At 40.8% G+C, this 72,089-nt stretch overlaps 1 protein-coding gene across 1 annotated transcript; it reads left to right on the top strand.

Annotated features, from left to right (window-relative positions):
• Positions 1-9,788: 9,788 nt before the first annotated feature.
• Positions 9,789-40,718, top strand: LOC126259845 (vitellogenin receptor-like). The gene is made up of 7 exons (XM_049956901.1): positions 9,789-10,403; positions 10,780-10,871; positions 12,708-12,945; positions 14,192-14,369; positions 18,023-18,141; positions 18,536-18,741; positions 40,504-40,718. The coding sequence occupies exons 3-6, from the start codon at positions 12,727-12,729 to the stop codon at positions 18,557-18,559; spliced, it is 540 nt and encodes a 179-aa protein (XP_049812858.1). The 5' UTR covers positions 9,789-10,403; positions 10,780-10,871; positions 12,708-12,726; the 3' UTR covers positions 18,560-18,741; positions 40,504-40,718.
• Positions 40,719-72,089: the final 31,371 nt, after the last annotated feature.

The following is a 72,089-nucleotide window of genomic DNA, read 5'->3' on the forward strand; positions in this document are numbered from 1 at the left end:
GAATGTGGCTCTCCAGCAGGGATACGACTTCCTCAAATCCTGTCCTGAAATGAGATCCATCCTTCATGAAATCCTCCCCACTCCACCAAGAGTGTCTTTCCGCCGTCCACCTAACCTTCGTAACCTCTTAGTTCATCCCTATGAAATCCCCAAACCACCTTCCCTACCCTCTGGCTCCTACCCTTGTAACTGCCCCCGGTGTAAAACCTGTCCCATGCACCCTCACACCACCACCTACTCCAGTCCTGTAACCCGGAAGGTGTACACGATCAAAGGCAGAGCCACGTGTGAAAGCACCCACGTGATCTACCAACTGACCTGCCTACACTGTGACGCATTCTATGTGGGAATGACCAGCAACAAACTGTCCATTCGCATGAATGGACACAGGCAGACAGTGTTTGTTGGTAATGAGGATCACCCTGTGGCTAAACATGCCTTGGTGCACGGCCAGCACATCTTGGCACAGTGTTACACCGTCCGGGTTATCTGGATACTTCCCACTAACACCAACCTATCCGAACTCCGGAGATGGGAACTTGCTCTTCAATATATCCTCTCTTCCCATTATCCACCAGGCCTCAATCTCTGCTAATTTCAAGTTGCCGTCACTCATACCTCACCTGTCATTCAACATCTTTGCCTCTGCACTTCTGCCTCGCCTGACATCTCTGCCCAAACTCTTTGTCTTTAAATATGTCTGCTTGTGTCTGTATATGTGTGGATGGATATGTGTGTGTGTGTGCAAGTGTATACCCGTCCTTTTTCCCCCTAAGGTAAGTCTTTCCGCTCCCGGGATTGGAATGACTCCTTACCCTCTCCCTTAAAACCCACATCCTTTCGTCTTTCCCTCTCCTTCCCTCTTTTCTGATGAGGCAACAGTTTGTTGCGAAAGCTTGAATTCTGTGTGTATGTTTGTGTTTGTTTGTGTGTCTGTCGACCTGCCAGCACTTTCATTTGGTAAGTCACATCATCTTTGTTTTTAGATATATTTTTCCTACGTGGAATGTTTCCCTCTATTATAACCATATCATTAATGTGTTAAATATTTGACGTCACACATGTACGAGAGAAAAAGCTGAGGAAAGGCTTGAAATTATGTTTCAAGATTGTTGGAAGTCACTTAGTGCTCTTATTATCAATCACTAGATGACTACACTCTGGGTCACTTGTGCTGTATTTTAAGCAAAAGCTGGTTCTTCATGGTTCTCAGTGTTTATGACATATCTCCTGAACTATGTGTTGTATACTGATATAATACATTCAGTGGTAAATGTGGACATAGTCTGCAAACTGTGTTGTGAACAGAGTTAGTATATAATGTCGTGCCTCATGTGGCAGTTTTACTGCATCAGCAGTGGACATGAAGTAAGTGATAAACATTTTTCCTTTTATCAGTTTGTGGAGAGGCATAAATGAGAGCAAGTTTCATTAAGATTTGAAATGATGTGCAAAGATTGTTGCAAGTCATTAAATGCTCTCACTCTTAGATACTGGATGAATGTAGTCTAAGTATTTGCACACTGTCTGTTTGCTGCCTCAAGACATAAACACAGTTTCCTCCAATTGTAATACTTGTCTTACTGCATTAAATCTTTAACATAATGAGTAGATTGTGAAAGCACATAAAATTTTTAAATTCACTCAATAATTATATGGCATAATGAAAATAAAACACTTCTGTTGACGACGTTTGGTTTGTGGGGCGCTCAACTGCATGGTCATCAGTGCCCGTACAATGTCTGAGTGTTTTCACAGTCCAATTTTTTTCACAGTCCAATCTAGCCACTGTCATGAATGGTGGTGGTGATGATGATGATGATGATGAAATGATGAGGAAAACACAAACACCCAGTCTCTGGGCAGAGAAAACCTCAAGATGGCTGGGAATCAAACCTGGGATCCCGTGATCCAGAGGCAGCAACACTAACCTCTCTCTCTCTCTCTCTCTCTCTCTCTCTCTCTGCATGAAGGGCAACAGAACCACTAAACATATTGGGTTGGTCCATAATTTCGTAGCATTTTTCTGTAAGTTCAATACACACAACAGGTACACGTAACAGAGGCTGTAGTTACAATATTCTCCTTCACTATTTGCAACAGTCTACCAATACTGGGGTAACTTTTTGATTCTGTGACTGTGGAAATCATGTTTTTTCAAGGCAAAGAACTCATCCAGCCACCTTCAGAGCTCATTTTCATCTGGAAAGAAAGTTTATTGGGGGTTGTTCAATAGAGAGTGGAAAAGATCCTAGCAGAATGCAGGTGAGAATTATTGTAGACATGACTTCACACAGTCTTCCTGGTCATTATTCTTGGTCTGTGCCTGCAAGATGTCTCAGTTGCTGCCAATAAATATCAGCAGTGATGCTTACACATCGGGGAAGCAATTTATAGTACAGCACACTGTCACTGTTCCACCAGATGCATAACATTAACTTTTGTGGATGCACGCAGGTCTGTGTACAGGGAGTTGCTGCTTTTTTGGGATCAACCATTTCTTTATGTCGCTTATGTTAGCGTAAAGATACCATTTCTCATCACCAGTAATGGTATACGACAGGAATAGTTGGTGTTGTTCACGAGCCACCTGATGATGAGCAAGCAGACGTGAACATACGGCCACCCACTGAATTCTGTAATTTTGGCTTATAGCTTGCATTACCAGTACAACCAATTCTTGAACCTTTCCCATTGCATACAAATGTTGCAAGATGATTGAATGACCACAGTTCATCACATTCACAGTTCTCAAGTACACTGATGTGGATAACTGTGGATTAAAGTATTTAAACAATTTTCTTCAAACTCTGAAGGTCTTCCTGAAGGTGGAGAGTCACTAAAGTCAAAACAATCAACAATAAGAAAACCATTTTCTTGCGATTTTCTGTCCAACAGCATTATTCCCATATATGGCACAAATGTTTCATGGCTATCACACCTCTATTGAAATCAAACAGAAGAATATGTCAGAAATGTTCCGATTTCTTTACTGCATACTCCATTTTGTAGCATCTCCAGCTTCACAATCACCCAGTGACAAAATAACGTATGTTCAGTCAAATAGCAACAGTGAAATACGAACAGAAAAGTGACAATCAATAAATAAACCCAAAGCAACCTGAATACCAACATGCAAAATAAAATCACTATGAAGTTGTGCACCAACCTAGACTTTATTGCTACTCTCTTCTAACTTTCGCAAAAAATCTAAAATTTACATTAGGTCCATCAAACAACCATCTTTCTCTATTTCCATGGTGAACAGGATGTTGCTATGAATGGAGTTGAGGTGATGTAGAAATATCGTGCGAAGTATTGGACGACGACCGGCTGCAAGCCCGAAATTTGTTTGAACAGTCAATTCGCCGGGAAAATTTTAAAATTCACATATATTTGACTTGTTTGTCTTCATGACTTCTGGATTTGAGAAGCATGGGCAATACAGCATTTGTATGTCACTACACCACCTCCTCGTCTTTAACCTCTGTTGTCTTATGGTGCAGTATACAGGGTGTTACAAAAAGGTACGGCCAAATTTTCAGGAAACATTCCTCACACACAAAGAAAGAAAATATGTTATGTGGACATGTCTGGAAACACTTACTTTCCATGTTAGAGCTCATTTTATTACTTCTCTTCAAATCACATTAATCATGGAATGGAAACACACAGCAACAGAACGTACCAGTGTGACTTCAAACACTTTGTTACAGGAAATGTTCAAAATGTCCTCCGTTACCGAGGATACATGCATCCACCCTCCATCGCATGGAATCCCTGATGCACTGATGCAGACCTGGAGAGTGCCGTATTGTATCACAGCCGTCCACAATACGAGCACGAAGAGTCTCTACGTTTGGTACCGGGGTTGCGTAGACAAGAGCTTTCAAATGCTCCCATAAACGAAAGTCAAGAGGGTTGAGGTCAGGAGAGCGTGGAGGCCATGGAATTGGTCCGCCTCTACCAATCCATAAGTCACCGAATCTGTTGCTGAGAAGCGTACGAACACTTCGACTGAAATGTGCAGGAGCTCCATCTTGCATGAACCACATGTTGTGTCGTACTTGTAAAGGCACATGTTCTAGCAGCACAGGTAGAGTATCCCGTATGAAATCATGATAACGTGCTCCATTGAGCACAGGTGGACGAAACTAAAATGAGCTCTAACATGGAAATTAAGCGTTTCTGGACACATGTCCACATAACATCTTTTCTTTATTTGTGTGTGAGGAATGTTTCCTGAAAGTTTGGCCGTACCTTTTGGTAACACCCTGTATATTTACAGAAATGGAGAGCACACTTGGCTTGAACCAGGTGTCCAAGTTCATTAGAAGTAGTACATGGATATCGATATTTTGAAATATATGGCGTAGTTCATGGAAATGAGTTGAAAGTGATTGAACATTTATCTGAGCGATATGGAATATTGTGAGTTTAAAATATCCAAGCAGTAAACTGTAATTGACTACACACAGAGACTTGACATATATCATTGTACCTGAATTTGCAGCACAGGCACAATAGATAATTTGGGAAATGACTTCTATGTCACTCCTAGACATGAAAGAAAAAGGTACAAACTAAATAGATTACACAAAAAATATGTTCCCCCCAAAGACCTAAACCTTGAGGGAAAACCTGAATCTTGGCCAGCAGAAGAGCTAAATGAGCATGAATCTCGGACACTGCACATTGTACTTACAGCTACTCTCAAAAATGAAATTCGTTACAGGGAGAAAGAAAAGAGTCAATCAGTCTGAGAGAAAAGATAACTGAGGTGTGTCAGTACCATAATCTAAAACATACAGACCAGATGTTCTACAGGAAAACTTTGATTTAGGGAAGTACAGGCAAAATAGAAGCTGCAGCTGATCCCATTGTCCCAACCAAGGAACTAAACTAGAACTTGATTTTAGCGATAAACGTCATTGAACCGTAAGCAAAAAATAACTTACTGATAATTTCACAGTGGTAAATAGCAGTTTGTCGTGAAAAATTGTCTTGATCTGACAACCTCGTCGAAAAATCTGTCAGATAAGCATTTACTATAGGACGGCATTGCATGATCAAGCTTATTGTTGATCCACTACTGCTCATCATAACTGCTGCTCCCTAGACCCTGAAGCTCTGCCTGAACAACACAGCATAAACATTTGTTCTCATCAGAGCAAAAGCCTCTGTGTCGAGCACTACTACTCGGCCGTCTTATGCAAGTCCTTTTCAGTACGAGGAACCCAACTCTCCCTCCAGATATCAGAGAACCGAATAACAAAACCCAGCTTCAAAACATAGTGACATATTTATTAAACTAACAAAAATGTTTGCCTCAACGCACCCAATATCCCTTTACAGTTAATTACCATACCAGACATTCCTCATTTCCCAAATACTTTTTACTGTCATCTACTGTTGTTAATATTTTTAGCAATAGTATAGCTACCACCATTGCTGTTTGTTCTTAAGCAGTACTATTATTCTAAATTGCATTGGATAAATTCAGATCTTCTGTCAAATCATTTTCAATTTGATTTAATTTCATTACTACATATTGTGCAAATAAAACAACATAAATAAAAATCTGGACAGAAATGATTGGCATGAAGATGAGGAAGAGAGAATAGTAGATAGAACAGAAATGAAAACATTAGAAGACACACAGTGTTTAGTGATAAATAGAAAAACAGAGAACTGTTTAAACATAAGTCTCTCACACTGATATCCAGATCTTTCAATTATATTAACAGATCTTGGAGAAATAAGAAAATCTCAGATGAATTGAAATTAGGTACAATATTGTCCAATTATGAGAGAGTAGATGAAAGTAATTGCGAAAACTAAAAGAGCATTTCTCTGCTAAACTTATGGTATTAATTATATTCTGTAACAGCAACACTGAGACAAGCAGTAATTAATGAAAATATTCTGTTAAAAGAGCAAATGTGTTTTAGGATGCACAGACAATACGTTCACTATTAAAGAAATCATTGAGTAACACAGAGTTCAGTAGGAAGACACATTTACTATTCATAGACAATGTAAAGGTTTTCGATAAATAATGAAAAACTGTGGCTGATAATGAACAAAACAGGAACACCTTTTGTATGTTATAAAGGTAACTAAAAGCATGTACGGAGGAAGAAAAATCGCCAGTGCCGGAAATGGAAAATCAATGATTGGGCCAAACTTGAGAGTAAGAGAAGGATGCAGTTTGTGTTCGATTCTTTTTTATATTTATGTTGACGACATGCTGAAGCAAGTGACAAGTAAATTAATATTTTCTGCTTCAGCCAAAGGAATTATTTGTTTGCTGCTGATCAAATTGTGATTGGTAATAGTGAGAACATGCTGCAAAGAGCTGTTCATATTGTATCCATAACATCTAAGTTATACAGTCTGTTAGTATCTTCACAGAAAATTAAAGTTATGGCTTTTAGGGGCCAGCAGATAATTATCAGCAAAATAATGATGACTTGAAAACAGAAAGAGTAAACTCGTTCAACTTCTTAGAAAATACTGTATCATTCATAACAGAAATGGACACATAGAAGTAGATAGAGAGATCAATTAAATTGATGGAACAATCAGTAGAGCGCTCAGAACTGAAGCAAGAAAGGAAACTGTAGCCGATTTCTATAGAACAATGGGTGTGCTGACTACAACATGTGGAAGTGAGTCATGGACTGCAACAAAAGGAAATGAATGAAGAATACAAGCATTTGAGATGTGCTTACTAAGAATAGTTGCTGGCTGCATTCTGTCTGACAGGAGAATGAATGCAAACATTAGAAAAGAACTAAGAATGAAACGCTCAAATGTGCATATAAAAGAATACGGAAACAACTGGAAGGACTATGTGACAAGAATGGAAGACGATAGCCTATCAAAATTAATGATGATTGTTACGCAGTGGACAGAAGATATTTAGGAAGAATGAGGAATATAAGCAATTTCAACCAAGACGGTGAAACAGGCAAATGCCTAATATGTGCACAAAGAGAGAAGACGCACATCAAAAATATTATGATGTTTTAAGTAACTGATTAGTTTTGTAATTATGTATAAAACTCTTGCCTGATTTAGGGAGGATCCTAAAGGCATTGACCTGTTCAGATTAAATGAATAAATAAAAAAAATTAAACATACAAGGTGTCCCAGGAAGACTGCTCAATATTCAGGGATATAACACAAAGGGTCATTCAAAGCGAAAAACTCCATATGGACAAATGCCCTACTCTGAATGGTTTCCTAGATAGAACATACTTAATGTACACTCTTATTTATTTTATTAATCAGTACACAGCTATTGTTCACAGAGCACCACTGTAGTGTTGACGAAGTTGAGACAAATTATTTGATATCGGACACATGGTCTATGAAGTCGTAAAACTACCTCAAATTGGCTTAAAAAAGCTACCTATGCCTCAGTGTGTATGCATCACCTGAGATTTTCAGAATTCTCTCACTTCCTTCTTGCAAACTAAAGAAAAATGAGTAGGACTCTTTTATAGGAATTTTAAAGTAGTTTAGTTTTGTGCTGTGACATGTTTTTGCTAGAAGTTGTGGATTTAGTTACTCAAGAAAAATGTACAAAAGCAACATTAAATGTATTGTCTTGGGAACCAGTTGGAATAGGGCATATGTCCATATGTAGTTTCTTTGCATCAAATGATCATACCTGTCATTTGCCTAAGTATTGTTCATTTCTCCTGAGACAACCTGTGTAAATGCGCTATCATATATGTTAAAATAATTATGTAATACACATACCGTTATTTTTGTAAAGAACAGTATCTGCTAGAGCCAAACTTGGGCGCTGAGACTCTGTCAAGCAAGCAAGCAGCAAGCTGAATCACTGTGCCGAGAGCACAGAGAACATGTCGCCGTGTGGTCTGCCGTGCGAGAGTGGTGGGGAGTGGAGAGCTACCTTGCAATCCGATCTGTAGTAATGGTGGGGAGCATGGAGCTAGTGAGCTACATTGTGATCGGATCTGTGAGTGTGATGGGGAGTAGTGAGTGGTGGGGAGTACTAAGGTAGCAAGGCAGCTTGCGGTCTGACTGGTGAGAGTTGTGTGGAGGGCCGAGCCTCAGGAGGGGAGTGCTGCCTCGGTTGTGTTGCGATACGCTCTCATGTTGTCACGGCTGCGGACTGCAGCTTATGCGATCGCCGACAACACATTCTGAGTGTGACGATATGTCAAAGGATAAGAAGTAATAGCTCACTGAAAAGTATATAAACATTTATTGGGCTTCTGAAATTTGAGATTTTCTTTACAAACCAAGAAAATATTAATCTGAAAATGTTTTCTACATTAATGCAGCGTTCTTAATAACTGATATTTCTTTTTCTTTTCTGTTATATTCATGGCAGAGTAAGGCATCACATATTAGTAAGATATGCAAATCAATATGTGCACATGGTCTATAGCACAATTTTTGTAGCTCGGGAAATGTTTTCTTCAGGATGTGGCGTGGGGTGCCGTTGCAAGCGGCCTACCACAGAATTTTCGTGTGCTCATTGCTGCCGCCAGACACACATTTCAGATCAGACAATGAGCTATCATTCCCTTTTTTCGAATCGTCAATCATCCAGTCCTTAAAAGGATCCAGCTCTTAGATTGAATTCAGGAGTGGACTGCCCATCTCCAGTGATGACTATACTTGCGGGCTACCACCTCCAAAAAGAGCTGATTGAATCATAAATTTGCCATCTCATATTTCCCACATGTACAGAACAAACACACACACACCTTCCTCCCCCTCTCTCCCTTCCCCCCCCCCTCCCCCCTCTTCATGTGGTGGTGATTGCCATCATTTTCACAAACAGTTGATTACTGTGTCAGTATGTATCAAACAATATTGTAAATATGAACTGCTCTCTTTCTAATGTTTGTATTATATTCAGTTAACAGCTCATATGCATTGGGTTGTTTAATGTACATGTGAAGTTCCAGTTCGCATTGTTTGAGGCTGCCTGGTCTGCTAATAGAATTCCTTAAAGGACTTCAATTTCATGTTCTGTCATGTTGGGACTGTTAGAAACCTCAAACCTATTAGTGACAGACTTCTCAAGGCTGTAGAGAAACATCCAAGCAATATGTAACTGTAAGATATATAAAATTTGGCATGAAGTCTGGTTATTGAAACCAGAAAGTTTCAGGTACAGCACTAGTGCGTGAAATAAACATAAGCAAATCAAAGCCTAAAAATTAAGACTGGAATGTAAATCTCTCGTTCCTGGTCATGGGCATGAGCCAAAATGGAGAGTGTTGACTCTGTCCCATTGACAGTATATTTTATTGTCATAAACTTCATAAAGATGACTATGCAGTCCAGCTATTGAGTTCCAGATGGCCATGATTGTCTTGCTAGCAGACTTGTCTTTTGCAGTGTCTTCAGGCTGAAGGCTGAAATGAAGCTGGAATACTTCTAAATTCTGATACACTGTCCAGTATTTCTTCTTTCAACACCAGTGTTTAATATACTTCATACATAAATTCTCAGATTGGTAGTCTTATCACTACTATTTAGATCCAGATATCTTCAGCAATGGCATTACATTTTGACCTTAAATTACCTGCATATAACAAAACAATTTATCTGGCAATATGCTGTCCAAAGCTTGACTATGAATAAAAACAATCATCTTCAATCATTTAGGACTATAACCCACCATTTTCTGTCAAGTGGTATTAAACCTCACAATTTTATTGAAACTGACGTATTTGTCTATACTCCAGAAACATTTAATGCAGTAAAAACATTGACTCCTTCTAAAACAGTGTTTTCCCTTAGATGTTTTTTGAAACATGTAGTTAGTGTGACATTTTTGTATAAAATACTCCCTCCTTAACATGTGGGACTGTAGAGTCTGAATTTCCTGTTAAGTTGTAAGCTGTCAGACTGAATATTATAAACAGATATTGATATTTTCTTCCATTGTTTAATACTTTCTGACAGTATTTCTGCACCTACCCTTCCCTTCAATAAATTATCCAGCAATTGATAAAGTATTTGTAGATATAACGATATAGTCCAAAATGTGACAAAATTTAAATGTTCTTAAACTTTCACAAGTACCACTGATCCACCACTACTTAATTTTAACTAATAACATTTGATGTTGCAAATTGTTGTAGTCATTATGTAAACTGTCTGATTCCTCGCAATAAACATTATTTCATTACTGAGAGAAACTTAATGAAAGGTTTAAAACAGTGTGAAAGAGCACTAAAACTCCTTACTTTTCAGGGGAAACGGCAACAATTTACTGCCAGTCACTGAAGACCCACAACAGGACGTACGTGGAAGGGGTAGGTAACCCAACAGAGGTGGCAATAGACTGGATCACAAAGAACATCTACTATGTGAATGATGTGCCTGTTGGGCAAAGTGACATACAGGTGAGTGCAAGGGGGATGGAACTGATGCTCAATTTGGTTAAAACTGCTTGTCAGTTGATTCAACACCTCGGAGTAGTTCTAAAATTCAAGCACCCACCATTAGGCTGCCATCAAGTGTCGTGTCAAAGCATCGCTTCACTTGCAGTTAATAAGTAGTGCAGTGGGCATGCATAATTCTGTAGCATTTCTGTCGGCTCATTTAACTCCTTTCAGTTCAGTGGTCTCCACTGCAACTGCAGCCCAGTTTCACAAAAGCGTTGAGAGGTGCAGGCAACAGCCGATGTGAAGACACTGCAGCACTGAGTCAGATGACAAGTAGTTTCAGTAACAATGTAGACCAGAACTGGTTTCTGACCAGTGTTTTTCCCTTCCACAGGTGTGCCACCTGACTGAGAAGCTCTGTGCTGTTGTGGTGACGGCCGAACGTGGCAGTAAGATTGGCAACATTGCAGTAGATCCACTTGCTGGGTGAGTGTACAAGAAGAAATAGTAAATGTGCTGTAAGGTCTCACAATTTGTGTAAAATCAAGAGTAAGATCAAGAAATAAGAAATTTGTTGACTTTCATACTGGTAACAAAACATTACTTCAGTCTCAGTTCTCCATTAGGAAAAGTAGTTAACTTTCCTGTACATTAACTTCAGGTGAATAGTTAGTGTTGTTAGCCATCTTATATGAAGTGTGCTTCATTCTCTACAATTTGTCCTATCTTTAGTGGGATCATTTTTTTTACCCTAGCTGGCTGTTCTTGAGATCCACCTAAGTGCAAAAATGATTTTGGCCCATTCGTTGGAGACAGACTTATGTCTTATTCCAGCAGCCAGAGGTTGTGTGTGTGTGTGTGTGTGTGTGTGTGTGTGTGTGTGTGTGTGTGTGTGTGTGTGTGTGTGTGTGTGTGTGTGTCAACATCTGTGCCATATCGTAACATCCTACCCTTTTCATAATATTTTTATTATTCCATCCTGGATTTTCTATTGTTTCATTCTAATTCTCAAGTATATGATGTAGTGGAGGGTTTTCAGAAGATTGTACTATTTTTGGTATCAGTATCTTGTTGGGATGCAGTTCTCCTTAACATGTAGATTTGTGTATGATTACTGCAATAGTTAAATTTGTCAAAAAAGAGTATTATAAAAGAGCATTATACAATACAACTTTCAATGCAATTAATGAAAGATAGTAGGAAACACAAACAGCACATTTAAAATGGCAAAAATGTTAGTCTAGGTCACATTTCTATCACCACAGTGGGAGAAGTGGGTTTGTATTCATTCTTTTTGCTTTTTCCCAATCTACATAATGTCCCATTACAAATAGATAAGTAATGAGTTTGAAAGCAGTTGTGAGCTATCAGTGCTGGATTTGTGAACATGTGAGGTGTGACAATAAAATAATGTGACTTGCTGTAAGACATCTGGTTTCACTAACTAAATATTTAGTTGTCACTCTCAGTACTTTCTCTCTCTCTCTCTCTCTCTCTCTCTCTGACAGCATCACCCCCACTTCTTATAGTCGCACCTTCCTTCCTGGATGGGTACCCAAAAATGTTTATCATTCACACATTGTTTTTGAGAAATAACTTTTTGGTGGAGATGAGGTGAACTTTATTATGTTTGGTGTTTCATCTACAGATAAACCTACCAGTGGGCAAACCTCAAATCTAACAAATAACTTCATGAAATAGCAGCCTGATGAGAATGTCCTTCACATTTGAGGATTGCAATGTGAAAAACTTAATTTTAATGACATGGATCGTTGTTGACCGAAATAGCAGCCTTGCTTCAATTTTGATGTGACCATGGCTTAATAAGAGCTAATTGGATTTAGCAGCTTCAGGAGTCATTTGTAATCAGAATCCAGATGGTCAGCAATATTCAGAGTCGTAAAGCATTTGCAATAACAAATGTCAAAATGTTATACCTTTGACTTACGTGTTTTGTTTAGACACAATAATAGGCAGATACTACTTTTGTGTCACCCTTCTAATTACAGTTTACTTCGTCTTGTCAGAATGCTTGGTATTACAGCACATGTTATAACAATGGTGAACACACACAATCCTCACTGCGACATATGGCCGGTTAAGTTGATGCAAATGCGACAAGTAAGACACAATGCCTGGACATGACTGGCTCAAAACTTGAACTCCCTGACTCTTACTCCTAGTGCTAGTGGTGCTTGACAACAGATTTTGCCTAATGTCAACCTGTGCAGGGTAAAACATTTTTATCGTTGGATAAGGTATGTCGACCCCTTACAGGTGCCACAACAGAAGTACTCAATTTTCCTATGTTCACTGTTCCAGATATCTGTTTTGGACAGAAATGAGCACTTTGATAAAAAATGGAGTGTCCGGCAGCATTAGGAGGGCAGACCTTGCTGGAGGCAGCAGGACAGTTCTGGTGCAGTCAGGCCTCGGTTTGCCGAGTGGCCTGGCTCTGGACACGGTGCGGTGCACCATCTACTGGACGGACACCTCCTTCCAGGTTGTAGAGTCAGCGACATATGACGGCGAAGAGAGGACAGCAGAGTTCACATCGGAGGTCAGATTCCGACCTGTTACCCTAGACACTGGACATTTCATACAAGTAGTGTATAGTCTGGCATGTTGGGGGCTGGCAGTGACAGACCAGTACAGCTTTATAGTATTTTACTGAGAGTTCCACATCATCCAGGTTAATGTCGACTAGTCTGAATCCACTAGTTTTTTCACCAAATCTTTTGCATGTTACGTTTGAAAGCCCACACATAACTTAAGTGTTACTGGCTGGAAACCGAAAATTTATTCACAATATACACCTAAACTACACTGTATTTTGTATTGCATTGCTTTAAACTCACTTTTGGGAAATAATTGTCAAAAAAGAACATACATGATGTAATGTTCAGGTCTGCATAATTTATTGTAAAGCTATAAGAATTTAAAGCTACCTTCCCAAACTCTTTTACTCATGAGATGCCTGTATTGTCTTCGTTTAGGGAGAATTCCATTACTTTTTAAGGTGGCTGATCTTGTGCTGTTGCCCAGCTACAAAATTACACTTGGGCCTTCATCTAAAACACAACACAACACATAAGCACTATGCATTAAAAGATGACTTGCCACACACTATTGTTACTGTAATCACACATACGAAGAATTCTTAAGACTTGGTTGCTATTGTTAACCTTAATTGATACTAATTGCTCAAATCAAATATCCACATAGTCAGAACTTGGTCTAATTGCCTGGTTGGCAAAGAACATGGCCTAGTAGAGACAGTGTACTTATACGTACTCATTCAATGGCCATTACCAGCAGGTGAGAGACCAGAGGTAAATGTTTCATTTAAATGACAAACAGCAATATTGTTGGTTCAACAAACCATCACAGATCCTATTCCCAGAAACCTCTGTAGCCACATGGTTAGCTGCTGCTTCGGGTGCAAAAGGACTTGGGTTCAATTCCTGGTACCTTTCTGAGGTACAGATGTTGGCACCAGAGTTCACTCAGCCCTGAGGCCAGATGAGCTGTTCAAATGCAGTAACAGTACCATCACCAGGATTTGTCTGACAATGGCTGAAGGAATTGATAACTTGCTGATCACACATCCCACAATCGTAGATGTCTCCTTTTACTGCATTACAGACTGTAGTCACAGATAAGCTTAAGGCCTAATCCCTGACTGGTATTAAAGTTAAAGTACTTATTCCCATTTTGGTTGATATTTACATGAAATCTTAAATTTCCTCAGTTCATTACTGAAGCATATGCGTACTTAGCTTTTTCAACCCTTCCTTATTCCACAGGTAAAGAGACCCAAAAGGCTGGTGCTGTTTGAGGATGAGCTCTACTGGCTGCCAGAGCATTCGGGCTTTGTGACGAAATGCAAGCTGTTCGCAAAGGTAAAGAGGTGTCGGAGCATCCACATAAACGTCTATGACGGAGACTACCTGACCGTCATGCAGCAGTCACGGCAGAGAGCTGGTGAGTAAAAGGGTGTGGGCATTTTGATCGTATTTGGGAGCAGAACCATGGGGATATGGAAGAAGTTGGTATATGTTAATGAGATACAATCAAATTGAAAATGTAATTTGTTTACTGTATTTACAATACTATTGTGGTGTCACCGCTAGACACCACACTTGCTAGGTGGTAACTTAAATCGGCCGCGGTCCTGTAGTACATGTCGGACCCGCGTGTCGCCACTGTGTAATCGCAAACCTAGCGCCACCACATGGCAGGTCACAAGACACGGACTAGACCTCGCCCCAGTTGTACAGACGACATTGCTTGCGACCAGACGTACCAAGTCTTCCTCTCATTTGCCGAGAGACAGATTGAATAGCCTTCAGCTTAGTCCATAGCTACTACCTAGCAAGGCGCCATTTGTATCAGTGCTTATAGCGTACTAATATTCAAGAGAGATGTATTCCAACAAGAGAATAAAAGTTAAGTAACATCTACGTACTTTTCTTCTTATTCATTGATAAGTCTCATGTTCCAGAACTTCAAGCCTGTCTGCGTTAGTTTAGCGTGCACCTAGCTACCTCATTGTGTCTATGCTGTAGGAACTAGACACAACAACTATCATACTGTTTAATAATATTAACAATAGGGAAAAGCTATATTGCTACTCACTACATCGAGAAATAATAGTCGTGGACAGATACAGTGAAAAATAGGAGATCAATGGCTTCTGTGATGAATAGGAATATATCCTTAAAGTATTTTCATTCCATCTTGGACGTACTGTTGTTTGATTCCACTCAGTAATATGTGTTTATGCCAGATAAATTTAGCAAAGTGAATTAAAAAGCAAGCTTTGTATCATTAGACAAGTTAAAATAGGTTTGGTTTGCATTCTGTTAGTAGCTCAATATGTTACCTCCACATATTTACTTGAAAGGCTTTCACATTATATTAAGGGCAGACAGGAGACAGGATTGCTTGTGTACTTTCGCTTCAGTGCAGTTGAGGTTAAAGTATTGACTTAACAAAAGCATGCAACAAGAGTGCTTGCTAAGGTAACATGTTTGTGTAGAATTTTCACTAATTCTTGCTCGTAAAAATACACTCCCTGATATCACTTAGGTTCCATGGAAGTTAGCTACGATAGAATGTGTGTGAGGTGAGGGGAGCCAAAGTCTACGTACATTTGCATATTTACTAAAGTCACTGCAGCTCCTGTGTCCACTTGCATTTTTAGAGGTTTATTAAACATGCAAATCAACAGTTTGTTTGGTAAAACAGTCACTGTAGAGATACAGTTTGCCCACAAGTTCTGCTGTGTCTGCCATGTTTGAAGTAGTTTTGCATAGATGTAATGTGGACTTCTTTTAGACACCTGTTGTAAACAACCCAATGCGTAGGGTACACAACACGCTCACTTTTGGTGAAGCAGTATGGGAAAGACAGAGGGGGTACACGGCCGCTATTGTAACGCGGCTTGTTGCTGCCATGGCCGTAACCGACACTGCCCCATGTGACGGAGTCGAAGGTTGTACTGCTGCCATGACTCCCCATCACCCTGAACACTTGCAACATGCCTTACAGGGGTCAACTGAGTTACTTCAAACACTCCACCCCCTCCCACCTCCTATAGAGCAATCTGATCGCCTGTGGCCTGTGATACTTCAAAGGAATGTGCTTTATTAAGCACATGTGTAAGTGTTGGATTCTCACATGGAGTTGCTGTTGCAATCTTTTCCCTAGTCGGGATTAGATGAATAACATGCACCACCTGCTGAGTGTAAGATTCATGATGGATACTAGTGACAAACTTACAAAGGTTGCTCAACCTGTGTAATTCTGCAGCCCAGGCTTTCTAAAATTGGTTTGGGTGTTTCTGGCAATGGTAAAATTTCTACATGCATTGAAATGACATGCGTTCTGTTACAGTAACACATAAAAAGAACTCAGACAACTATCAGTTTTGTACCAACACTTTGTTTGAAGGGCTAGACAGCAACTGATTAATGTAAGAGCAGCAGCAGTGGCTTCTTTAAAACAGCTGTTCTGTTTCCTAATACACTCGAGCAAGTATACAGTAATTTAAAAGCAATTTTCATTGTTTGACCAGGTTAGTATTACATATTGTTGTATATGGAACAGAACAGAAATACATTAGTGGTGATACAACAAATATAGCCGTTCCACCTTGTTATGTTTCACACAGAAGGAACAGTCACATTTCTTTATTTTTGTAAATTTATTGTGTTCCCGTTTCATGTGTTCTCCATCATTGGATCTGTAGAACAAAACGTACAGGGTGAAAATTATTGAACTGTATGAAAAAAAAGTAAATTAGTTAAAAACTATGGCGTGTGCTCACTTTATTCAATGTGTAAACATCACTACAGATATTGGTATTCATGTTATGACATATTAGATATACTTGACATCATTGACAATATTGTGATGCAGACAAATAGTGAAATTCTGCATGACCCGCTGAAGTGCTGCTACATCAATGCTGTCGATCACCTGAATGGCTGTTTTCAGCTCGGCAATGGTTTTGGGGTTGTTGCTGTACACCATGTGTTTAATATAGCCCCACAAAAAGGAGTCGCATGGATTCGGATCAGGAATATATGGCGACCAGTCAAGGCTCACGCCAGCTGTGTCTGGGTATCCTAGAGCCAGAAAGCAGTCCCCACATTGCTCCTCCAGGCCATCACTTTGCTGCTTTGATAAGGGCGTGCATGAACCACATCTTGTCAAAATCAGGGTCGCGTTGGATAATGGGAATGAAATAATCTTCCAAAACCTTCATATATTGTTCAGTAGCCACTGTGCTATCAATGAATATCTCACAGGTTATTCCGTAACTGGACATTGCACACCACAGAGTCACCCATTGAGGATGAAGAGGCTTCTCGACTATGAAATGTGGATTCTCAGTACCCCAAATGCGCTAGTTTTGCATATTGACAAAACCCATCCAAATGAAAGTGGGTTTAGTTGCTAAATCAAAACCATATTCAGATTGAAGTCCTTTTCATCAATTCTGTGGACAATAGTGTTGGTGAAACTCCACCAATGTTCATGGCCCAGGGACTTAATAGCTCATGGGCTTAAATTTTATATGGAAAGAGATGCGGGTGTTCAACTATTCGTCGCAATCTCCCTTGCTTGATTCCCACTTCCTGGGGCTGGTTTGAAACACAGTGCATGTCTTCTCAATGGTTTCAGGCATTTCACCATTCTTGGATGACAGGCATTGCTGACACTGTCATTGCAAGCACTACCCATTCTCTCAAACTTGCAAATCAAATTCTTGATTGTTAGCACTCTTGGGCCAGTTGTTTTCAGCTTGAACTCAGTCCCCAACTTCCTTTGAGCTGCAGTGTGGCTGTTATTGCTTACATAGTAGGTCTTCAAAAGCTCTATATGCTCAGGCACACTTTACCACGACATTTTCATGTGCAAATGGCCAACAAGGCTCATGCGCATGGGCATATTAATTCCCATCCTGCCTGCAGGTAGCTGTGCAGTTTGAACGTCCTAATGCAAACCTTTCAGAAGTTATGATTTTTTTTTCTTATGGTTTAATAATTGTCACCTTGTAAATCTAAATTATGTAATGTGCCAATACAAATATAGAATATAGTAATGCTAACTGCCATTGTGATTTGCAGGCACGAACCCCTGCGAGCATCACCACTGCTCCCATATGTGCGCAATCAATCCTCAAGGTGCCAAGTGCCTGTGTGCAGACGGGCAGATTGTAGGTGAAAACATCCGCTGCAAGAATGAGGTAAAGTTTCTGCTGGGGACACTCTCCAAACACAGTAGTCTGGAGTAGTGTCAAGCAGTCAGTAATGGGTGTGTGACAGCATGTTGGTAATAACTACAGCGCTGCAATAATATATATCAGAGAACAAGACCTACTGGTCCACTATGTAGGCTAGCTCATATTGACGGTACTAGATACAGGTAAACACAACCACTGTTGGTTCCAGTGCATTGTCAGCCCTGGGACGTGTACTAGTCCCTTCAGCTCTCGGAAATTATTTCTAGAGTACTTTCAGTTCTTGATATTGCCTGGCACTACTGTGAATATTTAGCTTCTAAATATTTCATGTCCTGCTGGCACTAAAGAAATTTGTTAGCTGAAATGTGACATCGCTGAAAATTTGGAACATTTGCAGGGTGCAAAGGCCTCGGAACCGTGATTTGTCCTCCCAGGAATTGTGGGTGGTTTGAAAACCACTACGGTTGCTGACTGGCTGAGTGAAAAGTCTGATACCTCTGTGCTGATAGCACTTGTGATTGTAATGTTGGTGGTGTGTCTGGCGGCTGTTCTGTACTACATATACAAGAGGCAGCTGGTCATATTCAGGGACTTGGATTCAAGGTATGCAAAAATTGGGGAGCTTGCTAAATGTGGTTGAAAATTGTCTTAATGGTTCTTTTCAATAAACAAGTGGAAGATTTGTGTGCATTATTGCTTTCTATTCTGAGAGAAAAGATTTTAAACCTTTATCTGAATAGTGGAATTTTTTCCCAAGCATTCTGACCTGTGGAACCAGGTAATAACACACACACACACACACACACACAGATATATATATTTTTAATATGGATGACACGAAAGCAGTTTTTTCTTTGGACATGCGCAAATGTTGGTCACACTAGATGCAGTGTGACTTTGTCCTGCTTTTGCAGTGTTCATATCTGCAAGATCTTAAGACCTTGGTGAAGATAACCATTGTAACAGATGTCTACAACTGGTTTTGCCGGTGGAGTGTAAATTTTCATTTTTTTCTTTTCAAGTTGTTAATTTTTATAATTGTCACTTTCTGCATGATTATTCTTTCTCTCAGTTGTACCATTTAGGGACTTTCTTTCCTCTGCGATCTTTTCTTTACTGCTACCAAGAGTGCTAAAGTCACAAAGTGAAGTATTAATTTGAGTCAATTTTCTTGTTTTGAACAAAATTTTATGACACTCAATCTGTTGATCCAATGTCAACCATTGGATCAACAGATCGAGTGTTATAAAACTTTACTCAAAACAAGAAAATGTTTGGACAGTCAATTGCCACATACTCATTATGCTCCTTGCCACCATGTTTTTGCGTTTGCAAGTGGTTCTATTCCTACACAAGTTGATGCTAAATAACTTTCTGATTTTCTTCCCATCCCATCCCATCCCATCCCATCACAACAGACATATTAGTGGCAATAAACCCTTTGAGCTTTCCCTTTTAATTTCACATATTTTATGTGATTCATTGTGATGGTGTCTATGGTTACAATTCCTATTTTCTGTATAGTCTCTAGCAATGGAATTGTAATAAAATATAGGTCAAAGTATGCAAAACATTCTGGAGCAAGGTTTCAGTAAGTCTCAACACAAATGCAGAACCTAGACCCCTACTTCAGTCTCATAGTGGAGTGTTGTCACTTGGTAAATCTCAGTCTATCATCATCCCTGAGGAAGACCCCACAACAATTTTTCAGTCCAACAGGCCTCGGTCTGTTCTTGACATACCATTTCAGTGAACAACAACCCAAGAAGGCACCATTTGCTCATATGCAGAGTAAAAGTTGTGATTCCTTGGCAACTTTTGGCACTGACTTCAGTGTCAATGACCAGTTAAACTTTCCACAGCTTGTTTATTTGCGCTCCCTCTGGAGTCTACTACGTGTCAACAAAATTAATGTTTTATCTGAGTCAGGGAAACCTGTCTCTACACAGGCACCCACTTAAAACTGATAGGGCCAGACCATTTTCCCAATACATAGGTAATCTAGGGTAAGGGATACAGCCCATGTTCATGTCAATAAACCTTAGTTCCACAACAGTGGTATTTATGGACGTCACTATCTTTCTTGCACTGTACATACATAGTATACAATGCACCTATGTCATAAAATTTGTCACTAAAGTAATCAGCCAAATACTGCTGTGATATACCAACCATTTGTGGATTCTGAAATTTAGAAGTAATTGTCCAGAATTAGTTTATTAAGGTTTAACCTTTCTTAAGGTTTGATCTAAATGAATTCAAGCAGTCTATTATTTTAGGCATGTTCTGACAGTGAATCATTAGTGACACTAATCTGAATTGAGAATGATGTGGTTTGAATGCAAACTTCTGATTGTGGAACAGAAGCATTCTGCTTCAAGTTGGAACAGATAATTTGTTGTACCTCCTGTTATCTTCACCCCTACAAGCATCAGAATCATAAAAAAAAAATTGGTTCAAATGGCTCTGAGCACTATGGGACTTAACTTCCGAGGTCATCAGTCCCCTAGAACTTAGAACTACTTAAACCTAACTAACCTAAGGACATCTATGCCTGAGGCAGGATTCGAACCTGCGACCGTAGTGGTCGCGCGTTTCCAGACTGTAGCGCCTATAACCGCTCGACCACCCCGGCCGGCTCAGAATCATCACTGTCATCCACAACACTGCACGATGATATACTTGGCTGAAAATCGTCGTCACTGGAGAGGTCGGTCACATCAGAATCCTCCAAAAAATAAGTTAAATTATTTCTTCTTCTGTTAACCTTAAAAGACGAAAGGATATTTTATTTGTATATAAAAATAAAAGCAGTACTATTAGCTCGTAAATCATAGGGCGAATATTTACTGTACCTCCTGCATGTGAAAGTCGGGTTAGCATCAAAGCTTGGCAACATTAACTCCTAAGATGTACAATCATGCTACTCCAAATATAAACATTTACAAAATGTAACTGGCACTTTGTGCACTGTTTAATCATGATACATATGTTAAGTGAAACATTCTCAGTCTAAAGTAATGTAGCATTACCTTAAATTAATGGAATGGAGGAAAACACATTGTACTTACCTCGCAGCACAGACACATGGCTCTGTCTTCTCATCAAATTCTGAAGTTATCTGCTGCCCTATGTCAGTGCATTATGAAACCAGCAAGCTACCAAACACATGCCGGGTGCTCAATTATTGCAATACAGAGGGACACACACAAGTTATGTATTTGAGGTGCGCCAAATTTTAAATAAGACCTGCATGATCGTGCGGGCCAGGGTGCAAAAGGTTATGGACACATTAAACTTTTCAATATTTAGTTATTGAACCCAAACAAACATGATGCAAGTGAAGATAATTTATACCTCAGAGGAATTCTTTAAAATTGTAAGAACTTGTTAATGATACTCTTATGCAGAACAACTTAAGCTTGAGGCATGATGCTTTCTTACTTGAAGTATGTTCACAGAATATTTTGCAAATAGTATCCACGTACGACTGAATGTACCTGCAAAACTATATCATTGGGTTGTCACTTTTTGTTTAGAAATTTTGGTGTTTGCTATTTCATTAGTATTGTGTTTTATTCATCTTGTGATGTACATTTGCAATCCATTTGGTTTGCGTACAGGAGACATGTCAAAAATTTATAAAACAATTAAAATTATTTTTGCATTAATAAATAATAGCACTATAATAAATAACATCACTATAAGGATAACACATTGTACCCAACTCAAATTTCCAGTTTGTCCTGCATGAACTCATCCACTGAGTAATAACACTTCAGTGTCAGTACCTCATATAGTTGTCTTTTAAATAAACCTAAATTCATCTGCATCAACTCGTTCCCTTTTAATTTATTACAAATTTTCATTCCCATGTTTTGAGGTCCCTGGGCATACAGTCTGAGGCGGTGAGAGAAGAGCATAAAATTTTCTTTGTTTCTAGTATCGTGTGAATGGACAAAATGGTTTCCCACAAATAATTCATGTCTGGTATACAAAAATATAATAATCTTTGTTTGTGTGTCTATCAACATACCAGCACTTTCGTTTGGTAAGTTACATCAGCTTTGTTTTTATATAATAGAAAGAAACATTCCACATGGGAAAAATATATTAAAAACTATATATATTTACCAAACGAAAGTGCTGGCAGGTCGATAGACACACAAACATACACACAAAATTCAAGCTTACGCAACAAATGCTTGCTTCATCAGGAAAGAGGGAAGGAGAGGGAAAGACGAAAGGATGTGGGTTTTAAGGGAGAGAGTAAGGAGCCATTCCAATCCCGGGAGCGGAAAGACCTACCTTAGGGGGAAAAAAGGACAGGTATACACTCACACACATATCCATCCACACATACACAGACACAAGCAGACATTTGTAAAGGCAAAGAGTTTGGGCAGAGATGTCAGTCAAGGCGGGAGTACAGAGCCAAAGATGTTGTTGAAAGACAGGTGAGGTATGAGCGGCGGCAAATTGAAATTAGCGGAGATTGAGGCCTGGCGGATAACGAGAAGAGAGGATATACTGAAGGGCAAGTTCCCATCTCCGGAGTTCAGTATATCCTTCAGTATATCCTCTCTTCTCATTATCCGCCAGGCCTCAATCTCCGCTAATTTCAATTTGCAGCCGCTCATACCTCACCTGTCTTTCCACAACATCTTTGGCTCTGTACTCCCGCCTCGACTGACATCTCTGCCCAAACTCTTTGCCTTTACCAGTGTCTGCTTGTGTCTGTGTATGTGAGGATGGATATGTGTGTGTGTGTGTGTGTGTATACCTGTCCTTTTTTCCCCCTAAGGTAAGTCTTTCCGCTCCCAGGATTGGAATGACTCCTTACCCTCTTCCTTAAAACCCACATCCTTTAGTCCTTCCCTCTTTCCCGATGAAGCAACCGTTTGTTGCAAAAGCTTGAATTATGTGTGTTTGTGTTTGTTTGTTTGTTTGTGTGTCTATTGACCTGCCAGCACTTTCGTTTGGTAAGTCACATCATCTTTGTTTTTAGATATATTTTTCCCACATGGAATGTTTCCCTCTCTCTCTCTCTCTCTCTATATATATATATATATAGAGGGAAACATTCCACGTGGGATATATATATAGACACACACACACCCTATCCGAGCCTCAGGTACAGGGCGGGTCGCAGGTGGCGGATAGCGAACGATCCATCAGATATGGTGGACAGCTGCGAATAAGGGGAAACCCAAATAAGCAGTCCCGGACCGAGGCGGCAGCATCACGAGGGTGTGGGAGTGTGACTTTTGGCAAGGGTCACACTCATTCAAAAACCACAGAACCCGAAGACGTTGCTGTGTCATGGCGAGTAAGTGCTGCCATTACAATAAGCACCGTCAACACCCAAATCCAGGACGCGTCTGAAGTGGGAACCATCGGCATCCTGGTCAGCGTCTGTTCACACAATGTGCGGCTGGTCATAATGCTCCAGGAACTAACAATCCCTGGTTCTAAACACCCAGTGGAAACACTGGACCAACTTGATTACAAGCAAGTATGACTCGTGCAAGTAATAACAACATTACCCCAGGTGGTAACCAATCCACCCATCAACAGATGGCAACCAGGAATTCGGATTCTGGGGAACCTGGACTTACACGATTACATCAGAGAAAGTCGGAGCTCTCTGGCAAACTTCCACTTAAAACACCTACATACATTGGAACCTTTAACATAAATACATTAATCCAACCAGGAAAACTTCTAAACCTTACAACAGAACTTGAAAAGCAAAAGATAGTAATACTAGCTTTACAGGAGACACGTTTTACAGATGAAGAAACATCAGATTATGGCAACTATCGCATCTTTAAGAGCAAGACGGATAAACGAATCGGAAGAGGAGCCCCCCATCTCGGGATGGCGTTTATCATACACAAGAGCGTGCTCAGCTCCATCAAGGAAGTTACTCCCGTAAATAATAGGATAATGACGATGCGCTTACAATGTGCCAACAAAACATACACAATGGTTAATGTTCATGCTCCCACAAACGGAGACAACAAGAAAAACCCCATAGAAACAGAAAAGTTCTGGGAAAATTTGGAGAATATAATGGCCAGGATTCCAAAAGATGATACAAAAGTTCTACTCGGTGATTTTAATGCCCAAATGGGTAGAGAGAAAATCCACCAAAAAACCGTAGGCAAATATCCTGCACATAAATTTACCAATAAAAATGGTACAAGGCTCGTCGAACTATGTAAGCAGAATAACCTGAAGATAATGTCAACATCTCTAAGAAAATGTCCAAGAAAACAAAAGACATGGAGATCTCCTATACAACAAATTGGCGAGTTTCAAATAGATCATGTGGCGATTTCATACCCAGTACAAAAAGAAATTTACGACGTCCAAGTACGCAGAGGAGCAAACATTGATTCAGACCATTACCTAACTAGAATTAAAATCAAGTTTACAGCATGAAGAAGTCATCAGAAGAAAACAGAAATATGACACCAAGAAGATTAAAGAATCTAAAGTAAAAGAAGAATGGGAGAAGGAAAAGGCAAACACATGGGAAGAATTTCATTCTAAAATCACGCGAATAGCTAAGGAAACTATTCCCTTGAAAAAGATATTCAAACACCCTTGGTGGGATTCGGACTGTGAAAATGCATTGGAAAGGAGAAAAAAAGGCATTTCAAGAATATAACAGTAAAAAATCACAAGAAAGTCTACATTTATTTAACGAGGTTAGAAAACAGGTTTCAAAATCTATTAGGCAAGCAAAAACGAAGTACACAAAGGCACAACTGGATGCCATAGAAGAAAATTTCCAAAACTATAATACAAGAGACTTCTACAGAACTTTCGCAGATAAAATACAAGGATATATCCCTCAAAATTTATGTTTCCGAAAACCAGATGGTAAATTAGCCCTAACAAACCAGGAAAACTGTCAAGTATTGGCTCAATATTTTTCTAACCTACTAAATTGCCCAGAACCTAGTTTAAGGTTTCCCAAAGAAATCTGTGCCAACGCTCAACCGGATTCATTACCACCAACACAGGAAGAAATCAAATGTCACATTAAAAACTTAAAAAATAATAGAACATCTGGCGAAGATGGCATTGTTGCAGAGCTATTAAAAAACCTAGGACCAAAGACGTTGCAAGAGCTCACAAAAATAATAACAAAAATATGGGAAACAGAAAAATTACCAGAGGAGTGGAAATGTGCCCTTATTCACCCGTTACATAAAAAAGGAGACAGAACAAATGTCAATAATCAATAACTACAGGGGAATCTCACTTTTACAAGTCACCTACAAAATTCTCTCAACATGCGTGCTGAAAAGAACACAAGAGCAGCTGGAATGCCAAATTGGTGATTATCAAGCAGGCTTCCGCCCCGGCCGCTCATGCATAGAACAAATATTTAATTTAAAGACAATATTAAAACACAAAGCAATTAGAAATGCCCCCATAATTTGTACATTTGTAGATTTTAAGAAAGCCTATGACTCAATTGACCGGCAATCTTTGTTTAACATTTTAGAGGAACTTGGACTTGACTCCAAAACACTAAGGCTTATCAAAGAATCACTGACAGACACTGTATCTAATGTTAAATTCAGGGGAGAAACCTCTGAACCTTTTCTCATAAAAACTGGAGTACGTCAAGGTGACGGGCTATCTCCACTTTTGTTTAATATAGTCCTGGATAAAGTCATTAAGGAATGGGAAAAAGAATTAAAAAATCAATCCTACTGGAAACCAATCCATCTTGGTAGAACCAAAGACAACGTGGAGATATCTTGTTTAGCATTCGCGGACGACTTGGCCATACTTGCAGATGATGAAGAAATCGCCACCAAACAAATAGAGATCCTTAAGGAATGCGCGGATAAAGTAGGTTTACAAATTTCGTTTCAAAAGACAGAATTTTTCTGTACAAAATTCCATATACACAGTTTGAACACAAAATATGGAAAAATAAATAGAGTAAAACATTTTAAATACCTAGGTGAAATTTTGGAGCCAACCGGAGGAGAGAAAGTTGCACAGAAGATCAGACAACAGAAAATGAAGAGAGCATATGGTATGACACATGAAATATACAATAAAAAATGCATCTCCTCGAACACAAAAATCAGACACTACTGCGCAGTAATTAAGCCAGCAGCACTATATGCTAGTGAAACGCTCACACTCCACACAAAATGTGATTTAGAAAAAATACTAAAAGAAGAACGAAAAATTATGAGAAAGATTTTAGGTCCAAAATTAACAGAAGAAGGATACCGAATACAATCAAGAAGAACCACAGAAACTATATCAAACCTGGCAGCAGACATAAGAAGGCGAAGATTAAAATTTTATGGACATGTCACTAGACTTCCCCCCACACGACTCACCAACAGAATTCTCACTTACATAGAAAAAGTCAAATCAACAACACCATGGATTAGCCAAGTAAAATTAGATTTACAAAAAGCAAATATTGAACTTAAAGATGTCAAAGATAGAAAAACTTTTAGAAATAAGGTGGAAAAGTGGAATGTATTGTCGGAGAAGGAAGCACTAAAGAGACCAGGAACAAAATGGACAGAAGAAAGAAAAAGAAAACATGGAGAACGAATGAAAGAAGTATGGAAGAAACGACATCAGAAAGCTTTGCGTGATCCTTCTGGGTCCATTCGCGATAAGTAAGTAAATAGAGAGAGAGAGAGGGAAACATTCCATGAGGGAAAAATATATCTAAAAACAAAGATGATATATATATATATAGTTCATCCCTATGAAATCCCCAAACCACCTTTCCTACCCTCTGGCCCCTATCCTTGAACCACCCCCGGTGTAAAACCTGTCCCATGCACCCTCCCACCACCACCTACTCCAGTCCTGTAACCCGGAAGGTGTACACAATCAAAGGCAGAGCCACGTGTGAAAGCACCCACGTGATTTACCAACTGACCTGCCTACACTGTGATGCATTCTATGTGGGAATGACCAGCAACAAACTGTCCATTCGCATGAATGGACACAGGCAGACAGTGTTTGTTGGTAATGAGGATCACCCTGTGGCTAAACATGTCTTGGTGCACGGCCAGCACATCTTGGCACAGTGTTACACCGTCCGGGTTATCTGGATACTTCCCACCAACACCAACCTATCCGAACTCCGGAGATGGGAACTTGCTCTTCAATATATCCTCTCTTCCCGTTACCCACCAGGCCTCAATCTCCGCTAATTTCAAGTTGCCGCCACTCATACCTCACCTGTCATTCAACAACATCTTTGCCTCTGTGCTTCCACCTCGACTGACATCTCTGCCCAAACTCTTTTGTCTTTAAATATGTCTGCTTGTGTCTGTATATGTGTGGATGGATATGTGTGTGTGTGCGAGTGTATACCCGTCCTTTTTTCCCCCTAAGGTAAGTCTTTCCGCTCCCGGGATAGGAATGACTCCTTACCCTCTCCCTTAAAACCCACATCCTTTCGTCTTTCCGTCTCCTTCCCTCTTTCCTGATGAGGCAACAGTTTGTTGCGAAAGCTAGAATTTTGTGTGTATGTTTGTGTTGTTTGTGTGTCTGTCGACCCACCAGCACTTTCATTTGGTAAGTCACATCATCTTTGTTTTTAGATATATATATATAAAGTTTTCTAAATGGTCGACATGATTCTTTGTGATTTGCAGTGCACATATTTCGTATGATTTTTTTCTGTATTTTTAGTATCCGCACTATGTTTGTCGAGTTACCCCAAAAAACAATATCATACCTAATAATCGATTCGAAGTAGCTTGCATATGCTACTTTTCGTGTGTCCATGTCAGTTGCAGTTGACAATATTTGCACTGCAAATGCAAAGCTGCCCAGTTTGTTTGCCAGGTATTCAATGTGTGCCCGCCAGCTCAAATTTATACTATATTTAAACCCAAGAATTTGACTGAGACAACTTCTTCTATACCTTGGTTGTTGTGTACAATCTTAATCTGCTCACATTTTGACTGTTTGGTTTTGAACTGCATCATGTGAGTCTTAGATGTGTTTATATTCAGCCCATTTAGCTGAAACCAAGTTTATAAGGTACTGATCACAGATTTGGGAATTTTTTCTGAGACCTGATCTTCAACTAGGACAGAAGTATCATCTGCGAACAGAACTGATGGGGCGCTGATATTTAATGGTAAGTCATTAACATAAAAGAGAAATAGGACTGGACCTAATATGGAGAATTGTGGAACACCCTGAGATATTTTTTTCCAGTCAGAAAAATAATATGTGCTATTTGAAGAAATGCTAACTCTTTGCTTTCTGTTGGATAAGTAGGATTTAAGCCATTGTAGGGCACTGCTGCTAATGCCATACTTTTCAAGTTTGTGGACAAGGAATGCGTGGTTTACGGAATCAAACACCTTTGTGAGGTCGCAGAAAATTCCTGCCACCTTATTTCTCTTGTCTAATGATGTGCTTACTTTCTCAATGAAACTGTTTACTGCATCAATGGTGTTTTTACCCTGCTGAAAACCAAATTGATTGTTTAGAATAACAGAATATTTTCCAATGAAGTTTTGGATTTGTGCAACAGCAAGATTTTCAAATATTTTAGATAGGACTGGGAGAATTGAGATAGGACAATAATTTCCCATGATCTCTCTTGATCCCTTCTTGAAGAGTGGTTTGACTTCAGCATATTTCAGTAGCTCTGGCAAACAGCCCTCTTCGAAACATTGATTTATTATCTGAGCTTGTGGGTTTACAATTCTGTTGTGTACCACTTAAATAACTTTGGTGGGTATTCCATCCCAACCTGCAGATTTTTTGTTTCTTAATGTTAGAATAGCATTTTCTACATCCTCCACAGAAACTTTTGCGAATTTTGTAAAGTTTTCAGAGTTTTCGCCTAGGCCAAAGGGATTTACTTTGTTGTGATAATCTGTTACATCAACATCAGACATTTATAAAGAATTCATTAAAGTACCCTGGTATTTGAGCTGGATTTACAATAGTATTAGCTTCAATGTCAACTTTTGAAATTTCTTGGTTACAGGCTTTAACACGTAACTCACATTTAATGACAGACCACATAGCCTTTTTATTATTTTTTGATTTAAAATTAGCCTGTTGTTTGCCGGTTGTTTTGTTGCCTGGACAACTCTTTTAAATATGGTTTTATAGAGTCTAACATATTTAATGAAATCAACATCTTTATTATATTTTAGTTCTCTGTGCAGCTGCGTTTTCCTTATACTGGAAATTTTTATGCCCTGGGTAATCCACTTTACTGTATTTGTTATTTTACTGCTGCAGAGTCTAGGTGGAGATGTTTCATTAAAGTCTCCAAGAAAACAGTTAAGGAATTTCTCAAAGTTTTCGTCACTTGAGTTACAATAATCAAAAGGCCATGTTTTATCTCTTAGCTTCTCACTAAATGTTGGCAAGTTTTCTTTGCTAAAGTTCCTGCTCATATGGGTTCTCATACGTGAAATGTTCCTGTGTGTGTGTGGGGCAGCTCAATGAACAATGCACAATGCACAATGATCTGAAATACCTAGATCTAGACAAAATTTATACACATCTTCATATACATAATTAGTTAGAACATTGTCAATGTATGTTGCTGATTTCCCATTGTCTCTGGTAGATTCAAACAAATTCAATTTGAAACCATATTCTTTACTGAATCAGTGAAACTTGATGCATGGCTACTATCACATGTGATATCAATATTAAAATCAGCAGCTATTACAACTTTTTTCTTTTTTCCTCTGCAAAGGTCTTCTAGCATAATCTGAAGCTTAGATAAGAATAGTTGTCTTGTTGACGTCCATGGAATTCTGTATATTGAGATTATTATAACATTTGCTAGTGAGTCCACTATTTCTACACAACAGCTCTCGGACACACATTCTTCATTTAAATAATTAACAGTTTCTGGTCTCATAATTTATATCACTATGTAGAAGTATACATGAACCTCCACATGACTTGTTTCTTCTGCAAAAGCTACTTGCTAATCGGAAGTTCCCTATTTTGTTTAGAATTTTAATTGTGTCTTCAGTAAACCAGTGCTCGTTTAAACAAACAACTTTAATATTTGCACATTCTGACCGAATGATTTCCAATTCATCTTTTTTGGAGCTTTTATTGTTAGAAGCACCAATGTTTAAGCCATTTATATTCCAGTGGATAACATACCTACTTCAACTATCACTTACAGGCTTTAGCACATTTCCTGCCAGATAATGGTTTGGTTCTGTCTTCCTTAATGCTACACAAGTTTCTTCACCCCCATCAATATTTATAAGTTTCCCTTATTTTTTATGATCTGGCAAGTATCTACGAACATCTTACTGAATATTTTTGAGCCCATCCTATTCAGATGTAGACAATCTTTCGCAAGACACTTTGCACTTAGAAATTTGTTGGGAGCAGTGAAAACGACTCCTAGTTTATTGCACTGTTCTTTAAAATTGCTGTTTCAGCTGTCACTCACAGATCTTCTGTATGCAATGCCACTTATTATTATTCTGGAATTCGGGTAGAGTCTTCTGGCCAGTCGGATGAAGTTTCTTGTGTGGTTTACAATTTCTTCCTCACTGTTGTTTCGAAGTGAATTTGTTCCCACATGGATAAAAACACCTTTTGGATTGCTGCTATGTTTATCTGCTGCGTTCTCTCTTGAGTTTAAGACGTTGTTTAGGTGTGTATGCAATTGATGCGTCCTGATGCCAGGTCGAACGTGTATTTTGGGGTTTGGTACAACTATGTTCTTCAACAATGAGTCACCTACAATAAAGAATTCACTTTCTGTCTTATTATAATGCTTCTTTCTGTCTTATTATAATGCTTCTTTCTGTCTTATTATAATGCTTCTTTCTGTCTTATTATAATGCTTCTTTCGGTCTTATTATAATGCTTCTTTCGGTCCTATTATAATGCTTCTTTCGGTCTTTTTTGTACATTAAACTGGTCCACTTATATTTGTTTGGTTCTTAAGTTTCTTTTACTTTTGCAATGGCGGCTGAATTTTTTCGTTGTTTGTCAGTTGTATCACTCCGCGTATTTGCTGAAGTAGGTCCATCTAATACTGAAGTTTTTTCACATGCACAACACTTTTCACGTTTCAATGCAATATTTCCTATCTTTAGTAACGTCAGTTCTGCTTTCAGAGCATCAATGTCACTTTGAAGTAGATGAATAATTTCGTCCTTAAAACTTAGTGCGGATGTTAGTGGCGCATTTTCATCACTAGTGTAGTCGAGGAATGTCCACTGAATATCGTCATTTATAAATTTCAGACACACGTTTGCGAACTTCTCGTGTAACCAAAAGTTGCACTTAATGCATCGAATTCCTTTGACTACATGTTTTTTACACTTTCTCCACGAAGAACCATTTAATTTCAACTGATTTTGGAGCATCCTATCACCACACAATCCTACCGGCGCCATATTTGAAGGAGCATGAGTACTTGGGTAAATGTGAAACTAACAAAAGCAATGGAATTAGGACTGTTATAAACCATAAAGTGTAAAATATTTTAACACATTAACTCATTTGTAATCAGACATTTGAAATTGACTTGTACATGGGAGTCTGATTCTCAAGAATATAACTTGAACAGTAAGGATCTAAGAGCTGACTGTGGGACACCATACTGTCATTGATGATCATTATTTTAATAAATAATACTAGCCTATCTATGTTCAGGGTGTATACAACCCGGGGCAACCAGGAGATCCAGGAAAAACCTGAGAATTTTTTCATCCAGGAGAAAAGTGGGAAGAACCTGGGAATTTTTTAGGATTCTGGGAATTTGTCATGTTTTTTCTTTTGTTTCCCTTCAGTTAAGTTTTTATAATTTTGACTGGTAATAACCGATACTCTGCCAAAGGATATTACTATATCCTGGTACTCCAGAATAATACTTCAACAATAAAACATAAACAAAAGGAAAAATGAAAATAACTTAAATTGCAAAGGAATGGAGCCATATATGACGACACACACAGTGCTCATGCAAGCGTCTGCCAACAGCAAAATGTATCAAAGGCTCTAGGAAGTATATGCAGTGCTTAATAACAACAAATTGCCCCTGATGAGTGTGCAGTCACAACTGTTTACATTAAATTCATTTTAGCAGTTACGAGTGGGCTCGTGCATATGCGCAGTTGAGTCGCGTTCCAGTAGTAGATTCTTCCGCTTCTGGTTACAGGAATATGGTTGTTTCCTGTGCAATCAGTTGCAGCAAGTAGCTAGATGCTACCGGGAAAAGGTGGCGCCAAATTCATATTCTTGAGGAAAAAATGACTTGTCACAAAGCGCCTAGCATCCAGCGCACGTTGGTCTATCAATTATTCATATGATTTTGAAATGCATCCTTGTTGGTTTTTGAACATTTTTGAGCATAGTGTACGTGATGTCTGTGTCAGGAGAATCCTCGTCGCATCTAGAAATAAACTTTCTGCAGACAAAAGGGAATGAGACTACACGAGCTGAGTGGAGTAAAGGCGAACAGATGAACGCCAATCTCTGTCTGCTTATGTGGTTGACTGGGTTTGCGAACGATCAGCGTTGTTTTAGTTATTAGTGAAATCCAGAGATTCAGACTGACTTGTACATAAAATGACTAACAGGAATAACAGGTGGGAAAGATTACGTATTATCTTTTCAGTGTATCCAAGAAAGTGAAATTTTGACAGATAATTTTTGGCCAGATCGCTACACTAGTAAGGACTAGTTGTACAGTCCCAGGCTACCAGACGCTTAAGTTCTATTCTGGAATTAACGTGGAAAATGTGTTGTGGGAGCATGTAACAATGCCTAACCGGAGAATAATTGCGGGATAACTAAACCTGTGATTCTGGCAGGGTTAGTGAAGTTAATCAGCAAACAAATTTTGACAATGGCATGAATAGCTACAGAATTATTGATGACAAGAGTGTTTCTTAGAACGAGGAATGAGAAGAAACAGTGACATCACACAAATTATGGAAGAATAAGACGATTCCAAATTTATATAAAAATTTCGTAATACTATTTTTTGATCTCGTGCTTGAGAAACTGATGCATAAGAATGAAATGTGAAACTATTTCTTAACATAAATCTTTTTGCTTGTAGTAGGCCTAATAGGCATTTGATATTGGTACTTCATAAATTGTATTCTGTCATGTTATAAAAATGACCATTTGTGCCCAAACAGTCTCATTTTTTTTGGTGTGTGTTACAAAATTGCTGCAATATTAGAAAGGCCTATTTTGTTCTTTCTAGCAGAAAGTGACAAAATAGATGTAATCAGATTGAGAAACCACACCAGTGTTGGGTCTTATTTGTATTAACAGCTTTTTCAGTATTACATAACGATATTTTGATTTTTCATGTAACAAAACTTTTGACGAACTATGATGAGGTAATACACTCCTGGAAATTGAAATAAGAACACCGTGAATTCATTGTCCCAGGAAGGGGAAACTTTATTGACACATTCCTGGGGTCAGATACATCACATGATCACACTGACAGAACCACAGGCACATAGACACAGGCAACAGAGCATGCACAATGTCGGCACTAGTTCAGTGTATATCCACCTTTCGCAGCAATGCAGGCTGCTATTCTCCCATGGAGACGATCGTAGAGATGCTGGATGTAGTCCTGTGGAATGGCTTGCCATGCCATTTCCACCTGGCGCCTCAGTTGGACCAGCGTTCGTGCTGGACGTGCAGACCGCGTGAGACGACGCTTCATCCAGTCCCAAACATGCTCAATGCGGGACAGATCCGGAGATCTTGCTGGCCAGGGTAGTTGACTTACACCTTCTAGAGCACGTTGGGTGGCACGGGATACATGCGGACGTGCATTGTCCTGTTGGAACAGCAAGTTCCCTTGCCGGTCTAGGAATGGTAGAACGATGGGTTCGATGACGGTTTGGATGTACCGTGCACTATTCAGTGTCCCCTCGACGACCACCAGTGGTGTACGGCCAGTGTAGGAGATCGCTCCCCACACCATGATGCCGGGTGTTGGCCCTGTGTGCCTCGGTCGGTTGCAGTCCTGATTGTGGCGCTCACCTGCACGGCGCCAAACACGCATACGACCATCATTGGCACCAAGGCAGAAGCGACTCTCATCGCTGAAGACGACACGTCTCCATTCGTCCCTCCATTCACGCCTGTCGCGACACCACTGGAGGCGGGCTGCACGATGTTGGGGCGTGAGCGGAAGACGGCCTAACGGTGTGCGGGACCGTAGCCCAGCTTCATGGAGACGGTTGCGAATGGTCCTCGCCGATACCCCAGGAGCAACAGTGTCCCTAATTTGCTGGGAAGTGGCGGTGCGGTCCCCTACGGCACTGCGTAGGATCCTACGGTCTTGGCGTGCATCCGTGCGTCGCTGCGGTCCGGTCCCAGGTCGACAGGCACGTGCACCTTCTGCCAACCACTGGCGACAACATCGATGTACTGTGGAGACCTCACGCCCCACGTGTTGAGCAATTCGGCGGTACGTCCACCCAGCCTCCCGCATGCCCACTATACGCCCTCGCTCAAAGTCCGTCAACTGCACATACGGTTCACGTCCACGCTGTCGCGGCATGCTACCAGTGTTAAAGACTGCGATGGAGCTCCGTATGCCACGGCAAACTGGCTGACACTGACGGCGGCGGTGCACAAATGCTGCGCAGCTAGCGCCATTTGACGGCCAACACCGCGGTTCCTGGTGTGTCCGCTGTGCCGTGTGTGTGATCATTGCTTGTACAGCCCCCTCGCAGTGTCCGGAGCAAGTATGGTGGGTCTGACACACCGGTGTCAATGTGTTCTTTTTTCCATTTCCAGGAGTGTAGATCCTTTCGCAAAAAGGAAAGCACGACCTGTAAAGCTGTAGCAAGATTAGAGAGAAAAAAATGCTAGGAGCTAATGTGTACTTACTTTCTTGCTTATCTCTTGTCTTTACTGGTTTTATGTACCCTATATTTAATTTTATGTCACACAAAACTGCAAGAGTTTTTTTAAGAGGGGCAGGCTGCCAAACCGGCCGACTGGGAGCAGGAGAGGCACCACAGGACATTTCAATGTCCACTGTCCTGAATATAGTTTGAGGGTATTCATTACAAAATTTACACGTTCCAATTCCACAGAGCGAAACACAGTGACGTGCTATAGAAGAATGCTGTATCAAGAGGCTTGCTAATGCACTTTAGCATACTTAAGACAAAATAACATGTCTTACAATTCCTCGAACACACGTTTTATGTTTCAGACTTTTTAGAAATATGTGAGCTACAAGATGAACATACTTTTGGAAATTCATTATTATTATTATTATTATTATTATTATTATTATTATTATTATTATTATTTAGTATTGACCCAGTTCACAAATATCGTAGATTGGGGGCGGGTGTGCAGAGCAGTCTGAGTTATAGCGGGTAGCCTCGACATGACGCGTGTTTACATATAGTGATTTTGCTGTTTCCCCTTCGTTTCCTCTCATGTCAAATGAAAACAAAATGGATATCAGTGGCTGGGAGCTATCAAGTGAATTAAAATATATTCACACAATTATGGAAGGCTAAAATATGTTACTAGTTTCAGATTTTATTTTATTTCCACCTTTCTGACAGTCAAGCATTAATCGCCTTGCAGAGCAATGAAGTTATTTTTGTCTGTTTTCTAAAGAAATTTGACTTTTATTAACCTTTTCCACACAGGCAGTGAATATATTTGAAACGAAATGATTAATTCAACAGTACTGGCTAGTTTCAACTGTTCGCTGCATTTCAAGTGCATGTTTTCATCCTCTAGCACATATGGCATTATGCCATAATAAAGAACCAAACAAGATATAATACAGTACTGGTGCTCCAAGAAAATTTACATCCCAAAAACCACACTGAAAAGCTTACTTCAGGTCAGGGTGTACTTCACTGGAAATCTGGACATACGAATGTGCACTTTAAGTATGCACTTTAAATGTGCACATTGTAGTATGGTTCACAAAATTCCGATGCTCTTGGAGTATTCTCTGATGTCTTGTTTCTTTTATGACATAATGTATGATCTTTTAATGTTTCACATGTACGTACGTACATATGGGATTCCTACGTCATGGTAGCTGTGCAAGCGCGGTGTTGCCTGTTATCTACTATCTCTGGCAACTGCTGAAACAAACCTATTTCAAACAGGTCGCAGGAAAATATTGCGAATGGTGCTTTGAAAAGCATTACTTTGAAAGTAAATATCCTTGTACGTAAGTTGAACTATGTGCGAGAATGTACCATGAATTTCTTAAATCGCAGAGCATTTGACTCTCATTTAAAAATCCACTCGTTGATGACGAGCAACTTACAAGAATTTCGAACCCTTAAAAGCAGCCGTTCATGTCATTATTAAAAATTTTACTGCCACGTTTGTGTGACGTATCTTAAAGTGTAATACCCGCAAAAAAGATCATCATTATATGTGAAATCTTAGCTTCTATTGCATCTTATTAATCGTAGAGACCAATATTATATGTGAAAGCTTTGCTTTTCTTGTAGCAACATTATGTTGTTGTTGTTGTTGTTGTTGTTGTTGTTGTCGTCTTCAGTCCTGAGACTGGTTTGATGCAGCTCTCCATGCTACTCTATCCTGTGCAAGCTTCTTCATCTCCCAGTACCTACTGCGGCCTACATCCTTCTGAATTTAGTGTATTCATCTCGTGGTCTCCCTCTACAATTTTTACCCTCCACGCTGCCCTCCAGTACTAAGTTGGTCATCCCTTGATGCCTCAGAACGTGTACTACCAACCGATCCCTTGTTCTAGTCAAGTTGTGCCATAAACTCCTCTTCTCCCCAATTATATTCAATACCTCCTCATTAGTTATGTGATCTACCCATGTAATCTTCAGCATTCTTCTGTAGCACCAAATTTCGAAAGCTTCTATTCTCTTCTTGTCTAAACTATTTTTCGTCCATGTTTCACTTCCATACATGGCTACACTCCACACAAATACTTTCAGAAACGTCTTCCTGACACTTAAATCAATACTCAATGTTAACAAATTTCTTTTCTTCAGAAACGCTTTCCTTGTCATTACCAGTCTAAATTTTACACCTTCTCTACTCCGACCATCATCAGTTATTTTGCTCCCCAAATAGCAAAACTCCTTTACTACTTTAAGTGTCTCATTTCCTAATCTAATTCCCTCAGCATCACCCTTCTTAATGTATACCATCCTTCCAAGACACTGTTCATTCCGTTGAACTGCTCATCAAAGTCCTTTGCTGTCTGACAGGATTACATCATCGGCAAACCTTAAAGTTTTTATTTCTTCTCCATGTATTTTACTACCTACACTGAACTTTTCTTTTGTTTCCTTTACTGCTTGCTCAATATACAGTTTGAATAGCATTGGGGAGACGCTACAACCCTGTCTCACTCCCTTCCCAACCACTGCTTCCCTTTCATGCCCCTCGACCCTTATAGCTGCCATCTGGTTTCTGTACAAATTGTAAATAGCCTTTCGGTCCCTGTATTTTACCCCTCCACCTTCAGAATTTGAAAGAGAGTATTCCAGTCAACATTGTCAAATGCTTTCTCTAAGTCTACAAATGCTAGAAATGTAGGTTTCCCTTCCTTAATCTTTCTTCTAAGATAAGTCGTAGGGTCAGTATTGCCTCACGTGTTCCAACACTTCCACGGAATCCAAACTGATCTTCCCTGAAGTCGGCTTCTACCAGTTTTTCCATTCGTCTGTAAAGAATTCGCATTAGTATTTTGCAGCTGTGACTAATTACACTGATAGTTCGGCAATTTTCGCATCTCTCTACACCTGATTTCTTTGGGATTGGAATTATTATACTCTTCTTGAAGTCTGAGGGAATTTCGCCTGTCTCATTCATCTTGCTCACCAGATGGTAGAGTTTTGTCAGGACTGGCTCTCCCACGGCTGTCAGTAGTTCTAATGGAATGTTGTCTACTGCCAGGGCCTTGTTTCAACTTGTCTTTCAGTGCTCTGTCGAACTGTTCACACAGTATCTTATCTCCCATTTCATCTTCATCTACATCCTCTTCCATTTCCATAATATTGTCCTCAAGAACATCGCCCCTGTATAGACCCTCTATATACTCCTTCCACCTTTCTGCCTTCCCTTCTTTGCTTAGAACTGGGTTGCCATCTGAGCTCTTGATATTCATACAAGTGGTTCTCTTCTCTCCAAAGGTCTCTTTAATTTTCCTGTAGGCAGTATCTATCTTACCCCTAGTGAGACAAGCCTCTACATCCTTACATTTGTCCTCTAGCCATCCCTGCTTAGCCATTTTGCACTTCCTGTCGATCTCATTTTTGAGACGCTTGTATTCCTTTTTGCCTGCTTCATTTACTGCAGTTTTATATTTTCTCCTTTCATCAATTAAATTCAATATTTCTTCTGTTACCCAAGGATTTCTACTAGCCCTCGTCTTTTTACCTACCTGATTCTCTGCTGCCTTCACTATTTCATTCCTCAAAGCTACCCATTCTTCTTCTACTGTATTTCTTTCCCCCATTCCTGTCAATTGTTCCCTTATGCTCTCCCTGAAACTGTGTACAACCTCTGGTTCTTTCAGTTTATCAAGGTCCCATCTCCTTAAATTCCCACATTATTGCAGTTTCTTCATTTTTAATCTACAGTTCATAACCAATAGGTTGTGGTCAGTCCACATCTGCCCCTGGAACTGTCTTACAATTTCAAACCTGGTTCCTAAATCTCTTTCTTACCATTATATAATTATCTAAATCCTTTTAATATCTCCAGGGTTCTTCCATGTATACAACCTTCTTTTATGATTCTTGAACCAAGTGTTAGCTGTGGTTAAGTTATGCCCTGTGTAAAATTCTACCAGGCAGCTTCCTCTTTCATTTCTTAGACCCAATCCATATTCACCTACTTCGTTTCCTTCTCTTCCTTTTCCTACTGTCGAATTCGAGTCACCCATGACAATTAAATTTTCGTCTCCCTTCACTAACTGAATAATTTCTTTTATCTCGTCATACATTTCATCAATATCTTCATGATCTGCAGTGCTAGTTGGCCTATAAACTTGTACTACTGTAGTCGGTGTGGGCTTTGTGTCTATCTTGGCCACAATAATGCGTTCAGTATGCTGTTTGTAGTAGCTTACCCGTACTCCTATTTTTTTATTCATTACTCCTGCATTACCCCTATTTGATTCTGTATTTATAACCCTGTATTCATCTGACCAAAAGTGTTGTTCCTCCTGCCACCGAACTTCACTAATTCCCACTATATCTAACTTTAATCTATCCATTTCCCTTTTTAAATTTTCTAACCTACCTGCTCGATTAAGGGATCTGACGTTCTGCGCTCCGACCCGTAAAACGCCATTTTTCTTTCTCCTTATAACGACGTCCTCTTGAGTAGTCGTAACATTATGTATATTAATTAAAACTATTAACTTTCCCTGTTTGCGTGATCGTGCTACTTAAGTGATGTTGCTGTTGGCTGGCTACATCATGTGTCCTATGCTCTGAATATCAGCTGGCGAGATCACGTGACATGAGCTATGGCTGGCTTACAAAAGCTCATCGCAATCTCTAATTCAATGATTCAGAAAGCAACACATGGTGTTTGGTGGAATCCCAATGTATACTTTCGTAATACGAAAATACGCAGTGTACATGTTGCTGCCCATCAAAGATGTTTTGGAAATTGTCTTTCTCCCATAGTTTTGTTTCCAAAACTGCCAAGAAATTCTATGCCCGTGTATAAAACCATAATCATAACCATTCAAAGAATTGATAAGTTTTGCAGTTTCCAGAGGAAATATACTATCACTTAACATGGAAAAAGTGCGTTTTCATCTGGGAGAAAGTGTATTTTTTTTCCTTGTCCGCCTGTACACCCTGATGTTCAATTTGAGTAACCTGAAGCCTCTCTTGTATTGTTGTAACATACTTTTATGGTATTACTTGGATTCCTGTTAGTGTCGAAAGGTTGGCATCACATTAAAGTTCATTTTGATTTGGTGTTATTTGCTCGATTGATTCACATGTGCGAGCGTGTGCTAACACACACGTGTGCCTATCTGTCTGGTGGGGGTTAAATTTATAAATGGGATCCCAGTTTGTCTGTCTTTGCAGATTTGCAAGGTAATTTTGAGATTAAGAATTTTGCACAGGAACTGCCTTCTTGAATCCTGTCTGATTGAGATCTCTTGAGTAATCCTTTCTTTTATATTTTATGTGGATAAGTTTCTCCTGTTGATCTCATCCTAAATGTGTACAGATGCAGTTCAGGCTGAAATTGAGAATGACAAACTTGATCTTGTTAAAGATAAATTTTTCATTCAAAAATATTCAGTTAATTAACTTACTTCCTTGGTTGATACATGTCACTGTAATTCTTTTTCAGGATTTGCTTCAAGAAATCTGGATTTACTGGTAGTAGGCAGCCTAAATCTGCTTCAAAAAGTGCCAGAGCTTCTTATTCCGCTGAACAAGAGTTTGTGAACCTACTAGAAGGTGATTTCATCTCAAATCGTACAAATAAAGAGTGAATGTGTCAAGTCACTATTTCAAACTTTGCTTAAAAAATATATGTGTAAGTTCCACATGGTACCTCTCCAAAACTACGATGTTTTGATTTTCTGATGTTTTACAAACCTCTCTAAATGAGAGTATTTGTGAAAATGTTGTAACCATAGGGAAAATTGAAAAATTGTAACAAAGAAACCAAAAGTGATGGAGATCAAAGTTTATTTTCAATAAATATTGTTTTTACAATACTAAAAGACATAATACACACACTTCTTAGCTTTTCATTCTTTAAAACAAACTACAAAAATTTAACGTTTTGCAAATTTCAAAATTATTTTGAAAAGATTAAGTCACAGGATGTTGACTGTCTTGAAAAATGAAGTGGAAGGCCTACTAACTGTCAGCTATGATTTTAATGCATGAAATTCTTAAACTGTCAAAATATTTGTGCATAAAGATGAAAATCTGAAATTTTTTGGTTATTTAGAAATTATTTTCTCCAAAACCCCCATCCTAAATGTTCAGAATTTTCATGGTGTGCTAGCTGGTCATTGTACTTAAGTAAATTTCGTGCAAAATGGGTATTTTGGGGTCAAAATAATTACTTTACAACATAAGTGAGTGGGAAAACAATTCATTTTTTTTTCAACAACATTTTATAACAAAAATTAAATACAGAATATTTATACCCATTTGTCTTTTTATGATATTATTCACAAATTGCTATTGTCATCTGTCATGACTTTACTTAGTGACTTTCCATGGATTGAAATTGCCTACAATGTTAACAATCAACACTGCACTGTTGGAAAGAGTTCATTTGGTTTTTTCCATCTGCATCTCTCTGAAACTGGATAGCCGAGCTGAATTTGCACATGGTCAAGGATGATACAACAAGGCAGTACTTGGGAAAAGAGAACTGCACACTGATCCTTTGATGGTGGCAATTTGAAAGCATTAGCAGGACCATGAGGTGTAATAAAGGAGACAGTTATATCTTGCAGCTTATGACACTTATGTCATATACACAAAACGAAGTGGCTCACTACAAAGTATTCTAATGTATACTGTGGTCTCTACATTTCATAAATAGTAACAGGCTGCATTTTGTGGAGACCCATTATTGCAATGTATGTGCCACTCTGGGATGTAACCCAGTATTGAATTGATTCATTCTTATCACAGGCTTCATATCGGACCACTCTTCTTTCTTTTTTAAATGGAATTCCCTTAATATACATTCATTTAGAATTAAGTGTTTAATATTTGGTACTAACATGAATATGGTGTGTACAAATCCACTGGCATCTCTAATAGCATCAAGTAGTTCATGCTTCAGCTTGAATCAAGTTGCAAGATGTTCAGACACCATCTACTCCATGAAATGCACTTTTTACATCACCTGTTGCTGAATATATGCATTTTTTGTCTTAATTTGTGTACTACAGTGTTGACCCCTCATAAAGCTGAAAGTGGTTTTTAAAATGAGATTCTGTACTGTCAGTCACATACACATACTTAACAAATGCATGGCCTCTAGATTCTATGCCATCAGGTATCATGCTGACAGTGTAGCATTCATGTGCACTGTCATGAATGAGATTATCACTGACAATACAAAACAGTGTGATGATGTTCCAAGGAAGTGAGCAACACATGTGAATATTGATACCTGTGCCAGTGGTAAGTTTGAATTTCGTTCTGCCAACCAACAGCCCAGTTCTCAGCCAAGTCGAAATGAACTAATGTCAGTATTCTGGGATGTGGCTGATTTTTACTTCTGCTATGGCCTATCTCTGAATCTCCAGATATGATGGTGAGCTATTCCTTTGGTGACCCAATGCCTAACCTCTGTAACAGACTTCTCTGGCTCTACTGTCATCTTCACAAACTCTCCTCCCTCCCACAATGCATAGGTTATGCCATTGTCAGTATCCTGAGGGTGCAACCCTCAAACAGTCACCACTCCTACAACCAACATTTATCTTGCAGTCCATATCTGTATACTTCTTTCCCGTGACACTGCTAATGGTGAAACAAATTTCAAATTAGTGCAGCAAATACGTGTGCATATTTCCTTCACTGGTTGGCATTTTACCCATTTTGGTCATAAGGAGTAGAATTTTGAGAGATCAAATTTTAAATTTGGGTTGTGTTTCATTAGAAGATACACTCCTGTCATTGATCTCGTCATATCTTTTTAATTTTTTCTCCCTTGTCATTAACAGAGGTAACATCTGCCTGGTTAGGACTTTGTCTGCTGCAATCTTTGCCGTCACTTAGGTAACATTTCCGACCAACAGTAAGTGTGTACCATCTTGCAACGGATGCCCACAGTAAGAATCTGGGCATGCCCAAATATCTTTCTCATTCTTTATTTTATGAGCTTTTGACATCAAATAATGTGAGAAAGTAGTATGTATTTCTGTATCTGCTGCTTGGAGTAGCTACCTGGTATTGGTGTTAGTAACTGTAACAGAGGATCAAGTAGGTAAAAAGACGAGGGCTAGTAGAAATCCTTGGGTTCAGAAGGAATATTGAATTTAATTGATGAAAGGAGAAAATATAAAAATGCCGTAAATGAAGCAGGCAAAAAGGAATACAAACGTCTCAAAAATGAGATTGACAGGAAGTGCAAAATGGCTAAGCAGGGATGGCTAGAGGACAAATGTAGGGATGTAGAGGCTTATCTCACTAGGGTAAGATAGATACTGTCTACAGGAAAATTAGAGAGACCTTTGGAAGAAACAGAACCACTTGTATGAATATCAAGAGCTCAGATGGAAACCCAGTTCTAAGCAAAGAAGGGAAGGCAGAAAGGTGGAAGGAGTATATAGAGGGTCTATACAGGGGCGATGTTCTTGAGGACAATATTATGGAAATGGAAGAGGATGTAGATGAAGATGAAATGGGAGATAAGATACTGTGTGAACAGTTCGACAGAGCACTGAAAGACAAGTTGAAACAAGGCCCTGGCAGTAGACAACATTCCATTAGAACTACTGACAGCCGTGGGAGAGCCAGTCCTGACAAAACTCTACCATCTGGTGAGCAAGATGAATGAGACAGGCGAAATTCCCTCAGACTTCAAGAAGAGTATAATAATTCCAATCCCAAAGAAATCAGGTGTAGAGAGATGCGAAAATTGCCGAACTATCAGTGTAATTAGTCACAGCTGCAAAATACTAACACAAATTCTTTACAGACAAATGGAAAAACTTGTAGAAGTCGACCTCGGGGAAGATCAGTTTGGATTACGTAGATATATCGGAACACGTGAGGCAATACTGACCCTACGACTTATCTTAGAAGCTAGATTAAGGAAAGGCAAACCTACTTTTGTAGCATTTCTAGACTTAGAGAAAGCTTTTGACAATGTTGACTGGAACACTCTCTTTCAAATTCTGAAGGTGGCAGGGGTAAAATACAGGGAGCAAAAAGCTATTTACAATGTGTACAGAAACCAGATGGCAGTTATGAGAGTCGAGGGACATGAAAGGGAAGCAATGGTTGGGAAGGGAGTGAGACAGGGTTGTAGCCTCTCCCAGATGTTATTCAATCTCTATATTGAGCAAGCAGTGAAGGAAACAAAAGAAAAGTTTGGAGTAGGTATTAAAATCCATGGAGAAGAAATAAAAACTTTGAGGTTTGCCGATGACATTGTAATTCCGTCGGAGACAGCAAAGGACTTGGGAGAGCAGTTGAACGGAATGGATAGTGTCTTGAAAGGAGGATATAAGATGATCATCATCAAAAGCAAATCAAGGATAATGGAATGTAGTCGAATTAAGTCGTGTGATGCTGAGGGAATTAAATTAGGAAGTGAGACAAATAGTAAAGGAGTTTTGCTATTTGGGGAGCAAAATAACTGATGATTGTCGAAGTAGAGAGGCTATAAAATGTAGACTGACAATGGCACAGAAAGCATGTCTGAAGAAGAGAAGTTTGTTAACATCCAGTATAGGTTTAAGTGTCAGGAAGTTGTTTCTGAAAGTATTTGTATGGAGTGTAGCCATGTATGGAAGTGAAACATGGACGATAAATACACTCCTGGAAATGGAAAAAAGAACACATTGACACCGGTGTGTCAGACCCACCATACTTGCTCCGGACACTGCGAGAGGGCTGTACAAGCAATGATCACACGCACGGCACAGCGGACACACCAGGAACCGCGGTGTTGGCCGTCGAATGGCGCTAGCTGCGCAGCATTTGTGCACCGCCGCCGTCAGTGTCAGCCAGTTTGCCGTGGCATACGGAGCTCCATCGCAGTCTTTAACACTGGTAGCATGCCGCGACAGCGTGGACGTGAACCATATGTGCAGTTGACGGACTTTGAGCGAGGGCGTATAGTGGGCATGCGGGAGGCCGGGTGGACGTACCGCCGAATAGCTCAACACGTGGGGCGCGAGGTCTCCACAGTACATCGATGTTGTCGCCAGTGGTCGGCGGAAGGTGCACGTGCCCGTCGACCTGGGACCGGACCGCAGCGACGCACAGATGCACGCCAAGACCGTAGGATCCCACGCAGTGCCGTAGGGGACCGCACCGCCACTTCCCAGCAAATTAGGGACACTGTTGCTCCTGGGGTATCGGCGAGGACCATTCGCAACCGTCTCCATGAAGCTGGGCTACGGTCCCGCCCACCGTTAGGCCGTCTTCAACTCACGCCCCAACATCGTGCAGCCCGCCTCCAGTGGTGTCGCGACAGGCGTGAATGGAGGGACGAATGGAGACGTGTCGTCTTCAGCGATGAGAGTCGCTTCTGCCTTGGTGCCAATGATGGTCGTATGCGTGTTTGGCGCCGTGCAGGTGAGCGCCACAATCAGGACTGCATACGACCGAGGCACACAGGGCCAACACCCGGCATCATGGTGTGGGGAGCGATCTCCTACACTGGCCGTACACCACTGGTGATCGTCAAGGGGACACTGAATAGTGCACGGTACATCCAAACCGTCATCGAACCCATCATTCTACCATTCCTAGACCGGCAAGGGAACTTGCTGTTCCAACAGGACAATGCACGTCCGCATGTATCCCGTGCCACCCAACGTGCTCTAGAAGGTGTAAGTCAACTACCCTGGCCAGCAAGATCTCCGGATCTGTCCCCCATTGAGCATGTTTGGGACTGGATGAAGCGTCGTCTCACGCGGCCTGCACATCCAGCACGAACGCTGGTCCAACTGAGGCGCCAGGTGGAAATGGCATGGCAAGCCGTTCCACAGGACTACATCCAGCATCTCTACGATCATCTCCATGGGAGAATAGCAGCCTGCATTGCTGCGAAAGGTGGATATACACTGTACTAGTGCCGACATTGTGCATGCTCTGTTGCCTGTGTCTATGTGCCTGTGGTTCTGTCAGTGTGATCATGTGATGTATCTGACCCCAGGAATGTATCAATAAAGTTTCCCCTTCGTGGGACAATGAATTCACGGTGTTCTTATTTCAATTTCCAGGAGTGTAGTTTGGACAAGAACAGAATAGAAGCTTTCGAAATGTGGTGCTACAGAAGATCGCTGAAGATTAGATGGGTAGATCACATAACTAATGAGGAAGTATTGAATAGGATTGGGGAGAAGAGAAGTTTGTGGCACAATGTGACTAGAAGAAGGGATCGGTTGATAGGACATGTTCTGAGGCATCAATGGATCACAAGTTTAGTATTGGAGGGCAGTGTGGAGGGTAAAAATCGTAGAGGGAGACCAAGAGATGAATACACTAAGCAGATTCAGAAGGATGTAGATTGCAGTAGGTACTGGGAGATGAAGAAGCTTGCACAGGATAGAGTGGCGTGGAGAGCTGCATCAAACCAGTCTCAGGACTGAAAACAACAACAACTGTAACTTCTTAGTACAGGTATTTGCTGAGATAGCAGTATTTAGGATTTGAAATTGCAAATCACATTTTGTGCACATATCAGTCTCTCTTCAGGTTCTGCTGAAAGTGCATCTACATTATACACATCACAAAGTTTTGAAGATGTTGCTTATGTTAAACTTGTTTCAATTTCTTCCATTTTTCTACTTACATACTGTTTTCTTCTTGTGCTTCTTACCTTTTCTGGATGTTTAAGGGGGGACATAATAAGGGATACAGCAGAAATGCTAACATTCAATGCATCAAAAATTTCACACCCAGGAATATAAACATTTGCACTGTCTTCCTCAGTTGCACAATCCGGGGATGGTGATCGTTCAGGAGGATTGTCACTAAATTTCTTCTTACAGCGAGTGTAATAATTTGCACACAATGAATGTGATGTTAATACTGTTACCTGAGGACCAAGATATTTCTGCAGTACCTCTGACAAATTCCCAACAACTGTGAAGCGTTTTTCACTTTTGTTAAACACCACATTCTTGTGTTTCTTTCATAGTCCACACACCTCACTCTTTCATTACTGTATTTCCTCACTGACATGGTATCTAACAAAAAGTTCAAGCCAAACACAATACTCAGTGCAGAATGGTTTATGTGCAAGTTCTCACTCGCTTGTTATAAACATAAGAGTGCTGGAAACAGTGTTGCTAACATGTATATTTTGCACTAGGAATTCAGTGGTGCAGAATGTTGGAAAATTTTTTAACACTTTACAATGAAAAGTGTTGCCCTGTGTGTTTACACTAACTCAACAATATTTTTTTTTGTTTAATTCTCAAGTTTTCGGATGGGGTTTTCAAGTAAAAATAATTAAGTTCATAAAAACTCATAAAGATGCAGTCTTTTACATTTTTAGTAGTAAATATTTACATACAACAGATAGTTGGAGCAGGGAAGACAATAATTACATCACTAGTATATGGTAAGATAAAGTTCTGTGACTTTCCAAATTTATGATTCACTGATGGTGTGTTCCCCAAAAGATTGTAAATATCGAAAGTGATACCTTCATTTAAGTGTGGAAATGGGCACGAAGTTCAAAATTCGTAGATAACACTAGTGTAACAGTGGCGTCAGGGAATATCTCTCCCACTATAAAACACAATGTCCTTAAGTCCTTGCATACATGGTTCAATGCCAACAGGCTGACCTTAAATGTGAAGCAACCAAACTATACATTATTTGGAAAGATGAGTCAAAACCAAGATCTCCATCTGTTACTTAACAGACATGAATTACAAAGGGTATGATGAACAGGACTTTTAGGAATACGTGTTGACCAGGGCTTAAAGTGGAAAGATCATGTAATTAATCTCACCCAGAAAGAAGTGTTCTGCATTTTTTGCTCTAGGAATTATTTCTAAGGTGCTACCAGTCCATTGTAGCATATAGAATAGTTTTATAGGGGAAAAATCATAGTTGATTATATAAAATGTTTACATTGCAGGAAACAGCTGTTCAAATCTTGTCTCACAGTTTGGCTAGGGTTCACTGCAATCCCATATTTAAAACGTTTGCTTACTGCTCCCTCCTTGTACATATGAAAATGTATCTCGATAAGAGTTAGACTTTGTGATGTACTAACCAACTCTGATTACTCTCAACTGTGGGGCCCTCCATATAGAACAAGTTAGAACAAGCCACAAATATCCAGTCACATCATGATAAGATTTCAGTGGTGTGAAGGTTATAAACTAGCTTTAACTTTTCAGAAACATAAAACTGTGCTCATCACTTACCGTAGGAAAGTCCTATGCCTAAATAATCAATAGTGAATGCTGCACGGTATTAATAGCAAGTGCTAGTAACATCTGTATAAATGAAGCCACACGCCACTTAAAGTACTGATGTTACTGGACAAACAAACAATGACTGTTCCGGCAATTCTGGATATGACCTCATGAAGTTCCTACTTAGTCCCATACAGGGGGTTTTGTTACTATCAGTTTAACATGTGACAGTGTGCTTGTCGAAATGCGTAATCACAATTGTGTTGCAGCTGCCTCTGCTTTCACTGAGGTAAGATTTTAAGGTAATCACTGCCCATTGAAAATTTTTGTTCAAGTCTGACTTATTGTCAGATGCAGGCACTGAATAGCAGTGGGCAGCCTTCACTCTGCACGCAATGCTATGTCGTGTGAGCCACACAGTTGGGTTGAGAACACCAATAGACCAGCACTGTTTAGCTGAAGTTGCTAATCCATTTTAATTTGATTATTCATGCCGTGTTTCTTCACTTGAGAGTTTGTGTGGAAAGATCGATGTCGTGGAATCTTAATTGTGCGTGTTTAACTATGTTTACTAGGAGTAATGCTTCCAAAAATAAATCTTACTGTTCGTGTTCTGCTAACAATGTTCTTCATAGTACCCATCATCCATTTCCTCAAATTATCAGTCATTGCATTAGAGCTGAATTGATGAAGTTGAGAAAGTCAGCAGTGTCATTGTAAAGTAACAAGCATCCTATGGTCATATTATAACCTTCCAAATTTCAGCTGTGTGAACAGAGAAATCGAGAAAACCAAGGGAATCTATTACCAAATATGCCAAACCTTGCAGGACACATTCATCCTCTACACATGGGATAAGAACTGGGATGAACATTAATGGGCTGGAACAAATTTTTAGTCATTAAAAAAAATCATGGAAATTCTGAGAAGTATTCACAGCCCATCTAGTTCAACTGCCCTTCCTCTGTCTAGGATAGTGCAGGTAGTTTCGAAAAGGTCAAACAATACTCTTACTGAGTGCAGTGAAGTGTCCAAACTGACAAGAGCAGCACCAGCAGATTATTCCCAAGCTGACTGTACACACAGCGACGAAGCCAATGAACCCACAAGGAAGATTACTCAGTAAAAATTTGTGCTATCATACTGAATAAAATTGTGGCAGTTCTGATGTCTCGTGTGTTAATGAACACACAAGGAACAGTGTTAACAACAGTGTCAATACAGAGGGCAGAAGAGAAAAAGTACTTCCCTCTCATTTGAGTTATTTTTGTAGAGAAGACAACAAAGAAAAAACACACAAGATAAATGACTGTCAGGATCTTACTGGAGGTAAGTGGTTCATCAGAAATGACAAAGTGGTAGCAATAATAAGCAAATGAAATCAACTTTTCTCATTTCAAATAAAGCATACTATGTTTAGTTTCCAGCCAACAAATTAAGACTTATAAATAATAGTGGGTTCTGACTCAAATGTTGATGTTACTAATTAACAAAGCACTGGCTAGAAAGCAGCAAATAGAATCTGTAAAGGTCCTGTATTTCTCCTAACCAGTTTGTTCCACAAGAAGGGACAGCTATCGTTACAAGGCAGAATTTATAATATAAGGCAATCCAAATACATCATTTGATAAGGAATAAAGTCAAATGGCAGCTACTGGACATACTGACATATGCTTACTTATTGTAACCGTGTGCAATCTCTTGATGCAGTGTTTGAAGATGTCCTGCTTAAATTTGAAATTATGTTAAATGTTCTTGAACCAACAAAAAACAAAACCATCTGAGGTGATTTTAACACTGATTAGTAATTACTCTACATGACAGTGTTTCAGTTTACTCCTCATAATAAATATGTCACCAAGAATCGCCAAGTACTGTAAAATTTCATTAGACCAAATTTTTATTCATAGTAGTAGAAAAGGGCTTCAACAATCATATGGCTGTTGTTAACATTGGAATTATGTTTAGAAAAAATAGCATGGATCAAAATGTGAGCGCAGAGCTCTCAGTGGTGTAATATATAAAACTTCAGCTATCGATTAAGCCAGTAAACATGGAATCCACTGTTCAATTAAACAGGTGTTCAATAACTATTATGGAACATATAATTATTATTATTTTGATGTAGCCTCCTCACTTAACACAATATACATTTAAACCAGATGAGAAAAAAATTTATATTACAACTTGCATAAAAATATCCAGTTCCAAGAAATGATTTCTGCATTCTTATAAAAAACTTGGGTCACGAGGAATGTTCAATATGAGTTGTCGGCTTTGGTCAGTGAGGCAATGTTAATGGCTGATGTCACATCAGATTTTGGTGCACATAAACACTGTTTTTTGGTTGAGAGTTTGTGTAACCAACAGAAGTGATACTCAAAATCCTTGTTATGGTAACAGGTATCCCTGTTTGTAAAAATTGTCAATAACATAACATTATACTTGCCGTATTGTTTACGGCATTTGTCACATGTTTCCTGTGTGTCTGATCAAAGCTGACGACTTGTACCGAACATTCCTCTATATCCAAATTCCACAAACCATCATCCGCCATGACGTTGCTAAAGATGCAAGAAGAAGGGTAATGATGAATGCATCTGCCAAGTTGTTGAGGATGCAAAAGGAAGGCTAATGATGAGGTCATCCGAAATAAAATAAATAAAAAAATAAAAAAAAACAGACCACATGGAACATAAGATACGTAACAAGCATAAAGCCAGTGGCAAAGGTGTTAGTCTAAAACCGGAAAACGGAAAAGTACCTAATATCATCTCAGTAGATAATATTATGTAATGAGTACTTCAGCAAAATAGCATGTGATTTTACCCAAAATAACTTCAAACTTTATGCACTACACAGAAAACTGTAAACCTCCACAAAAGGTAATTAATTAAGGATGGGTCTACCTTTTTATGAATATACAAATTGTTGATTTAACACTCAAACATGTTTACCACAAATGTGGCTTTTTTCCTTTTATTTTCCTGAAATGCTTACATGCAGATGATGTTCAGGTTGGGAAATATGGTACATTGGATATTAAAATTATTTAAATTACACCCACACTTTACCATTTATTTTACATTGTATGTACCCTGTGGCTGCCAAACCAAATCAGCCACAGGTCTAAATCGCTACACCGTGTCATCTGAAAATGTGAAGGATGTTAAAGTATCATCTACATTGTATTTTTGTTCATAATCCAATCTTTAAAATGTATTTTCAGGTAACAATCATGGCACATGTCCATTTTTTGGCTTGCCATTGCAGTATTTGGCCAATCATGAGCTGTGAGAAGTTTGTCTTAGTGTGAAAAACATGTTTTGTGTAGTTAGGCTGATGTGGACATGGGTCAAAATTTTGTGAAGCTTAGAGTGTTCCATGCCTGTTGCCTTTAGTTGGTCAATACAGCAATGGTTAATGCTGTTTGTAAATGATGCTAGAGTTTCACCCAGATGATCCAGAAGTGCTCAATTAGAAACAGATCTGCTGATCAAGCAGACCAAGGTGTTTTGTTGGCACTCTGTAGAGCATGTTGGGTTATGACAGTGGTATGTGGGTGACTGTGATCCTGTTGTAAAACACTTGAATGCTATTCATGAACAGTGGTACAACAGATCCAATCACCAGAACAAATTTGCAATCAGGGTGCATAAGGTAAGGACAAGTGCTCTTGCTGCGAGACCATAACTCCAGGTGTATTGTGTCTTGCACTCAGACAAATTGGTTGCAGGTCCTCGACTGGCCTCCTCCTAACAAATGCACAGCCATCATTGGCACAGACAGAACTAACTTTCATTAGGAAACAACCTACTCTCCAATGAGCTCTCACTTGACACCAGTGAAGTCGCAAATAGTGGTCATTTGGGTCACTGGAATGCATGCTACAGGATGTCTGGCTCAGAACTCTCCTTGAAGTAATCTATTTGTAACAGTTCTTTGTGTCACCACAGTGCCAGCTGCTGCTCGAATTGCTGCTGCAGATGCAGTACAACACACCAGAGCCTTACGCCAAACATGATGGTCTCCCCTCTCGGTAGTGCCATTTTGGCAACTGGAGCCCGCTCTTCTTGCAACCATATATTCTCATGACCACTGCTCCCAACAATCATGAACAGAGGCTGCATTTGTGCTAAGTCTTTCTGCAGTTTTGCGGAAGGAACATCCAGCTCTCGTACCCTATTACACGACCTCATTCAACCTCAGTGAAGTGTTGATAATGGTGTCTTTGTCGCCTGAAAGGCATTCTTGACGGACATCAATTCACCACATTCAATCCTGAAGGTAACTAATGCTGATGACCGTTATAGTGTGTATAAGGGGCGTTCAAAAAGAAACAAGCCAGGGGCATAATCACAGAAATTAGTACATGTATGTTAAAAGTATTAACACAGGCTGTTGAGACACTTGTCCCTCTGTGACAGAAGGCAGTGAATGGCTGTCTCATAAAATTCCTGAGGGTGTGATGTTAACCAGATCAGCACATACAGCTGGACGTCATCGTCTGAGGTGAATCGTTTGCCTCTCAGAGCCTTTTTAAGGGGGACCAAAAATGGCGTAATCACAGGGAGAGAGGTCTGAACTGTATGGAGGGTGGCCGAGAACCTCCCATTTGAATTTCTGCAGGAGAGCTGCGACTGTTGGCCGTACTAGGCTTTGCATTGTCATGGAGCAGAATGACCCCACAGGTGAGATTGCCTGGTCGTTTTGATTTGATCACTTGGTGAAGGGTGGCCAAGGTTTGCGAGTAAGGCTGGGCATTCACTGTTGTGCTGCAGGAAGTGAATCAGAAGAGGGCAGTCTTTTGGTCCCCTTAAAATGGCTCTGAGGGGCAAACAATTGAACTCTGACGATGCCATCCAGCTGTATGTGTGAAACTGGTTAACATCGCAGCCCTGGGAATTTGGTGTGAGAGCCATTCACCATCTTGTGTCACAGCGCGACAAGTGTCAACAGCCAGGGTCAATACTAACATACAGGTACTGGTTTCTGTAATTATGCCTCTGGCTTTTTTTTTTTTTTTTTTTTTTTTTTTTTTTTTTTTTTTTTTTAACGCTCCTTATATTTAAAGCAAAGTTGATTTTCATTCTCTTAGCGGCACTACTTGTGCCACTCATGCAACTGGCGTGAAATTCGCACAACTCCTTGGTTTTACATTTTTTTCTTTGTTCTGCAGTGAACATTTTATTATATTATTCTTTTGGAAAAAATGACATTCGATTTGTGGAGAGGATGATTTTCTTATTACAAGGTATTACTTTTTGTTTCTGTCACAGTCACTTTATGATACAATTACAACCAGTTTGAACCTTCAGAGACAATCTTCACATGATACAGGAGATAACAGAAAAGTTTAAATTAAGATCCAAAACAACTGCAGTTATTTTCACTAGGTCTACTTCTGGCTTTAGTAAAGTGCTATTAACAAGCATATGGTTCATAAATGTAGGTGTCATTTGATAAACAAGAGTTCATGCATTGTCAGCTAAACAGGATATGAGAAATAAGGGATTTATATTCATACAGTCTAGTCTACTTTTCCTTCTCCACTCATTGCAGTAGATACGAACATCCTCTGCAAGTCAATCTTCAGTCGTAAAAACCATAAAATATGACAATAATTAAGTAAGATTCCAATCAGTTATTCATCAAATATGAAAGTAAATACAAACTTTTGAAATAGCAAAATCTGTTTAGAACAAAGTGAGGTCCTTACAATAAAAGAGACAGAGTAGCAATCCTTTCCCCTCTCCTCAGTGTCCAGTGGCACTGTGCTTTGGACTGCTAGCAGTTTACGCCTTTGTACATATGCTTAGGACACAGAATAAAGATGTGTCTGGACTGCACGTTGTGGCACGTATCCATAAGGAGCATGTATGCAAGGAACAGCAACTACTACAGCTAAGTAAATCAACGTAAATATTAAAATATGTGTTAGTAGGCAACTCATTTTGTTCATTTTGGAGTTTATCCGGTTCTTTGCATTTCGTGACACAATTCTCCAGTTCCAAAATGACAGTCCATCTACTTTTTCCAACATTATGTAAAACTGTTAGTTGTTGGTCAGTGCTTACAATATCATGACCCCCTTTTACATATGTAAACCTAATGCTCTTTTGTTGCTGGTTCTAGCGTATTTCGATTGCTCGTGGGTTGTCTAACTACACTACTGGCCATTAAAATTGCTACACCAAGAAGAAATGCAGATGATAAACGGGTATTCATTGGACAAATATTTTATACTAGAACTGACATGTGATTGCATTTTCACGCAATTTAGGTGCATGGATCCTGAGAAATCAGTACCCAGAACAACCACCTGTGGCCGTAGTAATGGCCTTGATACGCCTGGGCATTGAGTCAAACAGAGCTTGGATGGCATGTACAGGTACAGCTGCCCATGCAACTTTAACACATCACAGTTGATCAAGAGTAGTGACTGGCGTATTGCGACGCGCCAGTTGCTCAGCCACCATTGACCAGACGTTTTCAATTGGTGAGAGATCGGGAGAATGTGCTGGCCAGGGCAGCAGTCGAACATTTTCGGTTTCCAGAAAGGCCCGTACAGGACCTTCAACATGTGGTCGTGCATTATCCTGCTGAAATGTAGGGTTTCGCAGGGATCGAATGAAGGGTAGAGTCACGGGTCGTAACACATCTGAAATGTAACGTCCACTGTTCAAAGTGCCGTCAATGCGAACAAGAGGTGACCGAGACGTGTAACCAATGGCACCCCATACCATCACGCTGGGTGATATGCCAGTATGGCGATGACGAATACACGCTTCCAATGTGCGTTTACCGCGATGCGACCATCATGATGCTGTAAATAGAACCTGGATTCACCCGAAAAAAATGACGTTTTGCCATTCGTGCACCCAGGTTCGTCGCTGAGTACACCATCGCAGGCGCTCCTGTCTGTGATGCAGCGTCAAGGGTTACCGCAGCCATGGTCTCCGAGCTGATAGTCCATGCTGCTGCAAACGTCGTCGAACTGTTCGTGCAGATGGTTGTTGCCCTGCAAACATCCCTATCTGTTGACTCAGGGATCGAGACGTGGCTGCACAATCCATTACAGCCATGCGGATAAGGTGCGTGTCATCTCGACTGCTAGTGATACGAGGCCGTGGGGATCCAGCACTGCATTCCGTATTACCTTCCTGAACCCACCGATTCCATATTCTGCTAACAGTCATTGGATCTCGACCAACACGAGAAGCAATGTGGCGATATGATAAACCGCAATCGCGATAGGCTACAATCCGACCTTTCTCAAAGTCGGAAACGTGATGGTACGCATTTCTCCTCCTTACACAAGGCATCACAACAACGTTTCACTTGGCAACGCTGGTCAACTGCTGTTTGTGTATGAGAAATCGGTTGGAAACTTTCCTCATGTCAGCACGTTGTAGGTGTCGCCACCGGCGCCAACCTTGTGTGAATGCTCTGAAAAGCTAATCATTTGCATATCACAGCATCTTCTTCCTGTCGGTCAAATTTCGCGTTTGTAGCACGTCATCTTCGTGGTGTAGCAATTTTAATGGCCAGTAGTGTGTTTGTTCAAGGCAGTTTTCGGAAAACATGTTCAAAAGAACTTCACAAGACTGTCTGTCCGCCGGCCGGTGTGGCCGGGCGGTTCTAGGCGCTTCAGTCCGGAACCGCGCGACTGCTACGGTCGCAGGTTCGAATCCTGCCTCGGGCATGGATGTGTGTGTGTGATGTCCTTAGGTTAGTTAGGTTTAAGTAGTTCTAGGGGACTGATGATCACAGCTGTTAAGTTCCATAGTGCTCAGAGCCATTTGAATTTGAACTGTCTGTCCGTGCCATCTGCAGTGAGGCCAGAGACGTCCCAGTCTGTATTCGGTAGATTAAAGTCGCCTCCAGCAAGTACTGCATCATCTGATTATTTCCATATTACTGACTGTAGACTTTCCTTGAATGATTCTTGCGGAATCAGGTGCACCGTAAAAACATTCAGTAATAACCTTAGTTCACCTAGGCCTGTTACTTGTGTCGAGGTAACTTCATAGTCAGACTCAATTGCGACCTCAATAGACAATATTTTTAGTGATAGCAATGAACACTCGCCCCCCCTATGGCGTCTAATCTGCTCTTCGACACACTTTCCGTGCCTTGATAAACAATTTGGTGCTTTACTACGAATTTCAGCCACCTCTTAGTTCCAAGAATAATTGGAGCTCGACAACTTTCATGCAGAGCAGTGAGTTCAGGAACTTTGTTACGAATGCTTCGACAATTAACTGTTAAAAATTTGACTTTGAATGTGTCTACTTTGAACACGATTCGATTTCACCCTCTGCGTATCGACTTGCGAGCGTTCATCGGAGGTGCTCAAATTACCGCTTAGGCTAAAAAAACCCATTGCACTCCACAAGTACTCTGTTACTGGAGTTGCTGCTTCATTTATGTTGTGCGCTCTCATCCTGTCAAAGGGGGGGGGGGGGGGCGGCTCTACAACTCTCCATCCCATAACAGGTCCACAAATGTGCAGCCACGACAGTTGCAGAATCAGTAGAACCTCTGGCGGAGACCCTCCACTCGGCTCCAAACCGAAGGACCCCAGTCGACTCTGGGTATGATGCCGCAAATTCTGAGCTATGCTTGCACTCCACATGCGAGGCCAACAGCCCTCACAGGTTCCGCCAGCTGCCTGTAGCACCTGAGGATGGCCTCAGAACCCGAGCAACATGTGTCGCTGGTGCCTACACGAGCATCAGCTTGCAGACTTCTGCAACGTACACTCTCGATAGCTGCAGGAAAGGCTTTGTCCACGTCTCGGACGAGATCCCCAGGGAGACGCACCGAGTGCACAATAAAAGCGTTTCCGCCCTGGAGGCGATTTCCCAGAGGGGCTCCAGAAGGTGCCTAATATTGGAGGTCTCGATAACTAGTAAACCTGTCCCACCGTGTTCCTGCTCGGACCCTATTGAAGGAACGGCCGTCTACCCACTCGCGAGGCCAAACGGACAGGTGCCTCGAGCACCTTGAGCTACGTGACCGCCTAACAAATTGCCACTCACCCAGTGGACGAAACGAGCGACACTTGAGGTGTCCCGTCTGACGCGCCATGTTCTCCGCTGCCGCCACACCCTCAGGCAGCAGCCTGCAGAAGGCTAACGGCGGCCATAAGCGTCTTCAGCTGTTCGCGAACTGCGACCAGCTCCTGTGGCAACACAGACACCACGCACACACCCTATCTATCCTACTACTACCAACTTATGAACCAAACTACCAAAACAAACAGAAAAAACTAAATGTGTGACATGCAAGCCTTCAGGTGCTTCAGCAGCGGAGACCGACTGCTGACTGAGCTGTTATCAATAGCTACTGGCCGTTCAAAACAAACAAATTACTACTGCGCTACAGACTCTGCGAATGTACACGTTACCGTTACTAAAACACGATAGCAGCGTCACTGCCAGTCATAATCGCTGTAAAAGTTGTATTGCGGATAACCTTATCTTGCCGAGATATATCCTGTATCAGTATTTTCAAAGATCCAGAATAGTTCTGTGACATTGTGATTCGGAAGATAATGTGTAACAAGTAGAAGCTATAACGCCAGTACATTCATTCAATGCGTGCATTCAGCCAGTTTGGACGAACATGTTCTTGTTCCTGAGCATCTACAATGGTCTATGACAAAAGATACGTGGTGTGGATGTTCAGAAAAACACTATCTGCCATCCTACAAACGTATCAGCAGTACCATCAAAAGTCATTAGCCTGTGCTAGTTTCATCTAGTCATACTTTGCAAAACACAGTAAAGAAGGAGCTTATTTGATGGAAATGAATAAACCCTATTAAGAAAGAACATACTTCCAAAATAAAAAAATCATGCATAATTAAAATTTCTTCGTATATATTTTATGTGTCATGGGCAGTCAAACGAAAACGTGATGGATAGGAAAAAGTAATTAAACTTAATTATTTCAAAGGTAATCGCCTTAACTGCCAGTCCATTTATCTCACTGTCGGGCAATAAGGCCAGTGCCTTCATGAGAAAATGTTTGCGGTTGATTGTACCCGGGCGTGCTGCGCTTCGTCTGAAGCAGATCGACAGCCACGAATGTCTTCCTTCAGGGCTCCAACAATATAGAAATAGCGTGGAGAGAGATCGCGGCTGTCTGGAGGACGTGTAAGGACTTTCCACTGAAACTTCTGCACCTTAGTCAACATGAGGGCCCAGGCCCACCCGCCCCTAGTTTCGAGTACCCTGCAAATGTTTAGCTTTGAAGACCTTACGCATCCTCTATTACGTTCCGATCTCTGTCCCATGCGATTTCAATATTGCTGAAGAAAGGTGTCCGTGGCCGTCCATGTGCTTCGGACGAAGAGGAGCACGCCTGGGTACAATTATAGTTCCGTGGGGAACTGCAAACATTTTTCTATGAAGGCGTTATTCATCTTGTCTCACAGTGGGGTAATACATATTAACAGTTATGGCGATTACTTTTGGAATAATTTCTCTTGTTTTGATCTGACTGCCCCTTTTGTTCAAATTCCTCATAAAATGATGAATGTATTAAAACTAAAACAAGTGAAAAAGATTGAGCGCCAGTCTATTGCGTGGAAGTCGCTCAAAAAGTATACAGAATGATTTAGGAATTAAAAAATTAAAAACAAACGGCAAACAAGTATAGAACCAAATTACAATTTTTGCGTCATAAGAATTCCTAAGGCGATGCAGTCCTCTTAAAGTAGTTCTCGTTGTAAATGCTTTACTAAAACGAATCTTCATCTATCTAAACTGAGTTATCAACAAAAACAAACTTTTAATAGGTAATCCATGAGACAATCCGCCTATCTGTATTTGGTGTAGCAGTTTTAGAATCGACAAAGTCACGCACTGTGGCTAAAGAATCCTGCTCTATGATAAACTTCGAAACGGCGATGTCAGACGAGATAAACCAAGCACAAGACTGGGAAATACGTTGAAAGTAAGGTAGAAATCTCTTTTAATACTACTTTTGCCTTCTGAATTTCGTACGCGAAAAGAACGAGAAAAAAAGACCACGTATATTCTGATACACACATCGTAATCTCTCTTACCTGGTAATTTACTTCTTTCCAAAGTATCACACTATGAACACTTTCCACGTGTGATCAGTTGCTGGTAAAGCCATTCTGCTCTTTTAAGAGAAATGGTCCCGTAATGTCTTACGTATGTATATAAACTTGAAGTCTAACTTCCTGGTAAGCGCATTAAGGAAACATTAAACTTCGAGAAAAAGATCCTAGACTGCAAATATTGCGTCATAGTGGTAATAACTAGAATCAGTATCACTCTTTTTCCATGGTTGCTGCTCTAGTCTTTTTTCTTGAATTAGCGCGTATACACTACTAGAACGAACTTCAACTCTGAGGTGTGGCATTCGTGATGAGTCATCTGGTATATCCACCCTGTTTGTCGAACAAGTCGAAAAAGGATATTTTCCTTTCATGAGGAACACTGTTACCGGCTGAGCATTCCGGATACGTCTCGCGGCCCGCCACAGCGATTAAATTTGCCAGCTTTCTCTCTGATAGCATCCAACTGTTTTCTTCAAGAAGTAACAGTATTGCAACGTGAGCTTGCATGCAGCTGCTAACTGCAGGAGAAAGCACGAACTGATATGGAGCTGCCAAGTGGGCCGTTCTTTGTAATCTGGAAGACCAATAAGCAGGCAGATCGCGAAGGCCGGAAACACAGTTTTAATCGACCAGCGACGTACAAATGTTGAATGATAAGATATTGTGCATCTCTGACGTACGGTAAAAGTCAGGCAGAGACCACCAAAGTACGGCCTGCGCCGTCATTTCGTCATGTCCACCGACGGTACTTGAATTTGCTCGATAGAAAGTATGAAACATGAGAGATGTAGTTTAAATTTAAATATTATATGCAGAATACTGGGAGATCTACACACGAGCGGAAACCTGCCTGCTATGTGTCTTAAGTTCCCTACGTTCGGTTTTAAATTACTGTATCCGGTTTTTCTTGTTTGTTGTAATGTTTGCTTATTTCACGCCATCCCAAGATTTTAAACTATATTTACAATTTAGTATCTTTTTTCTTTTCGCATCCCGTTTACGTCGGCCTTCACAATGGCTACTAAGAAAAGAAAAGTGGACATCGAGTGTCGTGTTTTCAATGCAGAATCTAGAAACAAATGACCAGAACACTATTTGCGTAAAATGCAGCGAAAGTGTTGCCGTTTAGAAAGAATACCATCTTTGGCGACATTATGAAAAAAAGTCCACAAGAACGTTTAAAATTTTCTGAAGAGCTACACTGTGAGAAATATGAGTCCATGAAGCGTACCATAGAAACCTAAACAAATCTCTTAGCGAGAAAGTTTGCTGTAAATGAATATAAGTTACAAAATAATGCACATGATGACAGAAGGAAGAAAGACCGTTTACGGGTTGGTAACTTCATCGAAGGGTGTATACTGGAAGCAGCAAATGACTTGAGTGCTAAGAAAGCCGATGTTTGGAAGCATCGGCAGTTCAATTGTACTGAGATAAAGCTAGGAATTTCTTGTGGTGTTCTCCGGCGCTGAATGAGTCTGCTGATCTCTCTAGTACATCACACCTTCTCGTGTTCATTCGTGGCTTCAGCTTAAATTTTCAGATAACGGAAGAGTTGATTTCTGTTTGCAGCATGCATGGGACAATAACTGGAAAAGACATTTTTATGGAAGTGCAAAAACTTTTGCAGGATTCTAACCTACAATGCAATCAGCTTCGAGGTGTCACAGTTGATGGAGGTAAATAAGACGGCTGGAGTGAGGAAGGGTTTATCAGGACTCAGCTGGAAGATTTGCAAATTCCAGGTGCTCTGTTCATACACTGCGTTATACATCCGAAAGCATTCTGTGGGAAAGACTAGGCTAGGCGCAATTGAGACGTGTATAGCACGTGTGACGTGACACGACACTACAGTGCGACACGCACGAGTCGCGCGGGTGCAGCGCATATTGCGACGCGTACACCGTACTTCGCACGCGCCGACTGGCGACGCTCTGCGCTCACAGAACCGAAGCGCGCGCAACCTGTTATCTTTCTCAAACGATTTTACAGAAACTGTTCACTGAAAATATATGGTTTTGGCCTTACTTGTAGCGTTATATGTCAGCTTCGTGACGAAGTGCCCATCAACTCGCTAATGACCATTCTTATTGTGATGTACATATTTTAGTAAGACACTACGCAAAACTCAAAAACTTTGCAACGAAAATTAGGGCTCGCTATGATTTTGGGTTTGGTGCGTATTACACCATATGTTGCTGCGTATGAAATTTAGCTAACATGATGAATTTTTGTTTAGATTTGGGAGGAGGTCTCTATCTGCCTCCGATCTCGAGAAAATGGATCCCATGTAGCGCGCTCACTTCCGATCTCACGCCCGGAGGAATGAAATACTCGCAACATCTCTCGTATCTCCTAAACATCGAAACGAATGTTTGGCGAATGATAGCACACAAGGAGGAGAGTGTTTTGTCAATTCTTAAACACACGGAACTTTCTTATCTATGGCGATATATCAGTACTTATACTTCCCTTTTAATTTATTTCACTCCAGTGACTGTAATTTTTTGAGACTTATCGACAGGTAGAGAAACAAGAGCTTCCTAGTATGAAAATAAACAAGAAATTTCTCCTTTTACGTCACTGCAAACCGACACTATGAGGTTTTTCGTAAGCTATTGAGCTCTGTGATTGCCAATGACTTGTTTAATGAGGCACTCCGTTTCGAAATTCTGTCTCAATAGCTGCTGTGAGATGAGTTTGGCAAATTACATTGTGACAAAGGAAGTACAATTAAACCATTCACCAAGAGAAATGTGGCCGTTGCTCACAAACGGTGATGCTTCTTCGAATGAGAAAAGATTAACAACTCACACAAAAACAGATTGGCAATTCCGTTGGAATTTTGGTGGAATTCACGTAACCCATCGTATTTTTAACACTGAGCGACTGGAATGGAAACTTACCAAAGAATTTTATTCCTTCTCTTGATCTGAGCAGTATTAAAATAATGACGAGCGTTCCTTCAGGCGGAATGATATTCACATGCCAGATACTGGTTACTCACCTAGGGCTTGCCAAACTGCGTGATCGCGAATAAAATAGTTGTTACTGATCTGTCGCAACACAATGGTCAGTTTATTGTCAGCAGCGGAGAATAATGCGCGCGACAGGAATGCACAAGCTTGCCTTGTGAGTTGGAGTTCGAAAAACATTGTCATGAAAGTAGATCTGCCTTTGTCAGCAGTACTTTTCAACAAATTAAATATATCTAATCATAACACTCTTTTAGGATATTCCTACTTTCGTAATAATATAGACCATTTTCTTCATTTGTGTAGCCTGTTGTATAATTAGTTTATTAATGCTAATAATGTGCATGCAACAATTGAAATGCTTTTTCTCATCAAGGCGAACCAATTAAAACATTGTTATTTGTGACTGCTTTTCGACTGTTTCTAGCTGGCAGTGGAAATGTGATGTTCACATGCATGTAGTACGGTGTGTCGTATTACATTATTACATCCATATCCAAGTAATCACAGTGAGACTTCTATACTTCAGATCTTGGACGCTTTTTACCTGTGGAGATTATCCCTTTCTAAATTTTTGTAACAGGTACGCCAGCATAATAGGCAGCGAGAAGATAACCTTGTTTTACTTTCCTACCTTGATTCTTAACCACATGATTTTATAATATTCCTTACTTCCTTATTCACTACCCTCTGTCCCTTCTTGCGATCTGAAAACATCGCGGAGGCATATGATACAATTCCAGCGGCCAATGGCTCATCAGTTACTGAAGTATGCATTTTTCTTGACAGAAGAAAAACAAAACAAAGCTATACAGATATAAATAACAGAAAAGTATAATGTACTAACGAAGAAAGATGGAGCGTTTAAATGGCGAAAAACGAAACACTACCCAAAGAGAATGAAATTTAGTACACAGTAAGGCAAAATTTATCGTATGGGCAATATTACCACTGCTCATATGCGCCGTTCCGATGTGAGCATGTGGCCGGGCTACTTTTCCGCGCCGGCCGAAGTGGCCGTGCGGTTAAAGGCGCTGCAGTGTGGAACCGCAAGACCGCTACGGTCGCAGGTTCGAATCCTGCCTCGGGCATGGATGTTTGTGATGTCCTTAGGTTAGTTAGGTTTAACTAGTTCTAAGTTCTAGGGGACTAATGACCTCAGCAGTTGAGTCCCATAGTGCTCAGAGCCATTTTTTACTTTTCCGCTCCCCGCCTCAAATTTCCCACGGTGTTAGCGAGGCACGCGCGACGCGCGGCGCGAGAAACTGTGCCTCAACCACAACGGCGCGCGACCTGGCGCAGGCGCGTGTCGCGTACCAGCCGCGTCGCGTCGCAATTTGCGCGGTCCCATTTGAACCTGTGAAGTTACAAAAACGCGCGCTGCGCTGCGTCGCGCCACACGCGCTATACGCGTCTCAATTTGCGCCTAGCCTAAGTGAGCCGAAACGAGTCGTATCTACTATGAACATCATCCAAAACATGCATTCAATCACAGTTTCAGACGTTTCTTGAAGAAATTGGTTCTGAATTCTGTGACTTGTCTTACTACACAGAAGTGAGCTGGATCAGTTGTGGTAATGTCCTGTTTCGTTTTTATCAGCTCCAAAACGAAACAGATGTTTTTCTCACTGACAAAGATAGAGCAGATCAACAGCTGTCAGATCCTATCTGGCTGTCATATTCTGTCGATATCACGACCCACATGGGTAAACTGAACTTGTAGCTTCAGGGAAAAGATAACCTCCTCTGTGATCTCTACAGACTCATCAAAGGAGAAAGCTATCATTGTATGAAGTACAACTGGAAGGAGAAAACTTTTTTCATTTTCACTGTTTGAAAGGGTTTTGTGGTACAATCCCCGAAGATTTTCGGATTATTATTCGTGACTCCAAGAAACAGTATGAAGATAAATGGTTCAAATGGCTCTGAGCACTATGGGACTTAACATCTGAGGTCATCAGTCCCCTACAACCTAGAACTACTTAAACCTCACTAACCTAAGGGCATCACACACATCCATGACCGAGGCAGGATTCGAACCTGCGACCGTAGCGGTCGCGCAGTCCCAGACTGAAGCGCCTAGAACCGCACGGCCATTTTGAAGATTTTTTAGATCGTGACAGAACTGAGTTTGACATTCTTCTGTTCCAGAATCGGTTTGATTGTAGCGTTGACGATGTGCCAGTTGAACTCACTGATGTCCGAGCAAATGACTTGTTGAAAGAGAAGCACAGAGAAGGAAAACTTAATGAATTTTACCGCTGCTTACCTCATACTGAGTTTCGGAAACTAAAGAGATTTACGCCGGTATGACATCAGTGTTTGGAATAACTTTAGTCTGTGAGCAAACATTTTCAAAGATGTCTATGAAGTCAGCACATCGTACGAGATTGATTAACGAACATTTGAATGCAGTTCTCTCAATTGGATGGAGAAATACCATATCAAACATTGATGATATCTTCAGAGCTTAACATCTCTTTCACAAGTCTCACAAACGGTTTTTGTAGCCTTGTTTGTGAAATTCGGATTGTGCGCACTAGGTGTGATGTAACTATCTTTCTGCTGACGCCACCTTCTTCGACAACTTTTTTAGTAAATAGATATATTGGTTGCCCTAGTGTTTTTTGCGCATTGCATGCTGCTCACGCTCGATTAATACGCAGTGCTGAAGTCAGTTTTTCGTCTTTTCTCCCTGAGCTTTCTTTCTGGCTTGCAAGTATTATGCAGAATGATGACGACGCGGACCCACAGTCGTCATTTTCGGACCGCTGCGAAAACAATTTGGTGACCTCTTGTATTAGGAATAACCGAGAATGCTGCTGATAGATATGCATGTAAAAAAGACAACAATAAGGGACCTTATAGACACCGTAAAGAATAAGCGATAGAAGGAAACTGCGAGAAAGATAAGGAAGAGTAATAATAAAACTGGGAAGCTATTCTCTAGTGTGTTTGAAACAAGACAAAGAATATACTCTGGATTTCACAATGTGGGAGCACATATTTTAACAATATAGTCGGAAACAAAGGATGAAAGAATTATATGAAGCTCCCAGAGCGTCTTAGGACAGTTGGGAAGCAACCAAATTTCAGACTGTTAAAAAAGAAGTTAAAGGGTAAGACATGCTTCTTAAAGAGAATCAGGGTGGATCTCTGGAGAACAAAGTAAATTCTCAGAGATTGGACTGTTACAGTAATCTGTCTCATTATTAAGAAATAAGGCTTTTTTATGCAATAACGAAAAAGGTACTTTGCAGCTGTCGAAATCTAGAAAGATATTTCCATACATCTGAGAATTTGGACTCAGAAAAGAAACTGGGAATAAGGTAAAAGAAGGTACCCCGACTTCGACTCAAACAAAATCGCTCAATGTCTGATCTTGACAATAATAATGGGAACCCCTTTAGTGGAAAAATAAATGTATAATGTTGCTCACAAGGAAATAACACAGCAATAGAAGGAAAGCGGAGTCGACATTTCGAGCCGAGAGAAGAAAAACACAGGTAGTGAAAGACTGTGAGCAGATGCGTCTCCGTTACATACTGGTTCCACCAGACAGCTGTATTTCTTTGGGCAGTTTATTGTACAGCTAGGATTCCTGATAGACAATATTGTTTCGAGGTTTGTGTTTAATTTTTCTCTGTGTGTGTTAGTCAGGCCCTTGTTCCATGATCTGTAAGTGAATAATGTTTTGGTAGATAGAGCCTATTGGTGCAGTTAGAATCCTCCACTCTTTGGACTGATTTTTACCATGAGCCGGATTATTGTGTTTATATATATATATATATATATATATATATATATATATATATATATATATATATATATATACTCCTGGAAATGGAAAAAAGAACACATTGACACCGGTGTGTCAGACCCACCATACTTGCTCCGGACACTGCGAGAGGGCTGTACAAGCAATGATCACACACACGGCACAGCGGACACACCAGGAACCGCGGTGTTGGCCGTCGAATGGCGCTAGCTGCGCAGCATTTGTGCACCGCCGCCGTCAGTGTCAGCCAGTTTGCCGTGGCATACGGAGCTCCATCGCAGTCTTTAACACTGGTAGCATGCCGCGACAGCGTGGACGTGAACCGTATGTGCAGTTGACGGACTTTGAGCGAGGGCGTATAGTGGGCATGCGGGAGGCCGGGTGGACGTACCGCCGAATTGCTCAACACGTGGGGCGTGAGGTCTCCACAGTACATCGATGTTGTCGCCAGTGGTCGGCGGAAGGTGCACGTGCCCGTCGACCTGGGACCGGACCGCAGCGACGCACGGATGCACGCCAAGACCGTAGGATCCTACGCAGTGCCGTAGGGGACCGAACCGCCACTTCCCAGCAAATTAGGGACACTGTTGCTCCTGGGGTATCGGCGAGGACTATTCGCAACCGTCTCCATGAAGCTGGGCTACGGTCCCGCACACCGTTAGGCCGTCTTCCGCTCACGCCCCAACATCGTGCAGCCCGCCTCCAGTGGTGTCGCGACAGGCGTGAATGGAGGGACGAATGGAGACGTGTCGTCTTCAGCGATGAGAGTCGCTTATGCCTTGGTGCCAATGATGGTCGTATGCGTGTTTGGCGCCGTGCAGGTGAGCGCCACAATCAGGACTGCATACGACCGAGGCATACAGGGCCAACACCCGGCATCATGGTGTGGGGAGCGATCTCCTACACTGGCCGTACACCGCTGGTGATCGTCGAGGGGACACTGAATAGTGCACGTTACATCCAAACCGTCATCGAACCCATCGTTCTACCATTCCTAGACCGGCAAGGGAACTTGCTGTTCCAACAGGACAATGCACGTCCGCATGTATCCCGTGCCACCCAACGTGCTCTAGAAGGTGTAAGTCAACTACCCTGGCCAGCAAGATCTCCGGATGTGTCCCCCATTGAGCATGTTTGGGACTGGATGAAGCGTCGTCTCACGCGGTCTGCACGTCCAGCACGAACGCTGGTCCAACTGAGGCGCCAGGTGGAAATGGCATGGCAAGCCGTTCCACAGGACTACATCCAGCATCTCTACGATCGTCTCCATGGGAGAATAGCAGCCTGCATTGCTGCGAAAGGTGGATATACACTGTACTAGTGCCGACATTGTGCATGCTCTGTTGCCTGTGTTTATGTGCCTGTGGTTCTGTCAGTGTGATCATGTGATGTATCTGATCCCAGGAATGTGTCAATAAAGTTTCCCCTTCCTGGGACAATGAATTCACGGTGTTCTTATTTCAATTTCCAGGAGTGTATATTATATCGTGGCCATATGTTGTGCACTGCATCTCCCAAAATTGATGCCATAATTAAGGACAGAGTAGATAGAAACAGCATGTAACTATGGAGCACTTGTAATACGTTACAGTACTCCGAGGACAAAACATATTGATGACACTTTCTTTACTAGTATCTTTTTGTACTCATTCCTCTTTAAGCGGCAGTACTCAGCTCTGTCAGTTTTGTGTCTGTTAGATAATCTACGAATTTCTCTTCAATCGAGGAGGACAAAGGTGAATACTTGTATTCACTTGTATTGCGTCAGTGAACAGATGAAAGTGGAGAGATAAGATATCTGCGGAAAGCCAACAGATAGACCAGGAAACGTAAAAAACATTTGTGAAACGTAAATATTTCGAAAGATGACGATGTGAATCTACTGAGAAAGACTACCCAAGAGAAGCAGTTGGAATGATTTGGAATGTACGACGAACTCTGCAAATTTACACGTGAGGGTTACTGTGCAAAGCAAAGACAGTGTATGGAAAGGAACAAGAACTCGGTTATGGCCTGCTCTCGCACTGCGACGGCTGAGGCAGTCGATCCCCGTGTGATGTCACGGGTCCAGTCTGGCCAGGCCCTGATGAGTCAGACGTCAGGAGCAGTTCGGAGGATGAACAACTTCTTCTCATACTAACGTTGCGAAACGGATCGAAGAAAGGACCGTGCTGATATTAATCAAGATAAAAATATTGGGAGAGTACTGTCGATTTTGTATTGAACTCGAAGAATTTCTTAAAAAATATTTTCAGATGTAGAAAAAAGTGTTTCGATAAATTACATCAACTAGTCAAAGAGATCATTAAGAGGTGCACAACTGGAGATAACCAACAGGAAGAAATTGGCCATATGTATACAGAGTCCGCCAGAAAAATGTATACACACTTTGTGAAACGAAAAATATTACTTATGTGTTTGTTTCAAATTTAATAATTGATCATACATGTTGTACAACTTTTAGTTTAGCACATGGTTACTTTAAATATTCAAAATGTTCACTGTTGGCGGCTGTACACATAACAAAACAACGAGCGGTCGCCGCAACTACGTCAGTCAATGTTACAAATGGTTCAAATGGCTCTGAGCACTATGGGAATTAACATCTGAGGTCATCAGTCCCCTAGAACTTAGAACTACTTAAACCTGACTAACCTAAGTACATCACTCACATCCATGCCCGAGGCAGGATTTGAACCTGCGACCGTAGCAGCTGCGCGGTTGCGGACTGAAGCGGCTAGAACCACTTCGCCACAGCTGCCGGCTCAATGTTACAGTGGAGATCACTGTACATGTCACTGTAATCTCCTGGCGAAGTTCCTCCAGTTTGCGTGGCTTATGTCGATAGACGTTATGTTTCACAGTTTACCACAAGTAAACGTCCATTGGTTGCAGACGTGGAGGGAACTCAATGGGCCCTCTTCGTCCAATCCAATGCCCTATAAAACTGTCATCCAGAAAAGCTCGTACAGCTAGGTGGTAGTGTGCTGATGCCCCGTCCTATTGGTATAAGAGCTCTTCATCAGCTCCATAAAGCGCACGTATACCTGGCAAAATTGATGTGCGTAACATTTCCAGGTACGCTTCTACTGTGACAGCAGCATCAAAGGAAAAGATGGTACTAAGACCCTAGATGATAGACCACACCACACATGAACCCCTCGTAGATTGACCGCTTTATCCACATAAACATGCCGATTTTCCGTTGCCCAATACACACTGTTATGCCGGTTCACGGTTCCATTAAGTTTAAATTGTGCCTCGGCACTCCACAGTACCTTTGTCACAAATTGTTCGTCATCAATTACCAGTTGCTGATACCATACGCAAAATTGCATTCGGCGATTAGGATCGTCATCGTAAATCGCGTACAGTAATCGTGAAATGTAAACTGCACACTGCGTAGCAGACTCGTGTGGAGAATTAACAAGTGTTTCCAACAAGAGAGGCGAAGAAGCAGAGGACTTGAAGCTGTATGCTGTCTTCCTGATCTTCCTTCGTGAATATGACAGATAGTCCCATGCAATTCAAATGATGCGTTTAATTGGTAAGCAGGTTGGCGGTTCTATTTCAAACTCCCGCCTCCGCTTACGTTGCGCTTCGATGGCATTATCAAACTTGAAAAACCACTTCACAATACATTTTCGTTGCTCGAATGTCAAGCGTGCTCCAGTAATCTTGTTATCTCAATACCAAGATGAAAGTACTAACAAATTCAAATGGTTCAAATGGCTCTGAGCACTATGGGACTCAACATCTGTGGTCATAAGTCCCCTAGAACTTAGAACTACTTAAACCTAACTAACCTAAGGACATCACACACATCCATGCCCGAGGCAGGATTCGAACCTGCGACCGTAGAAAGTACTAACATCTGTTGAGCCAAAGACCATAATACAACACACTTGTACCTCAAATCGAACGACAATATCTCGATAGAGCCTGACAAAGAGAGTATACATTTTTCTGGCAGACTCTGTATACACGAATTCCAAGAAATATCAAAATCTCTACAGGAGTTCCCCAGACTAGCGCAAACATACAAAAAGAAGTGAGCCAGGGACTTGAGTTTATACATGTGGATACAGCGTACACACCGTCAGGTGGCTTGCGGAGTATGGATGTAGATGTAGATGTAGAAGAGTTGATACAAATTTTGTTATTTACTTACTAAAACATGACTGCAACTTACATTTTATGTTTGCATACATAAAGTTCGCCTATTATACGTTTGACGGATAATGAGTACAATGTATGTTCTAATGGAAAAAAGATATTTTTTATATGATATAATTACAAATTCTGGATTTTTTACCTTTACTTGTACTGTGAGACTTTGCTTCGCGCCAAATTTTATGATTCTAGGTCAGCGGGAAGTACGTATAGGTTTTGATTTTTGAGTATCAAAGTGTGAGATATAAATGGCCGTATCTTTTCACTGTACCGACTTAGGAACTTAAAATTTATACACTGCCAGTGGACCACAGACTTCAACATGTGATATAAATTTCAACTTAATACATGCACTCGTTCCTGAGAGAAATGGTTCTTAACATGTGGACAGAGACACAGACTGACGGACGACATAGCGATCGCAGTTAAGGTTCTTCCGTTTTTACAGTCTAAGGCACGGAACCCTACGACCAAACCTCGTGCCTCACGTAGCAGAAGCATAAATTATCGCTTTTTAGTTTTGCTTCATTACCTCAAATAAACAAATAGTACATATAAGGCCTCGGAAGACCCGCCTCAGTGGCCGAGGCCGCTAACGCACGTTTGCGCGATGGCGCTCGATCCGGAGGTAAGCCGATTTGAATCCTGGTAGCGGAAAAACATTTCACTGCCTGTGTTTGGCCGGCAAGAGGAGGAGGGATCGTGGCGTGAAGTTGCTGATCGCCAGAATTTGCACCAGTGTGTTGTTCTAAATATCAAACCTCTCCGCAGTGCGTCATGAAGTGAGGGCATGTGAAACTGTCGATAGCTATCCGTCCGTCGGGTGGGGACGTTCTAGTTCGGCGGCCCGCTTGCTGCCGCTACTCGCGAAGGGAAGGCCGTGTGCCGGCACCGGGTTTCGCTCTCTCCCTTCTACCATCATCGTCATACACTACAAACATTACGGTCCAGTCCACATACACGCACAACACACACATGCAGTACTCTAACGGAGGTCGTTATAAATAAATAAACAAACAATAAGGCCTCGAAACGAAAGACTTTATAATCTAGATAATTACAATAAATGCCTGAAACAGAGAAGCTAGAGATGTTGCATGTAAAAATGTATTGCTTGTGAACTAGAAGCGAAAAGATACATAGTCGACATTGAATGGCATTAAAAAAAGTACATCTAAATTTTGAAAGGCACCATGCACGATTTCTTATTTCGATGGACGAAGAAGTCCTAATTATTTACCGTGTAACAAAATGTTCGCCACTTTGCGTAATGTTATTTGCCGAAAACCTCGTTTCAATATCATCGACTGTACGTGAGTAGCGCGTGGTGCGAGAGTGTTTTCGGGCGCAGTGTACCGTCACACTGTATAACAGGCTCCGAGGCCGCCTAGATAACTGCCGCCGCTCAAAATGGTTCAAATGGCTCTGAGCACTATGGGACTTAACACCTGAGGTCATCAGTTCCCTAGACTTAGAACTACTTATACCTAGCTAACCTAAGGATATCACACACATCCATGCCCGAGGTAGGATTCGAACCTGCGATTGTAGCAGCAGCGCGGTTGAGGACTGAAGCGCCTAGAACCGCTCGGCCACAGCGGCCGGCAGCTGCCGCTCACTTAAGCTCCTGATTACAGATTTCGACGGCGTCGCCATATGTACAGAGTGTCAGAATGTGAATAGGCTGGGGTAGGCGGCGCAGCTGGAATTTTATTTGAACATTAGCAAAGCGTGGCTTGATATTTCACAACTTCAAGTCTCCTAAGCCTTGTCCTCACTCCGTTAAATGATTAGAGAAATGCTACAACGTCACCTCAAGTG

The sequence above is a fragment of the Schistocerca nitens genome, chromosome 5 (genome assembly GCF_023898315.1).
Source record: "Schistocerca nitens isolate TAMUIC-IGC-003100 chromosome 5, iqSchNite1.1, whole genome shotgun sequence".
Lineage (NCBI taxonomy): Eukaryota > Metazoa > Arthropoda > Insecta > Orthoptera > Acrididae > Schistocerca > Schistocerca nitens.

Excerpts from the sequence above, each read along its gene's own strand:
- LOC126259845 (XM_049956901.1), top strand. The coding sequence starts at position 12,727 with ATGAGCACTTTGATAAAAAATGGAGTGTCCGGCAGCATTAGGAGGGCA. Across the intron at positions 12,946-14,191 it reads CAGCAGAGTTCACATCGGAG|GTAAAGAGACCCAAAAGGCT; the intron begins GTCAGATTCCGA and ends CTTATTCCACAG. Across the intron at positions 14,370-18,022 it reads GCAGTCACGGCAGAGAGCTG|GCACGAACCCCTGCGAGCAT; the intron begins GTGAGTAAAAGG and ends TGTGATTTGCAG.